We start from the raw sequence: 72,089 nt of genomic DNA, 5'->3' as shown, positions 1-72,089 counted from the left end.
CATTAGTCGTAAATATCTGACAATACATAAGGTTATTTTTTATTCATGTTGTTAGGACATAGTTTGGTAAATATAAATTTTGAGTAAGGGTAATTTTGTTATGACAACACTTTAATAGAAAAAATTGCACGGGAATCCTATTTGGTCGCCCCCATTTAACCTATACCCATTTTTTTTAAAACTTTTAACTTGTACCCACTTTTTAAACAACTTCAGCTCCTTTTCTCCTCCTCTTTCTTCTCCTTCGTTTTCTTCTTCTTTCCTTTTATGTTCAGTTTCGTCTGTTGGATATTTTTGTAACAAAATTATTTATTTGTTCATTCTGCCAATGAAAATTCAGGAATAAAAATATATGCGCCTAGTTTCCCATTTCAATTTATCCACCCCTTTTATATTATATAGTCTAAAAGACCGAAACATGCGAATACACATCATAAATCAGTCTGTTTGATTGGAGAGAAAAACCAGAAAGGAAACCGAATTGGGAAAGACAAATAAAAAGGAACAGCAGTTTTCAATCAAAAGAGAGTGGAAGTTGCAATAGAGCTGAAGTTTTTGTGTTGTAACTGGAAACTTCAGCTCTAGTGTGTAATATTAATAGGTGGTAAAAAACTTCAGCTCTAGAGCTGAAGTTTCCCATTTACAACACAAAAACTTCAGCTCTAGAGCTGAACTTCAGGCCCGACTACTAGAATGCTGAAGTTTTGCATGATTGTCTTTGCTACTTCAGCCCCGTATGCTGAAATTATACGAAAAAGCGGGTACGCTTGCAATTTTTTTTTGCAAAGCGGACACAAGTTAAAATGTGGCACAAAAAACAGGTATAGATGCAAATGGCTCCTTTAATACAACTTTGCCTTTCGATTTTTTCCAGCCTCTTTCCCGGAATAGGAAAACAATTTTCTACTCTATTAAAGTTTGGCTAAATAATTTAACTATAAAAATAAGTATTTTTAAAAAATTAAATATTTCTAATTTTCTAGAAGATTGGACAAATAGTCTATTAGTGTCTATGGACCAACTTATAATGGCTAAATTTAAATATGATAGCGCAGCCGACGAAGGCTAGCTCATGAGGCATTTGCATCTATACCCGTTTTTTGTGTCACATTTTAACCTGTGTTCACTTTGCAAAAAATATTGCAAGCGTACCCGCTTTTTCGCATAACTTCAGCACACGGAGCTGAAGTAGCAAAGACAATCACACAAAACTTCAGCATTTCAGTAGTCGGGCCTGAAGTTCAGCTCTAGAGCTGAAGTTTTTGTGTTTTAACTGGAAAACTTCAACTGTAAAGGTGAAGTTTTTGTATTGTAACTGAAAACTTCAGCTCTTTTTGTGTTGTAAATGGGAAACTTCAGCTCTAGAGCTGAAATTTTTGTTTTTGTAACTTCATCTCAATAGCTTTTGTGTTGTCTTTGCAAAAAAGACGACATATGTTGGAGAGATGTATACTTCAGAATCTCAATAGCTTTTGCTACTTCTCTAATTATAATATTATATGATGGCAACATAGAAAAACTATTCAATCCTGCGTAAGAATTAACTGAAAGCTAAAGTTTGACTTTGTGCAGATATTTTGTCCTCTTTATTTTGTAAGTTTTGCGTTGGAACTACTCCGACAGATTCGATTACGCATAAAATGCATATGCAATTTTACAACACTTGGATGGTAAAATATTACTAGAAACATGACATGACACAGAGGTATACTATTTAACCCCGGGACAGAAATTAACTGAATCTGAAAGTTTGACCATTTTTATATTTTATTATCTCATCAAATTGTTTATCGATCTGGCTCTGTTCAGAAATCCTCAGTATATTTGCTTTAGCTTCATTAATCAAAGAGAGCAATATTGAAGTCATCGTTGTAGAAGAAAAAAAAATAAAGGAGGAGAAGGAGGAGGAGAAAAAGAGCTGAAGTTGTTTAAAAAGTGGGTACAGGTTAAAAGTTTAAAAAAAAATAGGTATAGGTTAAATAGGGGCGACAAAATAGGGCGCCCCATGCAATTTTTACTAGCTCATGTTAGGCAAATATAATTCGAAGAAACCCATGGGCGGATGCACACTTATTGAAGTGATGTCACATGACATCGCTTCGTCGGAAAATATATATATATATATTAATACTCTACGAAAATAGATAAGTAGGAAAAATGACATCACTTGACATAAATTATGTCTTGATGTGTTGGTTATGTGTTTGATTTTGTTCTAAAAGGTCAAAGATTCAAACCTCAACTATCACATTTTTCTTTTGCAAATATTTGAGAGAGCCTTTATGGTTAAAATTGTGATGAAGTAGAATTGAACTCGCGATCTTTTCTAACTTAATACTCAAGAAAATTAATAGACTAAGGGCATTTCTTATCTAAAAGTATGATAATCAAAATTATATTTCAATTTTTTTATAAATTTCGATACCGCTTATAAAAATTCATGCGTCCCTGATTAGAAACCAGTATATTATGTCCGAAGGGGTCGTTTAGTTGGTTAGCTAAGGAATAACAATCTCAGGGTAAAATGCGAGATTATTTTATCCCACGTTTTGTTATGAGTACTAATTAGTCCTGAAAATTATTTTATTCTAAAATAATGGGATTAACTATATCAGATATAAACTAAACTTATATGAACTTGTTTGACTGGACACGAAGTTTAAGAAAAAAATGAAGACTTTTGGAATTTGTTGTCCTAAACAAGTCCAAATGGGGCCCAGAGTATTTGTGTGGTTATAAAAGATTCTCACTAAGGATAGAGTTGTAACTTTAAGCTAAATTGTTACCAAATTTAGAAAGGGTTCATTCTTTTTGGAACGGACCAAAAAGGAAATAGGTTCACGTAAACTGATATTTCTAACCTATGAGATATCCTTGTCTATCTCATCTCACCAACCGAGCGAGTCTTTTGATTATTGTGATGATTGAATGCACCATTATTAATTATCTCATGACGAGAATGCTTCTGTTGTGGGAAAGCAATGCCTCACAAAGACATTGACCTTCTTTCTTAAGTTAGTATTATGTCACCGTCCAATTACCTTACTTTAACGGCTACACTTTCTTAATTTGTTAATCTTTTTTAAAATATTGGGAAATAAAAGAAAATAGAGCACGTAATAAATTATATGTAGAGTTTACATCCAAGGTGGCTGATATTATAAATAGCGCTATGGTAATCTTTTCCTATATCACAACACAACATTTCCAGCCTTAACAAAAAGAGAAACTGTTCCCACTTTCTAGCATTATTAATTTACTCTTCCTACTTTCTTCTTGCTCTCTTTATATATATACTTCTACTCTGCTATAACTGCAGCAATGGCTATTCCAGTTATTGATTTTTCCAAGCTTAATGGAGCGGAGAGAGCTAAGACTCTGGCTCAGATTGCCACTTGCTGCGAAGAATGGGGATTCTTTCAGGTAACTCTTATTTATTTACTCTCTCCGTTCCGAAAAGAATAATATATAATTGACACAATTTCCTAGTGCTAGTGAGACTGACACATCTCTAAATTTGAAAATAATTTAACTTGAACTTCTCATTTTACCTTTAATGATAAACTTTTATAGCTAGCTATATAAATGTTATGGCATATTTTAAGATCATAAGTTTCAAAAGTCGGATATCCAGCCAAATGTCATGCTATATTCAAGATCACAAGTTTTAATTTTTTTTTTAATTATGCCCGATCAAACTTTGTCATATAAATTAAAACGGAAGGAGTGACATATTGCACATTCTAGGTATTTTCTTGAATAATGTTTTTGTACGAGTATAGCTAATAGAAATGTGTGAACTATAATTTGTGCGCAGTTGGTGAATCATGGGATTTCTGTGGAGCTACTTGAGAAGGTGAAGAGAGTTAGTTCTGAATGCTTCAAGAAGGAAAGAGAAGAGAAGTTCAAGAAGTCAACAGCAGTGAAGTTGCTGAATGAGAGTAATGGCAAAGTTGAAAATGTAGACTGGGAAGATGTTTTCCTTCTCACTGACGATAATGAATGGCCCTCCAATATTCCTCAATTCAGGTGAAAGTTTTACATTAATACTTGTCTATATTAATATTCCCATCAAAATATGAACTCACAATAAATTTACGTACAAACCCTGCATTTTTGGTATTCAATATATATATATATATATATTAATCAAAGAAATTATAGAAATCTCCTTCCTTTCGTTATTCACTTTTTGGATTTTAATATGCAAGGTAGCGGTCAATGCTTAACCCCTCGACAATGGTGATGGTGGTTTCAATTTTAAAAAAGATGAAATTATGGGTTGCATATGCATGTTATTATCATTTCGATCATTTACACTAACATGATAAATACATTTAAATAAATAGGGAAACAATGAAAGAGTATCGATCAGAACTGAAGAAGCTAGCAGAGAGAGTCATGGAAGTAATGGACGAAAACTTAGGTTTAGCAAAAGGGTACATCAAAAAAGCCTTCAATAATAGTAATGGAGAAGAATCAGAAGAAAACGCATTTTTTGGGACTAAAGTCAGCCATTATCCACCTTGTCCTCATCCAGAAAAAGTGAATGGCCTAAGAGCACACACTGATGCTGGAGGTGTAATTTTACTCTATCAAGATGATCAAGTGGATGGTCTCCAAATCCTCAAAGACGGCGAATGGATCGATGTTCAGCCTGTTGAAAACGCCATTGTTATCAACACGGGGGATCAAATTGAGGTCCTTAGCAATGGGAAATATAAGAGTGTTTGGCATCGTGTTTTGGCTAAAGAAAATGGGAATAGGAGATCCATTGCCTCTTTTTACAACCCTTCTTTGAAAGCTACTATTGCTCCAGCACCAGAGTTAATTGTGGAGAATAATAATAATAAGGAAGAAGTGGAATTAAGTACTTATCCAGCTTTTGTGTTTGGTGATTACATGAATGTTTATACTGAGCAGAAGTTTCTACCTAAAGAGCCAAGATTCCGAGCTGTTAGAGCCATGTGATGATCAAGATTAAGGAGCTAGAACGTGGATACACATTAATTTTTACTCTTTTTTGAACTTCAATATAGCCTTTTTCTCCTTCCTTCCCCTTCTCCATAAAATTGTGTCTGCTTTTATTGGAATTTTTAGTGCTTTTCCTTTTCCTTTTCTCAGATTTCGTTCGCGAAAGTGTATCTATTAATTCTGTCTTTGTAAATTACAAATTATATATTTTAGATATGCATGCTATTAATATATTACGTATTTGTTAGCCATCTTTCTAGTTTTTTAAGACGGATCTAGGATTTAAATTCCATGGGTTCAATCTTAAAGTTTTTAGCATTGAACCCATTATATTTTTAAAGTTATGGGTTCCAATCTACTATTTTTGGAATTTTAATGAATTTTTTCTTACAAATTTTTACTCCGCGTCGAAAGTTATAGGTTCAATTGAACCCGCAGGTAGTATACTACATCCGCCTGTATCTCTCCTCTCTCTTTTTTTAATTTCTTATAAATGTTTGTAATGATATTTGCATCTAAATTCTAATAGTGAATATAAAGAGTCAGATCAGAACTCTGACTTATACCGAATTTAAGCTTATTAATATTTTGTTCTCATTGTAAAGTCAAGGTATACTCAAATCTTGAGATGATGGAGGGTAATAGATTATAAAGTCAAGGCACTCATCTTTACTCTACCAAGCAACGCGGCAAACATCATCACCATAAAACTAATGCACCATTTTACATAAAAATTGGTGTGAACTGTGAACTTACGGACAAATCTGAAATGATCACTGATTCAAGACCATATAATTATTTACTTCTGTAAATTAATAAATCTAACAGCAGACTTACATAAACTACGCCAAAACACATGCACTGAATTTGCACGCTCTGTTGTGCCCTTTCCATGTCAGCTAGCTGCCTTAACCCACGTTCAGCCAACTTTCACCTGTACTTCTGTACTCCACAGAGAAACGATTACTTGACCAGGTCATTAAATGGGTAAAACCATGTTTGATTATTAAGATGTTATCTCTCAATCAAAACACTGATATTTTCTCAACATTTGATTCGTATGGCTCATCTTCGTATAAGGAACTAGTAATAAATATTGAAATTTAAAAATTGAGTATATATTTGGCAGAATACATCAGCAGGCCATTAAACTTGTCCTCACTTTCCACTATCACGCTTAATTTTGAGTCTGTTCCATTTGAACTCTATAACAAGGTTATTACTGTGTCACTTAGACACAAAAAACGCACAAGCCACCTTGCGTGGGAATCACAGATGTTTAGCACGTGAGGGCTATAAAAAAGCTGACATGGACTATTCCAATGGTAATAAACCAAACCCCACGTTATTTTCCTTATTTAACCCCTTTCTCCATAGTTATCTTCTCCCAAGCCCTAATTTCTCTCCATTTTAACTAAGCTAAATTCTTCATCAAGAAGTGAGAATCAAAGCTTTTTTTTTTTATTTGAAAGAACTCCATCCTCCTTAGTCGAATTTTTGACGTAATCTTTCCTGCTACTTCTCTTAATTTCTGTTCGAATAATATCCCAAAACACCGAAAACGTTGACTGGTGTCGATGTGGTCATCCGTATGAACTAAAAATTTCATGGAGTGCTGCAAACCCAGGAAGACTGTACTTTGTATGCAAAATTGGCAAAGTAAGTGTATTCCACAAAAAATTCTTTATACGATTTTATTTGCCATTGATTTATATTAGTTGATTTTTTTTTGTTTTTGAAGGACAATGAGGGATGTAAATTTTTTAGATGGTTTGAGGACGAGTTTCCTGAGAAAGCGAATAGAGTTATATGGGGTTTGTTAAAGAGAGTGAAGGCATTTGATCAAGAAAGAGATCGAGCAAAAAAATGAAGGAACACAATAATGTTTGTTGTTCTACTGGTGGCCTTAATCATATGGCTTTGTTGTGGTTCTTGCTCTTGTTGATGGACTGAACCAAGTTTCTGGAAAAATCGTTTGTAATTTAGGCTAGTTAATGTAGTTAGTGTTGGAAACTGTTGCTCTACTTTTGTTCGTTGCTGTTGTTCTTGGGATGGTAGGGATCCTATTTTGTGTAATTGATACTGCCTTATCAATGTAATGTATCTTTGTTTTTGTTAAAAAAATTGCAATTCTTTAGTGTTTACTGTAATTCTTTAGAATTTAGGCTAGTTAATGTAGTTAGTCTTATGAATGGAATGGAACTTACTTCATTGCAAAAGCTACTAAAAGAAGTACTGCAAATTACATAAGTGCATATTACAGTAGTGAAAAGGAATGGAACTTAGTTCATTGAAAACTAAAGAAGTGTTGGCATATTACATAATCCAGTTCCAAAAGATACCAGTAAGTGCAGCAAACTACATTCAACAAAAGAAGCAAGTTTTAACAAAAACAAGTGCTGCATATTACAAAATCATGGTTGGGCACTAATTTTTTTTGGCTAGTTTATCCATGATCACTTGGGTTGAAGACTGAGATGGTGCTTGATGATAGACTATAATTATGTATTTTAGTCGCTTATTACACTCTAATTTACTGCATTTTAATTGAGTTTGAGTTTTAATCGCTAGAGTTTTGCACTAATGGCGTGTTTTATACCTTGTAGGAGTGATTCCGAGCTTTATAGATGTTATGGAATGAATTCAAGTGATTTGGAGCTTTGAAGTCTGAGTAAAAGCCCAAGGAATTAAGGCGGGATCGTGTTCGGTGATCAACGGATGATAGTTAAGAACGAAACGAAGAATCGAGCGGACATACGTCACATTGTCTAGTAAAATACACATAACTTTTTGCTTAGAACACCGTTCGGGCTCCACAATATATCGTTGGAAAGCTATTTGAAAGGGATACAACTTTTATGTTTTGCATTTTTGCGAATTCCCAATACTGCGGCGCGTGGAGCGGTGCGGGGTGCGCCGCCTCTATGGAAATTTCTGCAGCCTGTCAGAATCAGCTTTCTGAACTTCCCCACAAGCATACCGCGTGGCGCGTCGCCCCATGTGGCGCGCCTATGCAAATTTTACATAGCCAGAGTCCTATTTCGCGCAGGAAAAAGTGTTTCGTCTGGACCCAACCCTACTTGGTATAAATACATGTAAAAGCGCTATTTTGGGGAGGGGGACATACTTTTGACATAATTTAGACCTACGGATGGAGCACGGAGCTGCCGTGGAGACCAGGGATTCGACCTAAGGAGGCAATAACACACGAGGACTAAGGTGGAGAATTCTTCTACGAGTTTTTCACTTCCTTCTTCCTATTTTTATTATTGGTTATGAATTCTAGTATTGTAGTTATGTATACTATTATGAATAACTAATTTGTTATCTAGGGTTTTGATGGAATCTATTGGAGGATGATTTTCCTGTTATGTTAATATAGTTTGCCGTAGTATTTTCTCTATTTGTTCAACTACGTGTTTATTGTGGTTGAAGAGCTCTCAATCGACTGTGCCTATTTAGTGTGTATTACTCGAGAAAGAGTACATATTTAGGTAGTTGTTGAACAACATCCCTCCTAACGTATATGAGGGATCAATACAGAGGGTTTAAAGGTGGGATCAGGGATAACGAAACCTTGGTGCGATCTGAGTGAGCCGTACTTAATGCCAGCTAGCGTAATTCGGAAGAATATGTCTAGTAAATTGTGGTACTTACTCGGGAGAGAATTACAACACTCAGAGCGCTCATGATCGGTAGAGAATACTTAGGCAAAATTATAGAAGACGTAGCGGGAAGGATTCCGCCAATTGGGGAAATCAAAACTCTAGACCTCCTTAATCTTTTTTCCAACCCGTTATATCTTTAGTTGTTAATATACTATTTAATTCGTTAGTTAATTAGATACAATAATCTTAATATTTATAACTTAGGAATTGTTCGAGCTTGTCTTCTTAGTAATAGGCAACAACTGTAGCTAAGCCTTAGTTCTCTGTGGGATTCGACTTCGGACTTGTAAACCGAATTATATTTGCAACGACCGCTTAGTCCTTTTTATAAGGCATAGTTAGGCGTGATCAAACTTTGGCACCGTTGCCGGGGAACTAACGGCGTAGCTGTAGGTGTACATATTGCTAGGTTTCAAGTTTGAATTTTTATTTTTACTTTTTATTTTTTTGTGTTTTACTTGTTGATTTTAAAAACATGGCATCTTGGAATTATGAGAGTTTTGATGTTGGTAATTCTACTTTTAGTTCTCCTTATGCATATTGTGAAGAAAATCACCCATGGCAAAATTATCAAAATATTCCCGACAGCGAGTTATGTGCACCAACTCAATCTTATGTGTGAAATGTGTGCGATATGTGTGGCAGTCAAGATGGTCACTTTCATGGTTGTGTTTATATTTCTTATCGTCCCCCAACCCTTACTATGATGGTTCTACTTTTTCTGGTGAAGTTAATAGGAACAAAGAACCTTGGGAAGCTGTCCTGAAGGAGATCAAAGATAAGTTAAAGTGTTTCATGGAACTATATGATAAGAAACCACTGCAGATACAAATGCAAGAGGTAACTATTCACAACTTGGAGGCTCAAGTGAATAAATTAATTGAACCTTGTAAAGCGTAACAAGTTGACATTGTGGATAGTAGCCAATGTGAGCATGAATTGGCTGCAAAAATTTCCATTATAATGGAGGATTTAAAAAAATACGAGGAGGTGCTAGTGGAGGAGGTCAGAGTAAAATACCAACAATTTATCCAGCTAGAATGGATTTAAAAAAATACGAGGGGTTCCTAGTGGATGAGGTCAGAGTAGAACACCAACAATCTATCCAGCTAGAATTTGAGGATGCCGATGTTGAAGAAGTAATACTATAGTCAACCAGGGACATTGAAGATACAAATTTAGTTGACTCTAGTGTGACTGGTGTTGAGGAGGTTAAAATTTTTGAAGTTCATGTATTTGAGCGCGTTGGACCTCATTTCAAATACTTCTCTACATTATGTTAAGATGGTGAAATAGAAATTGATCTACATGAGCCAACGCAAGAGTTAAAAGAAGAGGTAGATGAGCTCTATATTCTGAAATTTTCAAGGCCGTCTAAGCAAAATGACACTTTTCGATTGAACGCCAAAAAGTTCATAAAGTATCATTTAATTTTTGGCTCGCAATAATTTGTATCGCCCCAAGAGTATGATCATAGAGCAGAATCAAAACTTGGTGTCAAATTCATAAGTTCAAAGTGGAGGCAGAAAGTGATTCGCGTCGTGCCGCGACGTTAAATCAAGCGCTTGTTCGGAGGCAACCTAGCTTTATTGCTTTTTTTTAATTGTATTATTTTTGTAGTGTCAATTGTTGATTTTCTAGAAGCATGGAAAGCAAAGCTATTGGAAGGATGCAACAACAAACCAGATAGCTGGAACTAAGTGTGAGGTACCCGCACGAAGAACCAAGCCTAGGAGAAGTCTGAGTATCCCATGAGCTACTAGTGCTTCGGCCTTTGGCCTACCAGGGAGTTTCTTTGACCCTCTTATTAGTTATGATGTACATTGGGGACAATGCACAATTTTAAGTGTGGGGTGAGGAGATTGTCTGGGTGACTTTCTATACTACTTTAGTTGTGTTAGTTTAATTGAATACTATTCTTTTAAAAAGATTGGACTTTCCCGACGATGGATCTATTAGACAATTTTCTTGAGGGATTTAAATCTAAAGAAAAAAAGGACAATTTTTTTTCTTTGTAGGTAGTGTAGTAATTCCCCCTTGATTTTGCTTTGTGCTGCGGTTCTTTTTCAACGGTTTTATTTGAACCGGGTGGAGTTAGTTTTAATTTTTGTAAGAGTAGGAGCTAGTGTGAGATGAATTGAATTGCATCGATATCTCTTGACTTTGTTATACCTTGAGAATAATGAGTACTTTGGTTGTGACGCTTAGGCTTAGTTTTTGACTCTGTATAAGTACCTTAAATCGTATGATCTTAAATTTGCTTATCTGCTTTGACTAGAGTGTCTTGATGAACTAATCCTGAGTGAGTTATGTTCCATATCTGTGTGAGGTTTGTTGTATTCTGTGCATTGCAGTTGATGTATAGAACTTGCCCCGTGTATTTGCAAAGCGAAATAGTCCTTTTGTTCAATCTTGGAAGTGATATAAGCGTTTCATTGTTGAGCCAAATATGTATATTTTACCCGTCTAATTGTTATGAATCGTAGTTAACCCCTTTGAGCCTGTAATCTTTTTTCTTTGGCAACCACGTTACAAGCCTTACCCAATTGTTTAAATTAACCATTTATTTAAACCCTTTCACTTCTCATGAGCACTTGAATTGTTATGAACTTTGTAAAAGTTAAAGCGTGGGGTGGTTGGTTTGGCTTTTAAGTGAAACTAATGAAATAAGGAGAAATGTGCATATTTTGAAAAAAAAAATAGAATCCACTTGAATTGAAAAAGAAAGAAAAGAAAAAATAGTAGTATTGTTGTGAAGAAAAAAAATTCATGGATAAGAGGTGACTCTTGATGTAATTGTACTTAAAGAAGTATGAAGTTAATATATATTGATGTGAATGTGGAGTTATGGTTAGGCATAAGTGTGTGATATTAAATGTTAAAGTGTATGTTTTAAAGTGCTTAGGGAGGTGTAGTCACTCTTATATCCAAATGTATCCTACTCATCCCGCAGCCTACATTACAACCAGTTAAAAGTCCTACTTGATCCTAAACTAAATTAGATCGATTAGTAGAATAGTACATTACGGGCAAGCCTATGGTGTATCTTTTGTGGCATATGAATATCGTTTCTGAGAGTGAGTGAATTCTTTCTATCTTGAGTTCCTAATTGTTCTTAACTTTTATATTGTGTGGAACTACTCTCTTTTATTGTATAAGGGCACTTGATTCATGAAGGAAAGGTCATGTCAGTGACCTCTATGTTAGAGTAAATGGGTGAGTTGTGAATAATGCATGGTACTTGTGAGTAAAATCTTGAGGTGAAGATGTTACGCTTTTGTGCTTGGTCTATTTTAAATATTCTTGGTGTGATGAGTTAGGGGAATTGTTTAAAAAGGTCGTGTCTATATAAAGTGTAGTTTGATTGCTCGAGGATGAGCAATGGTTTGCGTCTGGGGTGTTGCTTATACGCTATAATTGCGTATTTTAGTCGCTTATTACACTCTAATTTACTGCACTTTAATTGAGCTTGAGTTTTAATCGCTAGTGTTTTGCACTAATGGTATGTTTTATGCCTTGTATGAGTGATTTCGAGCTATGTAGATGTTATAGAATGAATTCAAGTGATTTGGAGCTTTGAAGTCTGAGTTAAATCCTAAGGAATTAAGCCAGGATTGTGTTCGGGGTTTAACGGATGATAGTTAAGAACGTAACGAAGAATCGAGCGGACATAAGGCGCATTGTCTAGTAAAATGCACATAACGTTTCGCTCAGAACTCCATTCGAGCTCCTCAATATATCATTGGAAAGCTATTTGAAAGGGTTACAAATTTCATGTTTTGCATTTTTTTGAATTCCCACTACTGCGGTGCATGGAGCGGCACGGGGCGCACCGCATCCGTGGAAATTTCCTGCAGCCTATCAGAATCAGCTCTCTGAACTTCTCCACAAGCACATTGCGTGGAGCGGCGCCCCATGCAGCGCGCCTGTACAAATTTTACAGAGCCAGAGTCCTATTTCGTGTAGGAAAAGGTGTTTTGTCTGGACCCGACCTTACTTGGTATAAATACATGTAAAAATGCTATTTTAAGGAGGGAGACATAATTTAGACCTAGGGAGAGCACAAAGACGCCGTTGAGACCAGAGATTCGACCTAAGGAAGCAAGAACACACTAGAAGTAAGGCGGAGAATTCTTCTACGAGTTTTTCACTTCCTTCTTCCTATTTTCATTATTGGTTATAAATTCTAGTATTGTAGTTATGCATACTATTATGAATAGCCAATTTGTTATCTAGGGTTTTGATGGAACCTATTGGAGGATGATTTTCCTATTATGTTAATATAGTTTTGTCGTAGTATTGTCTCTATTTGTTCAACTACGTATTTATTGTGGTTGGTTGAAGAGCTCTCAATTAACTGTTCCTATTTAGTGTGTATTACTCGGGAGAGAGTGCATATTTAGGTAGTTGTTGAACAACATCACTCCTAACATATATGAGGGATCAGTACGAAGGGTTTAAAGGTGGAATTAGGGATAACGAAACCTTGGTGCGATTCGAGTGAGCCGTACTTAATGCTAGCTAGCGTAATTAGGGATAATATGTCTAGTAAATTGTGGTAGTTACCCGAGAGAGAATTACAACACTCAGAGCGCTCATGATCGGTGGAGAATACTTAGGTGTAATTGTAGAATACGTAGCGGGAAGAATTTTGACAATTGGAAAAATCATAACTCTAGACCTCTTTAATCTTTTCTCCAACCCGTAGTATCTTTAGTTGTTAATCTACTAATTTAATCCATTAGTTAATTAGGTACAATAATCTTAATATTTATAACTTAGGAATTGTTCGAGCTTGTCTTCTTAGTAATAGGCAACAACTGTAGCTAATCCTTAATTCTCTATGGGATTCGACTTCGGACTTGTAAACCGGATTATATTTGCAACGACTGCTTAGTCCTTTTTATAAGGCATAGTTGGGCATGATGAGTGCTTGTGTTCCAACTTTGTTTCTTTTACTTGCACTCATTTGTTGAAGTTGCAAAATAGTAATGACATCTCTCCTATTCCATCTAAGTCCCGGAAGCCTAATTCCATCATTCAAATTCACATCATTGGTGCTCTTTACTCTAGTCCTATGGTTGACAACCCTTTCACTTGACAAATCAGGCTGCAATTGTATAAAATCAGAAACTTAAGTAAGTAAAAATAACCAGGTTGCAAAAATAACTAGAAACCAGGCTGCAAAAACCAGAAACCAAACTAGACATCAAGATTCTTACATTAAGTATTGTCCTTCCAGTCTTTGTATTAGTGTAACATCCAAAGCCAACAGCTCTTGGCCTTTTTTCCCCAGAAGTTGCAGATGATTCTGCAGTTGCAAGTCCACTTCCCCTGTCCCCTTTTCCAGCAGATGAAGACCCTCTTTCTGCCTTTGGTTTTAGTGCTATTCCCTTGGGAGAAGTTTGAGGAAGTACATCTGGAAATGCACCTTTTGTAGGTCAAATAGCTGCACTAAGTGCCTTTCCTCTTCTCCTGCCCCTTCCTCTATTAACAGTTATTGTTGCTTCATCACAAATTGAACTCCTTTGAGTTGGTTGACTTGATTGACTTCCTTATGATTCTTGTCTAGTTGATGACCCTCCAAGTGAACTTTAAAATGAATACATACAGTTAATTTCAGCTTGAATGATTAATAGAATCTGCCAGGATTGGTTTCCTTAATACTATCAGCATAGTCACACAATTTGGCAAACTCTAGCTTCCAATCCCCCATAAACTTTCTTAGAACAATCTGTTTGGCTCTATAAACCAACCAAGACTGAACACTAGCCCCATTTTGTAGACGGGTTGGGACCGGCCTTCTATCCCGGTGAACAATGTTCCACTGATTAGGCGGGGACAGGATTCGAACCTGCAATCTTCAGGTCATGAGCCTGATGAGTTGACCAATTCCTCTACCCCGCTTCTTCCCCTTCTCTTTCGAACTCCGAAAACCAAGGTTCGACTTGCATGTGTTAAGCATATAGTCTGAGTAGCATGATTGGAGCTTCTTAGCGCTTAGGCCACTACCTAAAAGTAAGCTTTTCGCTCTTTTCCTCTTACATAACTTAGATGGAGGAGATAGTAAGCAAGACTTTCTACGCAACGAAGCTATTGTTCATCCAATATACAATCCCAACCTCTCTCTAACTAGTTCTTTAATTTCCCAGATTCTCATATAAGAAGCAGCAGTAAGTTCTTTCTTGAATTGTTGGCAATGTATTTTGAATTACACATATTGTTGGTGTTCAGTAGTTTACATTTATGAACATGATGGTATTTTTTTTATCATAAAGTCACCAGAATCTCTATCAACTGAAACATACAACTCCTAGTTGCATTTTTTTTATTTACACTTCACCCTTACCCTACCCTTCTCATTTGGTTTAAGCTTTAACTAAACTTTTTACTCTATTGCATACTCAGCCACTGCCTTCCTAAATTCTCCAACATTCTTAAATATTATGCCCAACTCAAAAATTGCCACTTCACAGTCAGTGTCATATATAACCTTTGTGCTCTTTCTTATACTTGGAAGGTCAACACCAGGTTGAAAATCCACCTCTACCTCTTCATCAGTATCATCATTGACAATATCAGAATTGTCAATGAATTCCTCATCACCTCCTAATCTGCCAACATATTTCCCTTTTCTGTTAAATCCTATATCTTCAAAACCTGTATCAATTCCAACTTCTCCTACAGGCACACTAGCAGTTTCAGGTTCTTTCTTCCTTCTAGTAGCATTCTTTTTGGTTCTCCTTTCATTTCTGAATGTCCTAGCCTCTTCATCAACTTTACTATCATCCTCATCAGGAAGTTCAGCAAGATCTGACTCACTACTAGCTACCTTTGAAGTAACCTCTTCTTCAACAGCCCCTTCTCCACCATTCAGATTCTCTACACTAACAACTTCCTCTTTTACATTACCAGAAAAATCTTCTTCACCAGCAGCATCCTATTCCCCACCAATAACAGTCTCAAACTCTTCAAGTGGAGGCTCTTCAACAGGTTGTGGTCTATTTATACTGTCTGGACCATCTTCTAATGTTGCCCTAGATGGATTATTTATTGTGTTGTTACTTTCTTCAACAACTTCTGGCTAACATAAATATCCAATTGGAACCACACTATCAGGAATTATCTCAACAACATGTGAAATGTACAAGTCTAAAATACCTTCCTTACAGTAACAAGCAATATTATATAGTTGTTCATCGTTTTCCACCAAGACAAATTCTTTGAAATTAGGGTTAAAGATATAAAAACCCCAACAGTTGCATAACCGAACCCCCTTGTGTAATATTGAAGTTCAAACAAGGAGAAATGGTCTTTGTCAAAAGAAAACTAATTTCTCTCTATATTAGTGACATATTTCGCACCTGGAGATTCGCTAAATGTTCCACTATGGTAAAAGCGGACAAGAATGTATTCGTCCACTAACATGATTTTAACCTAAAGTGAAAATAAAGCAACACGTGAGCACAATCAGCAAGATTCGAAGAAAAAAATGAAAAAGCCTGTTTTTATATCTAAAATTCCCAAAACACCATTACTAACACAAAAAACCTAATAAAAAAACTAAAATCTCAATAAAAGAGTAACTCGAGACATACCAGTAAAGGAGTAACTCGAGGCAACACTCTTGCTAATGGAGCAATCGATTTTGGAAGGGGAAGAGGATAGACGGAGACGGGAGTGAGGTTAGGATTTTTTTACTGAGGGTTGTAAAGATTAAAGGTAATTATATGGGTTGGGCATTTTAATCTTGAAGCTGATTTGTTTGACTAGGATTTACCCGGTACACATGGATCTTACGTGGATAATAATTCCATATGGAAGAAACTTATTCGTCGACTATTACACGTTAGTCACGCTTATATACACGCGCTTGACTTATAAAAGACCGTGTGTTTTTTATGTCTAAGTAACACAATAATAATTTTGTTATAGGGTTCAAGTGGAACAGACTCAAGATTAAGTGTCATAGTGAAATGTGAGGACAAGTTTAATGGCCTGCCGATGTATTCTGCCTATATATTTTATCAACAATACGGTGATGTAAAAACTATTTCTTTGATGAATTAGATTCTACAAGATAATAATGATGGTGGTGGGTCATGGCGATGATGATTGTGAGGTGATGATTATAGTTGGTGGAGGCACCTAGCCGTGGTGGTTGTGCATGATGGTTGGTGGTTATATCATGGTGGGTGGCGGTGGAGATGAGCAGGTAAAGTGGTTAGAAGTGCAGGTGGCTGGTGATGGGAGATTGATAGTGGTGGTGGTGGGTTGATGTTGGAGTGTGCACCTCGTAGTGAAGGTGGTTGATCGTGATGGCTGAGAATGATAATGAAGATGATTGGTGGTGGTGGTGAAGGTGGTTGGTAGCTGACGATAGTGGTGGTTACATGGTGAAGATGGTTGGTAGTGGTAGTTGGTCGTGGAGGTGGTTGATGGTGTTTGCAATAAATTTATGCAGAAAAATAAAACTGTAATCACAACAACTATAAAGAAAGAAAGAATTTTATTGATAAACATTGCGGGAAGAAAGAATTTTATTGATAAACATTGCGGGTTATAACTCTGTTTATCCTTTGATTCTTTCTTCCGATTTATTATCCATAATTCGAGGGCCTTAGCGACGTATTTCTCGAACGTAGAATGATATGCATCTCCTTAATGTATTTGATGATCAAGAAGCATGTAGCAACACTCATTTTGGATCTTGAATGTTGCTAGAAATTTGAGCAAGACATATTTGACATGTCTTTGATCTCTTAATGAATATTACAAAAGTTTTATGAAATTTCGGAGATTGTATATTAGATCTCTTTGGGCATATTTCGAGAGTTTATGGAGTTATTAAGATCGTCTTTGAAGGACATATGTAACCTTATTTAAAGCCATGAATTAGGTTTTGGGTGGAGTAGCCACCAAGTAACCCTAATAGACTCTTAATATTTCAAGGGTCGTCTTGAATTTAGGATTTATCTTGATCTACTAAAATTTCAGTGTCTACAAATGCCCCATACTTCAAGGTTTGTCGATGTGTAGGCTTGCTGAAACTTGAAGACGGGACTTGAAGTACCCGACCATCACAATAGATAATCTTGAAACTTGTAGTTTTTGATTTGCAGGAGAAGAGATGAAGGGCAGAATTGGTTCCACCGGGCGTGCCAATTTATTTGCAATAAATTTATGTAGAAAAAATAAAACTATAATCACAAACAATTATAAAGAAAAAAAGATTTTATTGATAAACATTGCGGGTTACAACTCTGTTTATCCCTTGATTCTTCTCTCCGATTTATTATCCATAATTCGAAGGCATTAACAACGTATTTCTCGAACGTAGAATGATATGCATCTCCTTGATGTATTTGATGGTCAAGAAGCATGTAGCAGCACTCCGTTTGGATCATGAATGTTGCTAGAAATTTGAGCAAGACATATTTGACATGTCTTTGATTTCTTAATGAATATTTCAAGAGTTTTATGGAATTTCGGAGATCGTATATTTGATCTCTTTATGCATATTTCGAGAGGTTATGAAATTGTTGAGATCGTCTTTGAAGGATATATGTAGACTTATTTATAGCCATGAATTAGAGTTTGGGTGGAGTAGACACCAAGTAACCCTAATAGACTCCTGATATTTCAAGTATCGTATTGAATTTAGAATTTATCTTAATCTGCTAAAATTTCAGTGTCTACAAATGCCCTCCTACTTCAAGGTTTGTCGAGGTGTAAGCTTGCTGAAACTTGAAGACGAGACTTGAAGTACCCGACCATCACAACAGATAATCTTGAAACTTGTAGTTTTTGATTTGCAGGAGAAGAGATGAAGGGTAGAATTGGTCCCGCTAGGCGTGCCAATTTGTTTGCAATAAATTTGTGCAGAAAAATAAAACTGCAATCACAAACAATTATAAAGGAAAAAAGGATTTTATTAACAAACATTGCGGGTTTCAACTATGTTTATTCCTTGATTCTTCTCTGATTTATTATCCATAATTCGAGAGCCTTAGCGGTGTATTTCTCGAACGTAGAATGATATGCATCTCCTTGATGTATTTGATGATCAAGAAGCATGTAGCAGCACTCCGGTTGGATCTTGAATTTTGCTAGAAATTTGAGCAAGACATATTTGACATATTTTTGATCTGTTAATGAATATTCCAAGAGTTTTATGGAATTTTGGAGATTGTATATTTGATCTCTTTGTGCATATTCCGAGAGTTTATGGAATTGTTGAGATCGTCTTTGAAGGACATATATAGTTATGAATTAGGGTTTGGGTGAAGTAGCCACCAAGTAACCTTAATAAACTCCTAATTTTTCAAGAATTATCTTGAATTTAAGATTTATCTTGATCTGCTAAAATTTCAGTGACGGCATATGGTATAATGGTTGGATGGTAATTGCGTGCTGAAGGCTGATGGTGGTGAATGTATGTTGTAATGAATAGAGTAGTGTAGTGGTAGAAACATCAAAATAACTGGAATTTTTTTTGATGAATTCATGTTAATGACAGGGGCGGATCTAGCGTGTAGTATACGGGTTCCCGGGAACCCAGTAACTTTTGCGTAGACCCTGTATTTTTGTTAAATTTTTTATTAAATATCTATAAATATCTATTTGTGAACCCAGTTATTATTGTATATTAATTTGAAATTGCGACAGGAACTCATAAACTTAAAATTCTGGATCCGCCTCTGGTTAATGATGTAATAATCCGTATATAATCTTGAATGATTCAAACATAACAAGAGCAAAGAATATAATTATAAAAGAAAGAAAAAAAACAAATACACTTAATGAACCAAGATATGAATAATTCAAACTCAAACCTCCATCAAATATAAACAAACACAAACCTATCCCATTCAGGCCAGATTGCAACAAATGATACAAAACCCCAATTGGTTTCCTCTATGTGCCTCTTTGTCTAAAGTAGTGGTCCAATTCAATGGGACCATTGTCCAAATTAAGCAGTTGAAGAAGATGTCGATATTGTTCTCAGTTCATGTCCGATTTTTGGTGCTAACAAACATATAAAGATATGAACATAATGCCATGTCATATATATGATTCACGGACTCATTATACAAGGGCAATTATACCTACTATGATATATCATTTTGTAATAATAGAGATGAGAAAATAATAAGGTTGATACTCTGCTAAAAAAACATGAATTATATTAAGATCAAGTTGATGGCCATGAGACCATTAATTTGTCCATATATAGATAATAGCCTCAGAAACCAATTGAAATATATTGTATGATAATATTAGGTTAAGATGATATTATACATGATTCGCTTATGTATTCTGATACATAAATCTGATTTCAGATTTTCAGGTTATTATTCTTCCGTAATGTGATCTACATGATACCATTTTGATTCACAAATCATATCTTTCTACATTTTATTTTTGCTTTTTGTTATTTTTCCCAACTTACTTCATTTGTACTCCGTCAAGACTCTAATTTTTACGTACCTAAAAAGAAAGTTGTCACACTCATGTAGATCAAACTTGTCACCTCAACACACACGCTCTTTTGAATTACGATAGTATTCGAATCAGCTTGTGCAGACTCTGAATATCATTTCATCTTGAGGCATATTAACAATATCCAAGTTTAGTAGAGATTGCCCATCATCGTTGGCCCCGAGGATTGTATTTTTCATTTCTCATTTTAAAGGCATGAATAAGGTCTGCGTACTGTCTACCTTCCCCACACCCCACTTGTGAAAACGAATGAGAAAAAGGCAAGCGAGAAAGAAGACACAATTTTACTAATCTAAGCACTTTTTATGCGTTTGGAAAAGCCCCCAAAAAATTTCATTTGATATGTGCAAGTATATATTTAATCACTTGGAAAGTCGGATACATTGTGAAGAGAATCAACTAGTTAACTAGCAAATATAGTTCCATTGATGTGGAGGTCAGCTCCAATAGGAAACGTACAGTTAAAAGTCAGACTTGTGACCAATTAGTTAACTTAGAAACCAAAAGTTCACCCTTAGCTTGATCGTAATGCCATTTAATTAGAGCTATATGGAGGTCATCTTCAACCACAAAATGGTTGCATAAACTATAATTTGTCCAAGAATGTAGTATCATCAAGGACATAATTATATGTTCGTTATGTATTTATAACCAAACATGTATTATAAGGGGCGGGAAGTAGAGTTTGGACCAGGGGATCGACCGAACCAGTAGTTGTGGTCTAAACCCTGCATTTATCTTAAGAAATTCATTTAATATGTACAAATTATTAATTTAAAACCCAATAACTTAAAAGAGCTAAAATTATAAACCTACACTTTAAATTCTAGATCTGCCTCCAAAATATGAGGTCCTTAAAAATATTTTTCTTCTGAGACAAAATCATACTATATTGACCTTATGTATATACATTTACAAAAACTTTGCCAGTTAAAAAAACAAAAAACTTCAGCTCTAGAGCTGAACTTCAGACCTGACTATTAGAATGCTGAAGTTTTACGTGATTGCCTTTGCTACTTCAGCCTCGTATGCTGAAGTTATGCGAAAAAGCGGGTATGCTTGCAATTTTTTTGCAAAGCGGGCACACGTTAAAACGTGACACAAAAGACAGGTATAGATGCAAATGCCCCCTTTTGAAAAGGTTAACAACTATCTTATTTAATAGAAAAGCTTCAACAAAAAGTATGAAGTAACAAATAATTCTCAATCTTGAAAAAAAAAAAACTTTATTCTCAATGAATTATTTCATGCTGCAGTAAAGGTATTGTCTGCTGACTCTGCTTAAACACAAAATAAGTGATCAGGGTTTAATAACAGGAGGCTGCCACACTTTTATCAAACAAGATGGAACAGTTCAACACACTCTTAATGTTTGCTATTACCAGAACATAACTTCTGGAGTGGGCGGCGGCTGGAGAGACTTGATACCTATAAAAGAGGTATCAAGAAGTATGATAGCCGAGAGATACCACGAACAGAACTCTCTATCTCAGGCAGATGAGTAAAGATTGCAATTTTATAAGCGTCTATTGTAGAGTAACGATATAGAAAGTGCCCATGTTGAAATGCGACATTGCTAAGAGAGGATGAAAGGTGGGGAACACTAATTGCACCTATGAGAGCCATGGGAAACGAATTTTATACCGTGTAAAGTGGATCTTCTGTAATTCTGCTGATCTTATATGACTGTACAAGAATCTACATAAATGTGGGACAGGATAGTTCCAAGTTTCTTCAGAGTGCTTTCTGGTCTAGTCTTTCATTCCAATTCAGGCAACGGATCAAGCTACCAAACCAATCACCTGTTTGGTCACATTTATTGACTGTAGGAAGTGGATGCTGACTCATACATATCCGAATAGAATCTCCTCTAGACAGTTGTTGCCGTCTCTTCCCATCAAAGGAGACCCAAGCATTGTTGCGTGCATCCTCTGGAATCTGTTTGCAAATAACTTAACTTTCTAACTGAATGGTACGAAATGAATCCACAAAAGAGCAAAACGTTTAGAAAGACGCAGTTGTGCCTTGGCTGACTGCTAGACACATGCCATGAAATCATGAGAGATTTCATGATTTGACAACAAGAAATGGATATGCATTCATCAAGGTGCCAATAGTCGAACAATAATGGTGTAATATCAAGAAATTGGATACGTGCAGTTATCAAGGTGCCAATCATAAAACACGATAGTTGAAATTAAGGCTTTTGCACCGACATTACTCTTTTAGGGAAAAACTTAAAGCATCCTAAGAAACCTAAATTCATTGAGGAATCATGTCTACTTTTAAGAATACTGACAAGAACATATACTAAGATGACCTATCAAAATCAGGCACAACTTCAAATTTAATTGTTTTAGTAACTTCATGACGAGTAGAAGAGAAGTCCAAAATCAGAAGTAGCAGAATAAAAGGACTCACATTCTACAAATAGAAAACATCGTTGTTTAATGAGGAAAGATAAGAACTTATAAAGAAGCTGCCTATATGTTCGAGCAGTTAAGGAGAAGACTTGAAATCTGTTGGGATTTTCCTGTGCAGGTTCCAATCCTGTTGTCGACGAACATTTTGTGCTACTGAGGTGTTATGTATAGGAGGATACATATCAAAGTGAAAGTAAGTTCTATTGAACAGTTATTAGACCAGCAATGTTATATTTATGTGAATATTGGGCTGCTAAGTCCAACACATCCACAAGATGAGTGTCTCAAAGATCCGAAACCTAAGATGGATGTGCATTCAAATAAGATTAGACAAGATTAAAAATAACTACATTCGCCGGATGAAACAAGTAGCATGAGGATAAATCAGAGAATGTCACTTTACATGGTTTGGTCATGTCTTGTGTTGACCTCCACATGCACTCGTATGTACACTGTGGGTGTTAAACCATGGAGAGTGAAGGTGTTAAAAAGAGACGAGGTAGACCTAAAATCACATGGAAGTAAGTTGCATTGATTCCAAGAGATTGTAAGTTTTTTGAGACAACTTCTTTCATGTGTTTTAGGCCTATCTCGTCTCCTTTTATCACCTTCACTTACCATTCAGCGGAATATCACGTTATTACGTTTACTTTAGGCCTATGTTTTCTAGGAGTTTTCTAGTCTTACTACAGATTCTTATGCTAGTAGGAAATATCGAGAACTTCTAGTACTTCTCATTTTTATTTTTATTTTGTACAATATTGGCCTGAGATGAATTTAAATGGAGAACATGGTCAGTGAGGATTCATATAGCGACCCCAACTTGTTTGGAATTGAGGTGGTATTGTTGTTATCATAAAGAAAGAAAGGTACTAAATAAAGGGGTGTCATAGACTCAAGACGATAACAACAAAGAGAACATGGACTATGCCATGTATTGTCCTCTTTTTTTCTCTTTCATTTTCGTTTTCTTTTTGATGAAGATTTTTAAAAAAACACAAGACTAAATAATCCCACATTTTATCATGGGATTATTTTCTTTATCCATGATACCAAGCGACCCCTAAAGCACTCCCTTCCCTGTATAATTGTATGTATAAATCCACAATCGCCTCATGCACTACTTCTCCTTGTACATTATTATTCCTTAACTTCTATTGCCTCTATAAGTTTCTCTTCTTATTCACTATAGCTTGTCAATGGAAGAATTTTGAATAACAATTCCCCTCTCTCAACCGAATACCCTAGATTTCTTCTTCAACTAGATTTTGTATCATAGCCATCATAGCTAATTCTCGTTTCACTTTCATCTTCCTCATTTTTTCACCCTCATCTGGCTCACCTATCCCTCTCTCGTCTCTATATCTCCCAACATGTTCATTAACATCCAACATTAATGATATTGGATCCACAAGATGAGGATTTACCAAAGAGACGAGGAACATGCATTGGATCTACAAGATGAGAATTTACCACCAAAGTTTTATGATGATCCATTGGAGTATCCAACAATGTGTGTCATTGACCTTCCTCCTTTCATAGAAGCTCAACACGATATTGACTTGATTGTTGACTCTATCATTCCAAATAAGTCAGCATAATGCGTTAATCCTAAAGTCCATAAAAATATGCATAACAAGAGGAAGAATTACTTATAAAGGAGTGGAGTAATAAGGGAAAGTTTAAGTCCTTGTGTTGTACCTGCCTTGCTCGTTCCTAAGAAATATGGATTTTGGCGCATGTGTGTTGATAGTCGTGCTATTAACAAGATCACCATCAAGTATAGATTTCTTATTCCTAGGTTTGATGATCTTTTTGACCAATTACATGAGGGCAAGATATTTTCTAAAATTGATTTGAAAAGTGGCTATCCCCAAATTCGAATGAAGAAGGGAGATGAATGGAAGACTGCATTCAAGACAGGCAAGGGATTGTACGAATGGCTTGTTATGTCATTTGGGCTCTCTAACGCTCCTAGCACATTTATGAGACTCATGACCCAAATTTGTCAGCCATATATAGGAAAATTTGTCGTTGTTTATTTTGATGATGTACTTATTTATAGCAAGGATGATCAACAACATTTGAAGCACTTGAGAAAGATTTTTGAAGTTTTAAGAGAGCAAACCCTTTATGCCAACTTGAAGAAGTGCAAGTTCTTTTCTGAGCAAGTCTCTTTCTCGGTTATATTGTCTCTATTGAGGAAATTCAGGTCGACTCGGAAAAGATTGAAGCTATTGCTAGCTGGCCTATTCCAAAAAGCTTAATAGAGATTCGCACCTTCCATGGTATGGTGTCTTTTATCGGCGTTTTATAAAGAATTTTAGCTCTCTTGTTGCTCATATTACCGAGTGTTTGAAGGGAAACTCATTTAAATGGACGGATGCTGCCCAAAAGAGTTTTGAATTGATTAAGACAAAGATGACTCAAGCACATGCGCTTGCTTTGCCCAACTTTGATGTAATCGTTGAAGTTGAATGTGATGCTTCCGTAGTTGGGATGAGAGTTGTTCTTAGTCAAGAAGGTAGACCCATGGCTTATTTTAGTGAGAAGCTGAATGATGCAAAGTTCCAAGTATTCTACTTATGACAAAGAGTTCTACACCATTATCAGAGCTTTTTCTCATTGGAGTCATTATCTTTTACCTCGAGAATTTGTGCTTTATTCTGATCATGAGGTCTTGAAGTATGTGAATAGCCAACATAAACTCAACATTAGGCATGCCAAGTGGGTAGAATTTTTGCAAGCCTTTCACTTTGCTATTAAACACAAGGCTAGGATAGTCAATCAAGTAGCTAATGCATTAAGTCGCAAGCCTTGATTTGTTTCTGTCATGCAAAACACTATTGTGGGCTTTGAACACAAAGGAATTATATGCAACAGATCCAGACTTTGGAGCTATTTGGGGTCAATGCTGGGAGGGTCCTCAGCGTATGTTTGTGCTTAGGGATGGCTAACTTTATCATGGTTAGCAGCTTTGTGTTCCACAAGGAAGTTAGCGTGAATTTATAATCCGTGAGTCCCATGAGGGAGGGTTAGCTGGCTACTTTGGGCAAACAAACACTCTACGCCTAGTTCATGAAAACTTCTATTGGCCTAAGATGGTTCGGGATGTCAATAAGCTGGTTGCAAGATGTGAAACTTGTATAAAGGCAAAAGTGCACAAAGGCAATTCGGGTCTGTACACTACTTTGCCAATTCCTACTCAACTTTAGGAAGACATTAGCATGGACTTTTTGTTGGGCCTTCCAAGGAATCAAAGAGGCAAGGATTCCATCTTCGTGGTTGTCGATCGATTTTCAAAGATGGCTCACTTTATTCCTTGCGATAAGAATTGCTGATCTTTTTTTTTTAATCATATTGTGAAATTGCATGGAATTCCAAGAACTATTGTTTCAGATAGGGATTCAAGGTTCCTAGGGCATTTTTGGAGGACTTTATGGGCTAAACTTGGTACTACGCTAACACCTAGCACTTCTCATCATGGGCAAACCGAAGTTGTCAATCGAAGTTTAGGTGCTTTGCTTCGTGGGTTAATAAAGAAGAATCTCAAAGAGTGGGAATCGTTACTTCCTACTGATGAGTTTGCCTTCAACAAGTCAACCAACCACACTACGGAAAAGAGTCCATTCGAAGTTGTCTATGGTAAGAATCCTCTTGAACCACTTGATCTTTCTCCTCTTCTAGCCACTCATTTTTTTAGCCGAGATGTTGCTGATCGAGTGAAGCAACTCAAGAAACTACATGAGAAAGTTCGGTCACATATCAAGAAGCAAAATGCTAGATATAAAGAAAAGGCTGATATACGTAGGAAACATGTGGTGTTCAAGGAAGGCGACCTGGTTTGGGTTCATTTAAGTAAGGAGAGATTTCCAAACCGCAAGTTTTTTACATTACAACAACAACAACAACAACAACCCAGTATAATCCCACAAGTGGGGTCTGGGGAGGGTAATATGTACGCAGACCTTACCCCTACCCCGAGGGGCAGAGAAGCTGTTTCCAGGAGATCCTCGGCTCAAGAAAGCAACAAGAGCCGATATATTAGTACTATCAATAGACTCATAATAAAATAACATAAAATAACAAAATATCAACAATATAAGAAATATAGGAAATACGAAAAAGATGGAAGGTATAATAATATCCAGCAGATAAAGCCCTGCATCAGTAGCTGACCAGTAGCATCCTAAGACTAACTCCTAACTGGCTAGTCTCACTCTAGTGCGCTGTAGAAATATTCACAACTTTCCCTTAACCTACAACCTTAATGCTCGACCTCCACAATTCCCTGTCAAGGGTCATGTCCTCAGTAATCCTAAGTCGCGTCATGTCCTGCCTGATCATCTCTCCCCAATACTTCTTAGGTCTCCCTCTATCTCTCCTCGTGCCCACCACAGCCAGTCGCTCACACCTCCTCACCGGTGCATCAGTGCTCTTCCTCTGAATGTGCCCGAACCATCTGAGTCTTGCTTCCCGCATCTTGTCCTCCATGGGGCCACGCCCACCTTCTCTCGAATATCTTCATTCCTAATCTTATCCATACTTGTATGCCCGCACATCCACCTCAACATCCTCATTTCTGCTACTTTCATCTTCTGGATGTGTGAGTTCTTAATCGGCCAACACTCGATCCCATACAACATGGCCGACCTAACCACTGCTCTATAAAACTTACTCCCTCCGTTCCAATTTATGTGAACCTATTTCTTTTTGGTCCGTTCCAAACAGAATGACCCCTTTCTAAATTTGGAAGCAATTTAGCTTAAACTTACAATTCTACCCTTAATGAGAAGCTTTTATAACCACACAAATACCCTGAACCCCTTTTTGATTTGTTTAGGACCACAAATTCTAAAAGTTTTCATTTTTTCATAAACTCCGTGCCCAGTCAAACAGGTTCACATAAATTGGAACAGAGGGAGTACCTTTAGTAACAGTGGCACTTTCTTGTCACACAGGACTCCCGACGCTAACCTCCACTTCATCCACCCCACCCCTATACGGTGTGTGACATCCTCGTCGATCTCTCCGATACCCTGAATAACTGACCCAAGGTACTTGAAACTACCCCTCTTAGGAATGACTTGAGAGTCAAGCCTCACTTCCACTCCCGCTTCCGTCGGCTCGGCCCCAAATTTGCACTCGAGGTATTCCGTCTTCGTCGTGCTCAACCTGAAACCTTTAGACTCAAGGGCATGTCTCCAAACCTCTAGCCTCTCGTTGACGCCGCCTTGTGTCTCGTCAATTAGAACTATGTTATCAGCAAATAGCATGCACCATGGCACCTCCCCTTGAATATGATGAGTTAGTGCATCCATCACCGGGGCAAATAGGAAAGGGCTGAACGCAGACCCTTGGTGCAACCCCGTAACAACAGGAAAATGTTCGAAGTTGCCTCCTACTATCCTAACCTGAGTCTTAGCTCCATCATACATGTCTTTAATCACCCTAATGTAGGCAACCGGGACCCCTTTAACCTCTAAGGGGCTCCATAAGACCTCCCTAAGAACCCTGTCGTACGCTTTCTCTAGATCAATAAACACCATGTGGAGATCCTTCTTCTTATCCCTATATTGTTCCACCATCCTCCTAATAAGGTGGATAGCTTCTGTGGTAGATCGCCCCGGCATGAACCCGAACTGCTTGTCTGAAATAGACACCGTCCTTCGCACTCTCATTTCTACCACTCTCTCCCAGACTTTCATGGTATGACTCAGTAATTTGATAACCCTATAGTTGTTACAACTCTGGATATCGCCTTTGTTCTTATACAACGGAACCATTGTACTCCACCTCCACTCTTCAGGCAACCTATTAATCTTGAATATAACATTAAACAACCCAGTAAGCCATTCCACACCTGCTCTACCCACACACCTCCAAAGTTCAACCGAAATTTCGTCTAGCTCTGCCTCTTCTCATCTTACGCATTGCCTCCATGACCTCAATGTCCCTACAATAACTTAATTCATAGGGACTATCGGCATTCCTCAATTCACCTAGTACAATAGCAAAGTAGGTCTGCCACCTCCTCTTAATCTGGTCATCCCCCATCAAAACTTTGCTGCCATCATTTTTTATGCACCTCACTTGGTCCAGATCTCGAGTCGTCTTCTCTCTCACCTTAGCGAGTCGAAATAACTTCTTCTCCCCGCTTTTGTTCCCTAATTCCTCATACAGACGAGCAAAAGATGCCGTCTTAGCCTCCGTTACTGCCATCTTCGCCTCCTTCCTAGCTACCTTATACCTCTCCCTGTTCGCTCTCTTCTCCTCCTCGCCAGTGCTCCCTACTAACCGCAGGTAAGCCGCCTTCTTTGCTTCCACTTTACCTTGGACAACTGCATTCCACCACCAGTCTCCTATGTGGCCACCGGTGCGGCCCAAAGATATCCCTAACACCTCTCTCGCCGCCCTCCTTATACAGTCCGCCGTCGTCGACCACGTAGTGTTTGCATCCCCACTACTTCTCTACATTACAAACGCGAGCTAATTGACCTTTTAAGGTACTGCAAAAGATTGGTGATAATGCTTATCGCTTGGAGCTTCCCAATGACTTTTTGAAGCATCACCTACTATTTCGATGACTCGAGGGCGAGTCCTTTTCAACCAAGGGAGAATGATGAACATATGGAGGCCATGTTTTCTACAACATTGGAGGCTTATTGGGCTCATGAAGGTGCCAATGAATTTGGAGAATTAGGCCACGAATTTAAAATGCTTACACTAATTAGACTTAATCCAATGAGGCCCAAGAATTTCAAGAAATTGAAGAAGTCCAAGAATCCATTCAAGATTAGGATTTCTTTTCCTTGAAGATTACAATAGTAGGATTATATATATTTATAGTTCTAGTCAAACTAGGATTGTTAGTTGGTAGTCCATTCCAACTAGAATTCTTTTTCCTATTTTAGTTAGGATAGGTTCTCTTTGCCTTATTTTTATTCTAGTTTAATTAAGATTAATTTTACTTAACTTTATCAATTTTGCTCATTGTAAGGCCTATTTAAAGGACTTAATATGCTGAACATTAGTGATTAGTTTTTCTAAGTTCTTGCTTCAAAAACGTGATTTACTTTTTATTTCATTGTTCTTCCTTTATTCAGCGCTTCTTGCAATCTTGCGGGATTGAAGAACGTGTGGGTGAGGTTTTTTTTCATCTTACATTCTAACGTGAGCTTGAAGAACGCTTTCGCTAGTTTTGTGAAAAACATTAGCGGGGTGCTTTTGTTTTTCTCTCTTCTTTGTGCTTGAGAGGTGCAAAACCTTGAAAGTAAATCAATTAACTACCCTTCCAGACACTAACTTTTTCTTGAGAATCGAGGTATCCACCCGAGCTTGCGTGCACCTTGACTAGTTTCACAGCGTACCTGCTACCTCCCACCAGCCACATGTATCGGGCAACTTTGTCCATGGACAACACTTGAACACATGAGAAGAAATCACCTAGTGTTTTTGCCTCTGCTAGGATTTGAAACTGAGACCTCATGGTTCTCAACCTACGTCATTGACCACTAGGCCACACCTTTGGGTGCTATCCTTCCAGACAATATCTTAACTGACCGCTAGGCCACACCCTTGGGTGCTACCCTTCCGGACAATAACTTATTCCATTGTCTAAGATGATCTTTCAAAATTTACTAAAGAAGCCCCCAAGAGTATTAACACACTGTACCAAGGTACTAGCACTAGTAGTTAAAAGTAAATATATACCATTACTATTTAAATATTCATGGAGAAAGTCACCTTTAGCTCCAGCTTTGCAGAGTCCGGAAGAATGACAGGTCTGAATGAGAGCGAGTGTGGGCAGATTGGTGTGAAGAGCATGCAAGGAACATTTGGGTGCACCTGCATGACATAAATTTCCTTGTGATATACTATTCTAGCATCCACTTGGTAAAGGCGAATCAATCAACAATTATTGACCAGAAGGAGCACAGCTAAAGTTTCAGCATCAATTAAATGAACAATAACAACCAACATAACTTTCAAAAGTAAAAATATAGATCAAGAACTGTGTATGAAAATCAAATAACAAAACCATCTTATTGCAAGATGTAACTTCAAGATTGCAACTAAGTAGAACGAAAGAAATCAGAAAGAAATCTTCACACAACTAGCTAAAACTGCTTCGTAGTACACTGAAACTAATTTGTTTAATATTGAGTTCCGTCAATTTGCTTTCGATGCCAAAAATTGGTTCATACTTGCTGATAACCTGATTGATTACTGCAAGTTATTGCTTTGTTGCACACATCTACACTTAGAGTGACATTTTATGAAGCAATTTTACGATCTCCACTATTCTCAGTCATACAATAAATAGGAAATGGAAACAAGATTATGCATTTATTACTTTCAGTAAATAACAAATAGGAAGTGGAAAAAAATAAATCAATTGTTCAGTATCAGATTATGTAACACAGCTAAGGATCATAAACATAATCACCACTGAATACAGAACCATGCAAAGAAGTCTTGCTATCAGTTTTGTTTAATGCTAAATATTAGGCTTTCAACCTTTAAAGAAAAACCCCGATAGTAGGTTTTCAATCAGGAGTCCAAATTTGACTAGCTTAGCAGTTTTCCCCAATATCTTCGAAAGTAACCTTTCCATCTATTTCAATTCAAGTGTCTGTTGCATCACCCCATTTCCACATCAATAATAACGATATGACAGGAGGAATCAACTAGCTTCTACCAATAACTCGTAAAATATGTCAGGAAACGTCTATATCTTTACTATTAAGTGCACAATGCAGTCTACTTTCTTTTCCTGTCTCTTCTTCTCTTATTTCTTAATGAGAGGGGAGGGGGTAGTCAGCCACTTCTCTGTGGCTCGTTTTTTAGCTGTTCACCAATGCCACAACAAACTGTTAAAGCTATAAACCTCACCATCTTGCACTATTTCTGTAATTCAGCTTTAACTTATTACTACCTCGGTTTCAATTTATGTGACACACTTTCCTTATTAGTCCGTTTCAAAAAGAATGGCATGTTTATATATTTGGAAACAATTTAACTTTAAACTTTTCATTTTACCCAGTTTAGCCTTAATGAGAATCTTTTATAGCGACACAAATGTTATGGCCCCACAAAGCTTTTACCCTTTAAGCTTTTAAGACCACTATTTAAAAAGTCTTCTTTTTCTCTTTTTTTTCGTATCTCTGTGCCAAAGTCAAACTATGTCACATAAATTGAAACGGAGGGAATATTTGCTTTGGATACAATTCATTGCCTGTGGTATTTCAGGACACATATGTTCAATTACTCATGTAAGTTAAAAGGTTCATATCTCTTAGGGATAATAGGTACCATGGAACCTCCAGCAGCCGTAGAATAAGCAGTACTTCCAGTTGGTGTGGCTACTATGATCCCATCGGCTTGCACCTGCCAAATAACATAAAATGGTGTCACAGGTATCTCCATGTCCTATAGCTCCTTAATCAAGTGGATGCTTGTTGAAATAAAAAAGTTGGCTAGGAAGGTCTACGAAGTCTGAAATATGAAAAATGGGATAATTTTTGGTTCTTCTGCAGGGGCAGCGGGGTGGTTGGCAGTTAGGTTTACAAAAAGTGCACCTTGGTAATGAGGCGATCATGTTCATAACACTCAATTTTGGAGAGATATGGATTAGAACCACGATCAACTACAACTTCATTTAGGACATCGAACACCTTTCCAGGCATTGCCTTTCCATTTCTGAATATCTCACATCGAAGACGCATTCTCAGAGTTATATAAACACCATCCAGAGTGCTATTCCCGTGAATGACTTGTCTTAGATCCTTCTTATAATCTTCAAACTTTACGGATTAATAAGAAAAAGTCAGAGGAGAGACTTCCTAAGTGAATTAAGAACCAAATCATAATGTTTTCAGTCAAGAAGCATACTGTATGGGAAGTGAGAAATCCAAGGGATCCTAAATTAAATGACACAACGGGCGGGATACCACCTCGAAATAATTTAGAAGCATGGAGTATAACTCCATCTCCGCCTAGGCAGGCAACAAAATCAACACTTTCATGAAGATCACTGCATTAGGTACAACAGGCAAGGTCAGCATATCTTAGTGAAGTAAAAGAAGTGAACCGAGACAAACAAACAAATATATGAAGAGTGCTATCTGAGTGTAAAGTTTGTGGGTCATTTCACCTGGTATCTTGACTATAAAAGGTCTGAACAAATCCGAAGCCTGGAGTTCGTGCAAATATATCATGCACCTCAGGTTCAACAAGAACTTTCATTTTCTCTTGGTAATACAAGAAAGAAGCAACCTTCAAAGAAGAATTAGAAAGAAAGAAAAAAGCAAAAGAGTTAAAACTATGAGATAGTAAACTATTTGCTAGAGATACTTATCTAAAGAACGAAAAGGACATAGTTTTCGACTGCATAAGCATGTTGCAAAAGAAAATAGCGAATTTTCCAGAACTACATATTTTCTTAAATATGGAACCTTCAAAGATAAGTTTCATAAATGGATCATAGAGCTATGCACAACAAGCTGAAACTAAAGGTTCTCAAAATGAAACAAATGGGAAAAAATCTCAAGGCCTAAGCTAACTGTTAGAAACCAAAGAAGTTCTATATTTCATATCTAGAAGAGAAGATTACAAGACCTATTTATAATACTAATTCACCTAATCTATTAGTTGCCATACACCTAATTACACCTACTATACAACTCATATACATGTGCTAGCTATGATGTAGTACATGTGTATACATGTGCTACACAACTTGTATTACACCTACTATACAACTCATATACATGTGCTAGCTATGATGTAGTACATGTGTATACATGTGCTAGACAACTTGTATGTCAACACTCCCCCTCAAGTTGGAGCATATATATTGATCATGCCCAACTTGTTACAGATATATTCAACTCGAGCTCCATTCAAAGCTTTTGTGAAAATGTCTCCCAATTGATCTCCAGTTCTAACATGACCTGTAGAGATGAGCTTTTGTTGAATCTTTTCACGAACAAAGTGACAATCTATTTCAATGTGCTTAGTCCTTTCGTGAAATACAGGATTAGAGGAGATATGAAGAGCAGCTTGATTATCACACCACAACTTTGCTGGCAATGTAGTTTGGAAGCCAACTTCACTTAATAGTTGATGTACCCATACAACCTCACACACAGATTGTGCCATAGCTCTGTATTCTGCTTCCGCACTAGATCGAGATACGACATTTTGTTTCTTACTCTTCCACGAAATCAAGTTTCCACCAACAAAAATGCAATATCCTGTCGTGGATCTCCTATCGGCTTTTGACCCTGCCCAATCTGCATCTGTGAAACACTCAATGTTAGTGTGTTCATTATTCTTATATACTAGACCCCGTCCTGGAGATCCCTTTAGATAACAAAGAATCTGCTCCAGAGCCGCCCAATGCCTGACTGTTGGGGAAGACATAAACTGACTCACAATGCTGACAAGAGTATGCGATATCGGGACGAGTTACTGTAAGATAGTTCAGTTTCCCAACCAATCTCCTATATTTCTCTGGATCTTCGAATAACTCACCGTCTTCTTTCACGAGTTGTGTGTTAGGAACCATTGGCATGCTGCATGGTTTAGATCCCAACTTTCCAGTTTCAGCTAACAAGTCAAGAGTATATTTCCTTTGGGACAAGAAGATGCCTTTCTTGCTCCGTGTAACTTCAACTCCCAAAAAATACTTTAGTTACCTTAAATCTTTCGTCTGAAATTGAGTGTGAAGGAAAGACTTTAGAGTTGAAATTCCTGTAATATCACTTCCAGTAATAACGATGTCATCAACATATACTACCAATAAAAGAATACCATCATCAGACTTTTTATAAAACACCGTATGATCGCAATTGCTTTTCTTCATCCCATATTCTAGAACAGCCTCACTAAATCTGCCAAACCAAGCACGGGGACTCTGTTTCAGCCCATAAAGAGATTTTCGAAGACGACATACCTTTCCACACTCCCCCTGAGCAACAAACCCAGGTGGTTGCTCCATATATACTTCTTCCTGAAGATCTCCATGTAGAAAAGCATTCTTTATATCAAGCTGATGCAGAGGCCAATCATAAGTAGCTGCCATGGAAATGAATAATCGAACAGAAGCTAACTTGGCGACCGGGGAAAAAGTATCCAAATAGTCGACTCCATAGGTCTGTGCATACCCTTTTGCAACAAGGCGTGCCTTAAGGCGAGCTACTGTCCCATCGGAGTTAAACTTAACAGCAAATACCCACTTGCACCCAATAGCCTTTTTGTTAGTGGGCAGATCGGCCAACTCCCAAGTACCATTCTTATCTAAAGCCATCATCTCTTCTATCATTGCATCATGCCAACCTGGGTGGGACAATGCTTCACGAACAGTTTTAGGTATCCTAGCAGAATCTAATGATGCAATAAACGAGCTAGAAGAAGTAGACAAATGGTCATAAGACACAAAAGAAGAAATAGGATAAGTACATTGTCGTGTACCTTTGCGAATGGCAATAGGAAGATCCAAACTAGGATCTGAAACACAGGAGGTTGGATCTACCGACGAAGCAGAAGTAGGTAAAGGATCGGGTTCTGAGGTTTGTTGTCGCCTGGTATACACACGAAGAACAGGTGGCTGCTCGGATGGTCGATCGAGGGAAACGGGTGACTGAGGAAGAGGTGTTGGAGAACTAACTGGATGTGTGACAGTGTAGACCAAAGTATCATCTTCTTCCTCAGGACTGTTATAAACATATGAAGAAAAGAACGGATAATTTTCATGGAATGTGACATCGGCAGACACTAAGTACCTTTTGAGATCTGGAGAATAACACCGATAACCTTTCTGAAGACGTGAGTACCCTAAGAACACACACTTAAGGGCCTTTGGATCTAATTTAGTTACCTGTGGACGAACATCACGAACAAAACAAGTACAACCCAATATTTTGGATTCAATAGGAAATAATGGCTTAGAGGAAAAAAGAATGTTGTAAGGAATATTACCATGAAGTACAGTGAATAGTAATATTTGAACAGTGAACAGTGCAGTGAACAGTGATCTTGGAAAATGAAAGTTGTCAGGAAAAAATGGCCGGAAATAGTGAAATAGAATCAAAGTAGCGAAAAACTGTTCTGAACAAAAATAATTCGAACGGGGAAAAAAAAAAAATTCCAACAACAAACTGATGAAAAAACTTCAATGCTCTGATACCATGTTAGAAACCAAAGAAGTTCTATATTTCATATCTAGAAGAGAAGATTACAAGGCCTATTTATAATACTAATTCACCTAATCTATTAGTTGCCATACACCTACTATACAACTCATATACATGTGCTAGCTATGATGTAGTACATGTGTATACATGTGCTACACAACTTGTATTACACCTACTATACAACTTATATACATGTGCTAGCTATGATGTAGTACATGTGTATACATGTTCTAGACAACTTGTATGTCAACACTAACCAAGATTCACTTCAGCAAAATTAGGTAGAGACTTGCATGACACTGAAATTCATGATGTAAGAGGGATGGAAGTCAATGGCAAAGAAGAAATGAGTAGAGAAAACTAATGGTCATATATTCCTTTCTCAAGTTGGTTGGTGGATACAAAATTGGACAGAAAGTAGATGGAATTCATATTACAGATGATTGACAATAACTAAATGTCCACTCACAAACGAAGTGCAGCTTTTGTAATTTGTTTGAATATGCTGAGAGGTCGCGCTAGTATGATGCAGGAACATATGTCGAGCATATTCTGTTTTTCTTTTTGTTGATAAAGAAAAAATGGGAGCAAGCAGGCCTACTTGATCACGCAATCTGGAGTTTCAAAGTGTATACATTGATTTCACAGAGCAGATAAGATGATTATCGTGTAGCACAGAAATTACAAATGAGCCAAAATAAATCTCTTGCTCTCAAGGAAGGTCCTTTGCGGGTCTTCCTTTCAATTGTAAAAAACACAAATGTGAGCGTTGCTATAGTAAATTAACAGCCCTATTAAAAGTAGTGGTAACTGTATGCATCTTCATGAAAAACAACAGGGACAGTCCAGCATTAACAGAGTAGTCATATATCAGAGTCCAAGATCGATAAGTGATCTGTGTAAGCACCTCTTTGGCTTCTTCCATGAGTTCTTGTCCCAGCTTCTTTAAAAGTAGTACGGTCTTTGGCGTGGATTTCCATAAAAGCATCTGCTGCTGGGTGTTAGGATGAGTGAAGGCCAAGGAAGTTTCTGTTACCTTTTCTCTGTTGCACAAAAACCCGTCTGTGCGAACCAAGAACATCTCTGCCTTCCTTCTGGACTGCAATCTTACCACACCAGTTGCAGAAGCGCACATATTTCCTTCAATTAGCTCCATGTTATCATCAACTGAAGGCCTGGGGGCCTCAACGTTCCTCCTCTCAATGGCAGTGGCTGAGGACACAGCATTAGCATCCAACTCGTTACTTGCATCAATAAGACCACTGCTTTTAACAGAGGTATGTACTTCACCATTGTTGAATCTGTTCAAAATTGGCACTGCAGAGCCATTATGACCCTCATACTTTTCCATATTCGCAGAGGAATTCGAAGGTTTCGTTGATAAGCGCATATTACTAGATGGCCCATTTGGATTTCTAGAATCCATAGCTCTGTCCTCAGTGTAACTGTCTATGATTTCATTCCCTTTAGGTACTCTCTTGTAGTAATACCTCGAAGCATGGAGCCCCTCCAATCTTTTCTTTCCATGAGTGAAATATGTCTCTGGTGAAACCTTTCTACTCCTGAAATATGTAGACATCTCAGTCCGGGAGAAAAATTTAGGGGGAGGCAGTTGCGACTTAAGAGGGTTTGTTTTATTATAGGATACTACCCCACCATCAGCAGTAAGCAATGTGCCTTTCCAAGTGAATTCAACAGTATCATCAGCTTCATTCTTACTTAGGTCTTTGTTTTCTATAGCTTCAGGAATTTGTTTGAAAAGTTTCCCAGCAGAATTTATGCTGTTTGATCTTGTAGGTAGTGTCCCATTTTTGTGATCAGATGCAGACACACCTTCACAAGTAGAAGTTTTATTTTCTTCTGAGTTAACTGGCGTGCCTGCCTCCTGTGTTCCTCTACTACCACAAAATGAGTTCACACTGGAGGTCACATCCTTACTAGCATTCGGCACAAAGTGTGATGTGTAGCGAGTCATGTATTGTCTCCATCTGGAGACCATAGCTGATGTCCTCCAAACTCCTTCCTTACTGTGGAGAAATATGGGTCTTTTGTATACATCAGAGACCAGTGCTGCAAACTTCTCAACCTGCTGCACTGAAGGTGTTGTGCCAACTTCAACAGGGAGTTTCAGTACTTCAATATCTCCAGAGGAAATGGCTTCATCTAGCAATTTTTCATAGAAGTTGTCCTTTATAGTCTCAGCTCTGAGATCTATAATAGTTTTGAATCCTCTCTCCAACAGCCATCTAAGACCTTCTTCAGTTACCTGTCCACCTGTCCAAAAAGCAACCTCAGAACTTGCAGATTCTGTCTCTTCTTCTGATGAAAAATAAACAGGATTCCAATTAGCAAACAATGTATGGTAGGGATGGTCATCTCCACGGGGAAATCCAGAATCGTAACATACATTCTTCAGTCTTTGCAGCTTTCTCCATACATTAATGCTCGTAGGATCATCAGGTGTTATAAAGTTTTCAAGAGCAACATGCAAGCTCTCACAATACCTCTTCATTTCACCTCTGAAAAAAGCTAGTGGAGGAAGCTTATCATCCATTACATGCACATCAAAATCACTGAATGAGTTGATGATAAAGGATCTCCCAGATAGAACATCCTCCCTCCCTTTGTTTAGAAGACATACCATACATCCTAGAACAGAAACTATTCTATCCTCCAGTAAATGTTTATCTTCTGAGGGTACATCATATGAGATACTACATTCTCCAGTCACTGGATTGCATAGTGTCTCCATTAATGTGTTATGAAGTTGTTCGGCAGCTCGAAGGATTCTACAATAAGCCTCTATCTCAGCAATATCGCCAGGTAGAGGGCCAATCCAGGGTAACTTCAGTATATCACGGGGCTGGAGAATTCAAAATTTCAGGAAAGCTGTCAGCTAATAACAAAAAATTCAAACCAACAACTTTCAGGCAGAGATTAATAGTTGGAAACTATTTATCTAGAACTTCATAATACCTCTAGTATGCTGGGTAGTCCCATTTTTTGTTAATTGAGTTACTTATATCAGAAAATAAAAACATAAATTTTGACTAGAAACCATCCCGGATCAAGTAAACAAACCATAAGAAAACAAAACGCAAAACTTTCAAATTAAGAACTAATTAGAAACAACTAAAAAAGGTAATGAGAACATAACATAGTTGAAAGAATTGTGTGCAAATGTTTGTTTGCTTAAAATTTAAATTAATCAACTAAGATGTTTTCTCGCGTCGAGTTTCAAGCAAGAACCACTCTGTTTTTCGTATCAGTCTATACAAGAGACACCAAAACTGTGAAACAGGCTATCAGATACTCTATGCCACCACATTGGGGCAAAAACAAAATAGCTAGAATCGGATCTGATCGCTTGGACTTCTGGTTAGAATTCATCTATCTGACTTTTACTTCCTATACCAGGGCATATCAAGGTTCAACCTTGGCATATCTTACATGAATCAAATGCTCCGAAACACGATCTCAAGTCTGCTCTATCTGAAGACTCACTGGCCTATAAAGTCATCATTAGTGCACAGAGGCGGAGCCAAGATTTGCACTTTATGGGTGCGAGTTCGAAATTTTATCACAACCCATTTGACTTATTAGGCTCAAAATCTGTTATTTGTATTTATTTAGTAGACGTTTTAACACATGGACTGGGTTTGAGTCAAAGCTATTAGGTTAAGTTGAACCCATAATTTCTAAGCTAGGTGGTTGGATATAAAGAAAGACCCAAATTTTGGCATCAGTAGTACATTTCAAACAAGATCAAACATAAGCTTCAGATAACATCCCTTTCAACCAACAAATTAACAAGATAAGAGGGCAAGTATTCAATCAAAGCTTAACTGAGAGAATGACATTAGTAGGTAAATGGAAAAATGAAAAAATTTAAAGCAACCTGAGAATCAAATCCAACGTTAGAGGAGAAAGCATTAGAGAGCTCAGCACTGACAACAAGCTTCTTCTGTCTTCTCCTTTGAACCCATCTCAACCTCCCACGCCAATACCCATATGAAAACCCAATACCAAACCCTGAAATTTTTACATATCTTAGCTGACAATCTTGAAAATGGATTGGCCCACCAGCAACTTTCCGACCCATATCAAACTTGCATGGACAATAGGCTGTCATACTACCATTCAAAAAAAACCTTTATACTCCAATTCTTTACCAGAAGAACTAAAATAAGCCAATAATCATTGATATATTTTCCAAGATAATGGTTTCTTGCATCTGGGTATAGTTCTTATGTTCTAGCTTCTGTGAATAACCAAGGATCATCTTTGTATTCCGATTTCTGAGATTTTGGGTTCCTGCTTATGTGCATAATTCCAATTGTCAAGGTTCAGAGCAAAGAACGGATTTTGGAGCTGATAATAAGTTTTATCTACATGGGGTTTTACTTATATATATATATATATATATATATATATATATATATATATATATATATATATATATATATATATATATATATGGGTGTCGGAAAAGAGGGGAAATTGGTAAATGTGATGGGGATAGTATCGAAAGAGAGGGAAAGGTAGGACAATGAAATTTTGTGCGAATCGATAATCAAAATTCCAACAAATTTGGAGTATAGGTTCAAGTATTTTTTTTTATTTTTTTATTTATTATTATTAGTTTCTTTACATTTGTCTTGAATGTGTATGCTAAGTTGTCTATCGAGTCATGTAGTTTGCCATTTTGTAAGAAAATAATAAAATGAAGTTTAAGCTTTTTTATAAATGATCGATGTTATTAGACGAAATAAGATGATTGAAATTTCTTAAAACATCTTTTCTTTTTAAACTTTACCGTGACTAAAAAAAATTGAATGACAAAGTTAGACGAGATAAGATGATTGAAATTTCTTAAAACATCTTTTCTTTTTAAACTTTACCGTGACTAAAAAAAATTGAATGACAAAGTTTCAGCTATTAGTACTTTCTAAACATGCTTCAGATTGGAAACTTAATTAGGAACAAGCTTTTCTATCAATCTTGGTTTATAAATCAAGGGCGGCAAAGATGCAACATTTAGATCTAATGACCTTTAAGAGATCCTAAACTGGTATACACATGTTCGACCCTATTTTTATCTAAATTTGAGGTCTTTTCATAATGTAAACACAGAATTTCAAAATTTAAAATATACCTTGAATATAAATATTCAGAGACAACCATGAGATATTTAAACAAGAAGGATCGGTAACTCTTGGTCAAAATCTTTCATACGATAATAATAAAAGTTAGATTTGCTTCATCATACCATCTTATAAATGGCACGCAAAAATCCTTCTAGACCACTGATTTATAACAAAAAACTTTAACAGTTAGGATTCAAACACAAACTCATTTGTTTCTTTAAATGATTTATAAACTATCAGTATTTATGTCATGATGTTTAAAGACAATAAGCTAAGATAGATAGATATGTAGTAATGTTTATCTTCTCTTTCACTATGCCTTTATTCATTAAGTACACGCTTTATTTGCACGCCATATTATTTATTGATTTTCACCTTAAATATGAGAGTAGTATTTATACCATGTTTATTGGAATAGAACCTAAGAATTATTTCTCTCTTTAATTTTTATGTTATTTATAATTGTCGAATACAAAAAAAAATGATGCAAAAAGGAAGAAAAGAGATTCAAAGGAGAAACATGTAATCATCGAACCAAATAAAGATACACATGATTGATGAATCGTATTAGATATCACAGTGTGCTATAAGATCATGGCCATCTATCATAATTCTGATATTAAATTTCATAAATCACAAGAATAGATGATTAAAGAATGAATAGAGTAAAGAAAGTTGAACTCAATTTTTTGCCACTCTCTTCTCTATATATCACTTTGGAATTGACTTTGCCTTCATGAATATCACTCTATTTCCTCAAAACAAACAACGAGTAAGAAGGATGATCCTTTGGACAAAAGTAATTGTTTTGGCAAAAACAAAACCATTCCATCAAAATCGTAAAAATAGCACGGTATAGCCAGTTTTCGGACTGGTCATTCAAAAATAGCCAGCGTTTACAAAGTCAATGAAAAATAACCACTATTTTGCTGCAACAGAGACCGGTCCAACATAATATACTGGAGTTCGGTGCACCTGTGTATGAACTCCAGCATATTATGCTGGATCGGTATACTTTACTGACTCTAGTATAATATACTAGAGACTGGAGCACCGATGCTCCAAACTCCAGTATATTATACTGGACAATTATACTTGCTGGAACTCCAGTATATTATGTTGGAGTTCTAGTGTACTTATGCCGGAACTCCATCATATTATGCTGGAGTTCCAGCATACTTATCCTGGAACTCCAGTATAATATGTTGGAGTTCAAGCATACTTATGCTGGAACTCCAGTATAATATACTGGCGTATTTTCCTGGTTTTGAACAGTGTTTTCGCCCAGATTTATCTTTACATGAAAAGTGACTAAATTTCGATTACTTTTGAAATTGGGCTATTTTTGAACAATCAGTTGTAAATCTGGCTATTTTTGAATTTCATTTTGGTCCAAATATGTTAAAACGCCATGAATTTAAAATATTTAAAACTGGTGAAAGACACATATTGGCTTAATTCAAATCACGTGTCACTTTTCTTTGTTCTTCCTTTTATATATCATCGCTTGTGTATTCTACCATAATTAGGTGATGTAGGATGCAAAAAGAAAGGTGATCAATTCTTTTACGATGCAAACAGAGTTTTTTCATGTTCTTCTTTTTCTTCTCCTTCATGCGTTTTTACATTCTGCATAAAAATATCTTCTAAAATTGTAACGACCCGGTAGGTCGCTTTGTGTATTGTAGTCTTGTCCCCTTATTAATTGTCTTTTTTATGTTCATATGTGACTTGTCGGGGTGGTTGGATTGGTTTCGGGATGAATTGGGACACTTAGAGCCCGTTTGGACATACAAATGTTTTCCTTTTTTTCAATTTTTTTTTTTGAAAACAATGTTTGGTTATCCCATTCTTATCAATTTTTCCTTTTCACTTGAAAATGGGAATTTGCTAGTTTTTAGTTTTACAAATTTACCCTATATTTTACAAATTTATTAAATGACCCCATCAGTTTTTCATCTTTGGCAGATACATCTTTGGCGACTGATGGTCAGTCCTAGTTGATACTTGAACTCTGTCTACTGAAAGTTTGATTAAATAGTTATGAGAAATATGTGGCTATGCCTGCTTTTGCACCTTCTCTGTGTGTTAGTAGAATTAGAAAATGTGATATTGATTTTGCATCTTTTGTGTATTATAGTAAAGCAGAATATGATAACAGTTAAACAATAGCATTTGATTGTTTATTTCAAGTAGGATAATCAAATTGGGGTGGTTTTGATATTTTTTACAAGTTGTGGGGTATAAATCATGTTTCGTGATTTTGAAAAAAAGACATTCAAATATGTTGCAAAAATTATAACTAAACACAACTTCATCTTCAATTCAAATTTTAGTGAAATTCCAAATTTGAAAAAAAATTGAAATTCATGTCCAAACGCCTACTTAGTCCCAAAGTTGAAAGACTTGACCGGAGTTTGACTTTTGTGTAGATGACGCTGGAATGGAGTTTTTATGATTCCAATAGTTTCGTATGGTAATTTTGGACTTAGGCATCTGTCCAAATATTGATTTGGAGGTCCGTAGGTTAGTTTGAGGCTTTTTGGCGAAAGTTGGAAAGTTAAAAGTTTGGAAGGTTAAGAGGTTTGACCAAGAATTGACTTTATTGATATCGGATTTGGATTTCGGTTCTGAGAATTGGAATAGGTCTGTTGTATCATTTGGAACTTGCATGCAATATTTGAGGCCATTCGGAGTTGATTTGATATGGTTCGACATGAGTTTTAGAAGTTGAAAAACCATTAGTTCATTAGGCTTGAATTGGGCTGCAATTCGTAGTTTTGATGTTGTTTTGTGTGATTTGATGCCTCGAGTAGGTTTGTGTTATATTTTGGGATTGGTTGATATGATTGGATGGGATCCCGGAGGTCTTGGGTGTGTTTCAGATGCGTTTCAAGCCATTTCTCGATGTTTTGGAACTGCTAGTTCTCAGTTCTGGTTTCCTTCTACATGTCGCGAAGAAGGCATCACGATCGCGCAGTTTATTGTTGATGGCTGGAAGATTGTTCATCGCGTTCGTGATGCTTTAGGGTGATGACTCTTTCGTGATCGCGACGCATTCGTGTAGTAGGGAGGCTGGCTGGAGGCGAATGGCTGTAAGTCTTCGCGATCGCGAAGTTATGCCCGTGTTTGTGCAGTGTCAAGGTGAGTTGTGATTCGCTTTTGCGGCCCTTGCCTCACATTCACGTAGAGTCTTTTGGATGAGCTGGAAGTTTTTTCTTCACGAACGCGAGCAGATGTATGCGACCACTAAGGGTAATGCCTGGGCATATTGTTTAAAACTCCATTTCGAGGGTTAGAGTTATTATATCATATTTTGAGTTAAAGAGCTCGATTTTGGAGGGGATTTTCATGATTTGGATCGACGTAAGTAGTTTTGACTCGGATTTATTATTATTTCATGATTCCATCTTTGTTTTTAGCATTTAATTGGTGAATTAAAGTGAAGAAATGAGAAATTTTAGTGAAAACTTCCTAAAGTGAAAAATAATGACTTGAAGGTCGACTCGAGGTTGGAATTTGATGAAATTGATATGGTTGAACTCGTAATTGAATGACTGTTTGAAATTTGTGAGTTTGACCGGGTTCTGGGGTGCGAGCTCGGGGTTGATTTTAGGGTTGATAAAGATCAAAGCCTTATTGTTTGAAGTTATTTTCTACGGCATTATTTGATGATATAAAGTTGTTTGTGGCTAGATTCGAGTCGTTCGAAGGCCGATTCACGTGAGAAGAGCTTTTTGGAGTTTTTTTTAAATAAAAATACACTAGGCATTGTGCCTAGGGTTATTTTTCATAAATATAATCAAGAAGAGCACACCAAATGAGGGGACATAAACCTTACCTCCAAACCAATGGTGGATAATTAATTAATCGTCCAACTATGACAATTAATTGGATCCAGTGAGCTATGTGAAGTTAGACCTATAGTGAGGTGCCAATCTATCCATAGATGATAGACAATTGGGTATAAAAAACATAGTGAAATGAAGCTAGGTCAACCATACAAAGTAAACCTAAAACTACTAAGCCAAATGTTTGAAAGTACTTTTTCCATATACAAAAGGTCCTCCATGTAACAAGTAGGTAGATTTCCCCTGTGAAATGTGACAACAAACAACAACAACAACAACAACAACAACCCAGTAGAATCCCACAAGTGGGGTCTGGGGAGGGTAGTATGTACGCAGACCTTACCCCGATCCCAAAGGGGTAGAGAGGCTGTTTTCGAAAGACTCTCGGCTCAAGATAATAAAAAGACAAAAGGAGAGAATATTAGATTCATCACGGTGATCATAGGAAAAATAGGAACATAAAATGCAAAAGAAAAAAATTGCAAAGCAAAAACGATGGCTAGTAAGTGGAACCTGCATCGAAAATAGAAAATAGTAAGAAACAATATTACCCCTAGCTATCTTAGACAAAACCCTACCAGACTAGACTCACAAAGACACAAAGTAACACAAGACTCAACTACCTCCTAGCCTACAACCGTAATACTCGACCTCCACAACTTCCTATCAAGTATCATGTCCTCGAAAACCTGAAGCCTCGCTATATCCTACCTGATCACCTCTCCCCAATACTTCTTAGGCCGCCCTCTACCTCTTCTTGTGCCTTCCACAACCATCCGCTCACACCTCCTTACTGGAGCATCTGGGCTTCTCTTCTGTACATGCCCGAATCATCTGAGCCTCGCTTCCCGCATCTTCTCATCAATGGGAGCCACGTGCACCTTCTCCCGAATATCATCATTCCTAATCTTATCCATCCTAGTGTGCCTGCACATCCACCTCAACATACTCATTTCTGCTACTTTTATCTTTTGATTATGTGAGTTCTTAACAGTCCAACACTCAGCCCCATACATTATGGCCAGTCTAACCACCGCTTTATATAACTTACCTTTGAGTATCGTTGGCACTCTCTTGTCGCACAAAACTCCAGATGCTAACCTCCACTTCATCTATCCTACCCTAATACGGTGTGTGACATCCTCGTCGATCTCCCATCCCCCGTGGATAATCGAACCAAGGTACTTGAAGCTGCCTCTACTTGGGATAACCTGTGACTCAAGCCTCACATCCACGTCCACTTCCCCCGGCTCGGCGTTGAACTTACACTCGAGGTATTCTGTCTTTGTTCTGCTTAGCTTGAAACCCTTAGACTCGGCGAATAGCATGCACCACGGCACCTCCCCTTGAATATGGTTCGTTATCGCATCCATCACCAGGGCGAATAAGAACGGACTGCGCGCAAAGCCTTGGTGTAACCCCATCTCAATCGAAAAATGCTCAGAGCCGCCTCCTACTGTCCTAACCCGAGTCTTAGCCCCATCATACATGTCCTTAATTTCCCTAATATAAGGAATCAACACACCTTTTGCCTCCAAGCATCTCCAGAGAACTTCTCTGGGAACCTTGTCATAAGCTTTCTCCAGGTCAATAAACACCATGTGCACATCCTTCTTTCTCTCTCTATACAGTTCCATCAACCTCCTAACAAGGTGTATAGCTTCTGTGGTAGAACGACCCGGCATGAACCAGAACTGGTTATCGGATACATACACTGTCATCCTCACCCTCGCTTCAACCACCATCTCCCATACTTTCATGGTATGACTCAGTAGTTTGATACCCCTATAATTGTTGCAACTCTGGATATCACCTTTGTTCTTATACAGTGAAACTACCGTACTCCACCTCCATTCATCTGGTACCCTTTTCACCTTAAAAATAATATTAAACAACCTAGTCAACAACTCCACAACAAAGAAGTGCACAAAAAATCAGAGGAAGCAGTCCAGTAAGTGCTGAGAACTATCTTCAACCTAGCTTTAACAATCTCAATAGTTAAAGCCAGGTTGAAGATAGTTGTAATTGAGGTCATGAGAGATGGAGACTATTTTTTTGTTATGTGGATGATAAAAGAGATGGAGCAGTGATTGCAGCAGGATCCGTTATAGGTGTGTGACTTCTGCAACAGTGTGAAGTGCAGGCACTGTGGCTGAGTTGCTACATTTTTTCAGAAGCCGAAGTTGGTATTGAGATTGGCACTGAGGAAGGCATGTTATGTTGTACGCGGTTGTGTCCAGTTGTATTCCCTGCAGGTGGTTATGTTCCTTTGGGAGTTACTGATTGTTGTATGTATCGCCAAGTTTTAGCCCCTAAGTTTATTCCCTGGAAGACAAGCAGACCAAAGGATATGTTCAAGGTGGCCAGTCCAGAAGAACTAATGCACTTTCAGTAGATTGAGCATCTGATATGCTAATACCACACACTGAGAGTGCATCAGTGATATGTGCCTGTCCAAAATACCTACGAAATGCAACAAACAAGTTAGAAGTAAAAGTGTATATTCCTTGTATGGAACTCTGTCATTAGTGATGTCAATGTGGGCCTGATGCCGACTCTGTACACTGCTATCTAATTATTCTCTCAGTTTCTTGTGGGTTCTGATAGTTGAATTGAATTAAGAGAAGTACAAGACAGAACTAAGGGTATTTGAGCCTGCTGCACTGGCCGGCTCGTAGGCTCTATAGACTCACTCTCTTCATAACGAGAGGAGTTTACTACAAGTATGGCCTCCTTTAGCCTTGTCTTTGACATTGGCTCCGTGGCCCAAAGTGCTTGTCTTTTCTTTTCTCCCTGGAACTTTTGATCTCTTCCGCTCCATTCGTTCCGAGCTCACGAGCTCCCATTACCTTAAAGTTCAATCAGAAGCCTAGAAGAAGATTGTACCTACCAATATAATAAGCAGATAAAGTACAAGAGAAGTCCCGGAACAATGTTGAGTGAGACTGCCAACTACAAAAGAAGAGAGAAAGCAAGCCGGAAACTTCTAACTTCATTACCGGATAGAATGCCTTCCTCCGATTTTTGGAATGAGAGTGAGCTTGCTTCTTCATGATTTGACCCCTAAGAGTTTGAATACTTCTGTCCAGAACCTTCCTGTGAACCTAAAACATTAAGTCGTTCAGTCATGTTGCGTCACGAGTCTACAAGCCTCATGTTGAGAAAGAAAGATGAGTTTCAATTTGGCATAGAAGCGAAGGAAGTATTTCATGAAATCAAGGATGATCCCTATTTGCCTTTCGCCCAAAGATTTTTTTACTATTCAAGTTTCTACGATCTTAATCTATATTAATTGAATGGTGCTATAAATCTTCATTAAAGTGCTTACTTTTTATAATTGAACAAAAAGCGAGTCTGAATGGGTATACTTAATCGTGGAGCATTTCAAGTATTTGCTTTAGGGATAGTTCATTCGCATCTCCTTACTTTATAGCAATTATTTCTCCAATTCCAGAAGGTATAGCTCTCGCCTCAGCTTTGCAGGTTAGTTTTCCTAGGCATGCTCCAGGTGGACTCTGTTAAGTGACATTGTTCAAGTGTGGCAGTTGAATTATGGGGTGCTTTGAGCCTTTGATTTACCCTCAGTAGAATGAGCTTTATAAATGCTGATACCACACGTTGAGAGGATATCAATTGGCTAAGCATGACAACATAAATTGTTCCTACAAAAAAGAAAATAGAGTTAGAGAAAAATTGGGCTTTGTAACCTTTCCTGGTTCCATCCTCCTTATTAGAGCTTTTTGGAGTATTGACTTGCACGTTTTGGGGTAAGCAACATTTCTAAACTTGGAATTGAGGGTAATTATCCCTGGAAATCATGTAATTGGTGATGTGTTGGGGTGACGCACATGCTAGGTGACGGGCGTGTGGGCGTGCAATGGGGTAATCATGATCCGAGCTGACTTTTGGATTGTGTTGCTATCATATCTTGTTTTTCTGTGTCTTTCCTATTTATTAAATTAACTGAGCTATGATTCATGTTAGAAATCATATTTAGGTTATGTGGTTATTTGATTGAGACTTGCTGAGGCTATTTATGTTGTTCTTGGGTTATCTGACTTAACTGTAATTATACACTCATTCATGATTCTTCATTTGCATATCATATCTCAGTCTTTATTCATCATTCATCGTTACATTGCATGTTATCATTTTTTTTCCGTATGTGGTGTTGTTGGGCTGAGTGATAGGAGATTGTGAGACCTTAAGACTAGGGAGGTTGATGACTGAGGTGGGCCTTAGAGCCGTGTTGAGAGTGTTATTTGGATTGGGATGTACGCCACATCAGGCCATATTGGCTTATTTATTATTATTATTATTATTATTTGGATCGGGCTGCACGCAACAACAAGCCATATTGGTTTTTGATTAGAGATTGGGCAGGATATGCCCCTTCGAGTCTGACATACCAACAATGAGCATATGCATAGTGATATATACACGTTCATTGGTGAGGGGCATTGAAGCCAGACACCCATACAGTGTTGAGTGGTTGAGTGTGTATGATGAAGTGAGCATTTGAGACAGACATCTTGAGTATGTTGAGAGGGAGGGCACCTAGGTATACCACCGTGAAATCATTCATTTGGTATGCATACTTGACATGTAGGCACAAATATGTACCATTCCTCATGCTAGCTGGTAAATAAGATATTTTTATCAGTGTTGGGATTAAATTGTAATATCTGAAAGCATGTCTAAATTCATGTAATGTGAACGAGCTGATTATGATAATTCCTTTGAGTTGCTTATTGTTACTATCATCATTATATTTGTGTTGTCATTAATATTGGTTTTTGACTGTTTTCTTCTGCGCTCATCACTACTTCAGACTAAGGTTAGTTCTATTACTTATTGAGTATATGAGGTAGGTTACACTCATACTACACTCTGCACTTCATGTGCAGATCCAGGTATATCTAGACGTGGTGATTTCTTGAGCCGTATTGCTACTATTATTTGGAGATTTTGAGGTAGCTACTATGACGTCCGCAGACCTTGGCTCTCTTTCCTTTATATTCCTCATTACTGTTCTATTATCCAGACAGTGCTAAAAGGTCGTATTGGCAAGGCCGGATATTTTTGTGAAAATTTTGAAAAAAATGGTCATTTTCTTGAGTCAAAATGAGTCATAGTTTTCTTTTAATTAAAATCACCTTAACAAATGTACAGGATGAGCACAATTCAAAATGAACCTTTCTTAGTTCGTGAAGAGATCCCTTTGGAGTTACATATGTGGTGGCATGATTTGGGGGATGACAACAGAAAAGTTGTGACAAAAGCGTTGGGCAATCTTATCGGGCTCTTGCAGGTTAAGCCAAGAAAAGACGTGATTGAGACCTTGATACCATTTTGGGACCCAACACATAATGTATTCCACTTTGCTGATTTCGAGTTAACTCCTACACTGGAAGAGATAGCGGGCTATGCCGGTTTCAAGAGGAATCTTAGAAGTCAATACCCGGTAGCACCGAGAACAGTAACCCCTCACAAATTTTTGGACTTGTTAACATCAGTCGGGACATCTGAGATAGAAATTTGGCCAAAGGTTTCTGTACCTTCTACTTTTTGTATCGATGTTACGGGAATCCCCGTGGATTCGAAACGCCAGATACCGGTCTTACTCACGCGGGAAACTAAGACAAGTGGGAAGCTCAGAGAGGATTAGCTTTCATAGTGGCATTCATAGGTATTTTGGTTTGCCCCAGAAAAGATGGGAACATAGAGTTGGGGCTTGTAGGGATAGCTGACTTCATGATAAAAAAGACAAATGGGACTATAGTGCCGTTGATCTTGGCGGAAATTTACCGAGCTCTGACCCTTTGTCGAGAAGGAGGGAGGTTCTTTGAAGGGTGCAATATGCTATTACAACTATGGATGGAGGAACACCTTTGCCACCGTCCCAAATACTTGAATTGTGGCATGACTGGCCTTGAATGCATCGAAAAACATGAAAACGGGTAGAGGGTTATGGGTTCCTGGATGGTACGGAAGCATGGCATGCTCATTTAAGATCTTTGATTGCAAACAAGATCGAATGGATGATCGGGTGGCTCTCGGTCAGTGAAGTAATCTATTTGTCGGCTGAGGTGTGTTTTTTGCTGTTGATGGGTCTTCGGAGTATCCAGCCTTATGCTCCGCATAGAGTCCTACGTTAGTTAGGCCGATACTAGACCATCCCACACGATGAAGATTTGAGTCAACAGGTCATTGAGTTAGAACCAAAAGCTGCCTTCCTAGAAGAAAAGGTGCGTCAGATTTGGCATCAGTGCAGATTCTTAGGGCATAATACGCAAGCAAGTACGAGATCTATCCAGAGGCGAGGTGGAGCCTAGTTACACTGCTTGGTATGGTAAAGGATCCCGAGTTCATCCTGAGCCCGAAAGGCCTGCAAAAAGACTCCATGTCCAACAGTTCACCGACGGAGCACAAGTGCAATGGGACTGGTTGACCAAAGAAAACGAGTACAGGGTTACCATAAGCAAATTGGAAAAAGAAGTCAGAGAACTTCAATTCAAGAATAATTTGCAAGCCGCGGCAGACGAAGGAGAAGAGAAAAAGCTAGCCAAAGAAAATGAGGCCCTTTGAGCCCAAATTCATAAAATGAAAATAGTGGCAGAAAACCCCGCCCGAAGTGCCAAAGATGAAAAACTCATAGATAACCTGAGGCAGAAAGTGAGTGACTATAGTTTTGATTTGAATAAAGCAGAAAGTAGACTAGCCAGGGCACAAAAGCAATTGACTAAAAACGCAGATGAACGAGCACGCCTGGTTAAGCAGTTGAAAGAAAAGTATGACAATGAGGTCGCAGGATTAAAGAAAAGGGTCATCGCCACGGAAAACAAAATGACCAAACAAGCAAAAGATTTCAAGGTTGAAAGGGAACATTGTTATACATCATTGGCACAATTAGAAATAGATTTGCAACAACTTCAGGAGCAGAATCATGTGGCCGAGCAAACTTTGGAAGCCAGGGCCCAGCAGATCGGGCGTTTGTTGCAAGAAAAAGGAGGCATAAGAGAAAGAATTAGAACCATAGACGATTACATTGTTGTGAAGTGCCAATCCTGTGAGGATATGACTCGCACCACCTTCTTCGCGGTAGTAAAGATATTTGTTAAACATATAATGAGTGACTTGGATAGACTTCAAAGGGATCTTGCATATAGGCCCATGGAGAGACCGAATGATGTCCCGCGGGTACCAGGAGCATTAATGTATGCATGATTTTTCATTTGAGTCTGTATTTCCTTCTTCGTTAGAGTCTATCAATTGTTTTGAGTCTGTATTTTCTTTCTGCTGGAGTTTGTCAGTTGTTTTCGAGTCTGTATTTTCTTTTGTGGGAGTATGATAGTCTATATTCGAAGTTTGTATTTCGTCCTTGCATCAGAGTCTGTTAGTCTATTGGTTTTGAGTCTTTGTAATCAAAGCATTTGCTTTTTATGAAAATTGAAAATCCCAAAATATTTTATTATTTACTTTCGCACTTATCTCCCAGAACTACACTCGGTTTGATTCATGTAGGGTCATGATACGTAGGCAATCTCTATAGGATTCGACCATAACCAAGAGAGAAGAAAAAGAAAAAAAAGAGAGGAAAAACAAGAGAGAAAGAGAAAAGAAAAGAGAGAAAAATAAGAAAACCAAGAGAAAGAAACAATGGCAAAACAAGAGGGAAATGAGAGGATAAAAACTAACAAAAGCAAAGGCCAGAATGAAAAGAGAGAAAAGGGGGAAAAGAGAAATTGCAAATGGAAATAAGGAAAAGCCGGGATGACGCAAGCAACCGATCAAATGCATAATAGAAACGGTTAACTGCTTAGGTGCATTCATTCCTCAAAATGTGCGGTTACCAATTTGTTAATGCCCTAATCACTAATAAGGTTGTTGTTGATATACTGAGTCCAGGCAGGTGGTTAGTTGATTGGCATTCTGGCAACTCACTCCTACAATACCCGATCGAAAGACAAGCTAACATGGCCAACCAAGAACCGGAGACAAGTATTGTTGATCCGTCAAAAAAGGTGGAAGAATTGGATGTTAATACAATGAAGGAAGAGATATATAAGTTAAAGCAGTAAATGGTTGAAATGTACCAGGCCTGGGCAACGGGTCATCCACCACCGGTTTATCCCGCCAACCCTGCTTATATCCCGCCATCAGCCTAACCTCAGGAGCCTCCCACTATGAACTCATCTCCAGCCTTTCCCCTCTACCAACAATGCTATGGCACCACTTCCCATACTTCTCAAGCTCCACCACCCAAACAAGTCTCATACCCTCCCCCACCAGTCACTCCCGTTTTTGTGGCACTTCCACCTGCTGCATTACTCCGATCTCCCAGTGAACCTCTGTTCCAGACCCACGACAACCAGTATTATCCCCCTGAACCCACCTTCAAAGTTTCGGAATCGTATCCTTACACACCTCATCTTGATCTCCTGGCAGAGACCGAGAAACCACCCAAAAATCCCAAACATGAGGAGATGATCAGCAAGGTCAAAAGCTTGGAACAATCGTTTAGAGATATGAGGGGTTTGGAAGGTCAAGTAAGCGTGACCTATAAGGATTTATGTCTGTTCCCAGATGTTCAGTTACCAGCAGGGTTCAATGATGCCTAAGTTTGATCTGTACGATGGGCATGGTGACCCAGTAGCACACTTATGAGGATTTTGCAGCAAGATGAGAGGGGCGGACAGAAGAGATGAATTATTGATGGCATATTTCAGCCAAAGTCTAAGCGGATCGGCATTAGAATGGTATACCAGACAAGATCACAATAGGTGGTACACATGGGACGATTTGGCCCAAGCCTTCGCCTGTCATTTTCAGTACAATCTTGAAATTATCCCAGACCATCTGTCATTGACGAAGATTGAGAAAAGCCTGGTAAGAGTTTCAGGGAATATGGATTCCGTTGGAGGGAACAAGCAGCGAGGGTTGACCCTCCGATGAAACAAAGCGAGATGGTTGATTATTTCTTGCAGGCCTTGGAGCCCACTTATTTTGGTCATTTGGTGTCAGCAGTGGGCAAGTCCTTTAATGAGGTTGTAAAAATGGGAGGCATGGTAGAAGAGGGACTCAAGTCTAATAAAATCATGAGCTACTCAGCAATTAAAGCAACCACCCAGGCCATCCAAAACGGTACTGGGGGTGTACTCGGGAAGAAGAAGAAAGAGGATGTTGCGACAATTAAGTCGAGAGCTTGGGTTGGATCTAGGGGCCCTTCACATTACTACACCCAGCTTCGACCCTATCACCAAATTTACCACCACACTCCATATAGCCCACCACGACACTACTACCCACCGCTAGATCCCCATTTTTCTGTACATCACGCACAAACATACACTCAACCTCCCGCACATGCATAATGGTGTGCGCCAGTCCCACAAAATACATACCCAGCTCCACAAAATGCCTATCCACCCCCAAGAACCTACCGAAATCTCCCTGGAACAGGTTTTCGGCCCAATCAGGCCACCAAGAATGAGAGGTTGTAGAAGAAGAAGACTTTCACTCCATTGGGAAAATCCTATACCAATTTGTTCCGCAGGTTGAGACAATTGGGTATGCTGAGTCCGATTGAACCAAAATTGCCAAATCCTTCCCCGAGGAATCTTGATCACTCTGTGAGTTGCGAATATTGTTATGGCACCCCGGGGCACGACATAGAGAAGTGCTGGCAATTGAAAACAGCTATTCAAGAGCTCATTGATACTAATCGGATTGAGGTCCAAGCTCCGAAGGCACCTAATATCAACCAGAACCCATTGCCAGCTCATCAAGAGACGAATATGATTGAGATAATGCATAAGGAAGGGGAGCCTAAGAAGCCTTCGCAAACTTTCATGATGATTCGGTCCAGTGATGCCAGGCCGTTCGAAAAGTCAACAAGTGAGAAGTCCACAATCAAGTTGAATGGGACAAATAGTGAACCATCTGTGGTGGTCAAGAAGGGGTCCTCAAGTGACGTCGTAGGGAAACATGAAAAAGCGAAAGTGGTTGTGCCGGGAGTGGCAAACAAGCCTGTTGTAATTGTGGAAGGTTCCCGTGTAGACCCGGTCATTATCAATCCGGTAACTCAATTACCAATAGTCAACAACAGGGCAGTCCCGTGGAATTATGAATGAGTGACAGTGACTTACAAGGGGAAAGAAGTTAAAGAAGAAGTATGTGAGACCCATGGTTTGACTCGATTGGGGAGATGCTTTGCCCCCGAAGAGTTGAGAAAAGCTAAAAGCTCCAAAGACAACCCAGTATTGGCGAAGAAAGCTGTGACTGAGGAAGAAGTAGAGGAGTTCTTGAGAAAAATGAAAGCACAGGATTATTCCATTGTGGAGCAGTTGAGAAACACACCGGCTCAAATTTCATTATTGTCATTATTAATCTATTCAAACGAGCACCGTCGGGCTTTGATGAAAATCCTGAATGACAAAATCTCAGTAAACCACTTGGAAACGATAGCTAACAAGATATTTAAAGTGAACAGAGTCACTTTTTCTGATGATGAGTTGCCCATGGAGGGTACCGAGCACAATAGAGCCCTCTATCTGATAGTGAAATGCGAAGACTCAGTGGTTACTCGGGTGCTGGTCGACAATGGTTCTAGCGCAAACATTTGCCCTCTCTCCACTCTGAACAAGTTGAAGGTGGATGATGAAAGAATTCACAAGAATAGTATCTGCGTTCGGGGATTCGACGGTGGAGGGAAAGATTTAGTCAGGGACATAGTGCTTGAGCTTACAATAGGGCCAGTTGAGTTTACCATGGAATTCCAGGTGCTGGATGTGGCTGTTTCTTACAATCTACTATTAGGTCGACCCTGGATTCACGCTGCCAAAGCGGTCCCGTCTACTCTGCATCAAATGGTCAAGTTTGAATGGGATATACAAGAAATCGTTATGCACGGCGAAGATAATTGGAGTGTTCCTAGCAATGCCATTGTTCCGTTCAAAGAGTTCGAGGATGACAAGGGGCCATGGGTTTATTAGGTTTTTGACACAATATCGGTAGAGAAAATTCCAGAAAGGAAGTGCGTTCCAACCACGAGGGTAGCTGCCGCATCAGTCATGGTAGCTACCGAAATGTTGCAAAATGGTTTTGTACCGGGCAAGGGTTTGGGTGCATCTCTGCAAGGTATCGTACAACCGGTTTCTCTTCCTAAAAACTTGGATACATTTGGTATGGGATTCAAGCCCACAGTCGCAAACGTAAGAAGAGCTAGAAAAATGAAACAGAAGGCATAGGCCCTTCCAAAGCCGGTCCCGCGTCTTTCCAGATCATTTGTCAGGTCTGGTACCAGAAAGCGCCCAGTAACGATGGTTCCCAGTTTAGTGGTTGATATGGATGGAGATTTGATTGAAAAGTTCGAGAGGTTATTCGCCGATGTGAACGTGTTAGAGGCTGGAGAGGGTTCGAGTAAGGAGGATGTGCAATTTGTTGGGCCCAGCGCAAAGATTAACAATTGGGAAGCTACTCCTCTCCCCACCAGGAAGGAGTTTTGGTAGTTTGCTTTGATTTTCTTTCACTTTATCTGGATTACTGCAGGGTTGTAATTCAGATGCTTTGTTCCGTCCTTTTGGATGTATAAACCTTGTTATCTTTAATTTCAATGAAATGCAATTTCCCTTTTTCTTCCTTCCTGATAGTTTTATTTTTGTTTTTCTTTTCTTCCTTGTATAGTTCTTTTTATGCTGGCTTCAATGATATGACATGCATGAGGAATCTCCAGCCCAGTCTTAAAAGCCAATCTAATTCTGAAATAGTAATTCAAGAAATAGAGTGTGATGGTGAATCGGAATATGACGAGGATAAAGCCTTTGAAGATATTAGTAAAGAATTAAGCCATTTTGAATAAAAACCCAAGCCTAACCTAAGTGATACAGAAGCAATCAATTTAGGGGACCAAGATAATGTCCGGGAAACTAAAATAAGTGTCCATCTTGAACCACAACTCAGAGAGGAGATAATTAAAGCGCTATTCGAGTATAACGATGTTTTTGCATGGTCGTATGATGACATGCCGGGTCTAAGCACTAACTTGGTGGTTCACAAATTGCCCACCGACCCGGCATTCCCCCTGTCAAGCAGAAGCTGAGGAAATTTAAAACTGATATGAGTGTGAAGATTAAGGAAGATGTCACCAAACAGTTTGAGGCCAAGGTCATTCGAGTCACCCGGTATCCCACCTGGTTAGCCATTGTTGTGCCTGTGCCAAAGAAGGATGGTAAGACCAGGTTGTATGTTGATTATCGAGATCTCAACAAGGCAAGTCCCAAGGATAACTTCCCATTACCGATCATCCATATATTGATCGATAATTGTGCCAACCTGAGATTGGTTCTTTTGTGGATTGTTATGCGGGCTACCACCAAATCTTAATGGATGAGGAGGACGTAGAAAAGACGACATTCATCACACCCTGGGGAACGTACTGCTATCGGGTCATGCCATTTGGTTTGAAAAATGTTGGGGCAACCTACATGAGGGCAATGACGACCATATTCCACGACATGATACACAGGGAGATCGAGGTTTATGTGGATGATGTGATTGTAAAGTCTAGAAAGCAGTCTGACCATGTCAGAGATCTGAGAAAGTTCTTCCAAAGGCTTCGCAGGTACAATCTCAAGCTCAATCCTGCAAAATGCACGTCAGTGTTCTGTCTGGAAAGTTATTGGGATTCATAGTCAGCCGCCGAGGTATTGAATTAGACCCGTCAAAGATCAAAGCTATCCAGGAATTGCCACCCCCAAAGAATAAGACTGAGGTGATGAGTCTGTTAGGGAGATTGAATTACATCAGCAGGTTTATCACTCAACTCACGACAACTTGTGAGCCTATCTTCAAATTGTTAAAGAAAGATGCTGCAGTCAAGTGGACAGATGAATGTCAGGAAGCATTTGATAAGATAAAGGGTTGTCAAACCCACCTGTGTTGGTCCCGCCAAAACCAGGGAGACCTTTGATTCTGCATTTGACGGTCTTGGACAATTCATTTGGTTGTGTGTTGGTTAACATGACATTATCGGTAGAAAGGAGCATGCCATCTATTATCTCAGCAAGAAGTTCACATCTTACGAGGTTAAGTATACTCATCTTGAGAGGACGTGTTGTGCCCTCACTTGGGTGGCACAGAAGTTGAAGCACTATTTGTTATCTTACATTACTTACCTCATATCTCGTTTGGATCCGTTAAAGTATATCTTTCAGAAGCCTATGCCTACAGGGAGGCTCGCAAAGTGGCAGATTTTGCTCACAGAATTTGACATTGTCTACGTGACCCAGACTCCGATGAAAGCACAAGCATTGGCTGACCATTTGGCTGAGAATCCTGTGGATGAAGAATACAAACCTTTGAAGACTTATTTCCCTAATGAAGAGGTAATGCACATTGATGAATTGGAACAGATTGCAAAGCCAGGATGGAAACTTTTCTTTGATGGGGATGCTAACATGAAAGGCGTTGGGATAGGAGCGGTACTTGTTTCTGAAATAGGGCATCACTACCCTGTTACGGCCCAACTTCGGTTCTACTGTACTAACAACATGGCCGAGTACGAGGCATGCATTCTGGGTTTGAGGATGGCTGTGGATATGGGTGTCCAGGAAGTCTTGGTCTTGGGTAACTCGGACCTTCTAGTGCACTAGATTCAGGGAGAATGGGAAACACGTGATTTAAAACTCATATCGTACCGACAGTGCTTGCAGGATCTTTGTCAATGGTTCCAATAAATAGAGTTCATGCATATTCCAAGGATTTACAATGAGGTCGCTGATGCTTTGGCTACTCTGGCATCAATGTTGCACCATCCCGATAAGGCTTATATGGATCCTTTGCAAATTCAGATCCACGATCAACATGCTTATTGTAATGTGGTGGAAGAAGAGCTCGATGGGGAGCCTTGGTTTCATGATATCAAGGAATACATCAGGATGGGGGTGTATCTAGTACAAGCCACAGGTGATCAAAAGAGAACAATTAGGCATTTGGCAAGCGGGTTTTTCTTCAGCGGAGGGGTTTTGTACAAAAGGACTCCAGATCTTGGGTTGCTGAGATGCATAGATGCTAGGCAGGCTACATCTATTATGACCGAAGTACATTCTGGAGTCTGTGGACCGCACATGAGTGGGTACGTGTTGGCAAAGAAGATTCTCCAAGCATGTTATTATTGGCTCACTATGGAGCGAGATTGTATCAGTTTCGTGCGTAAATGTCATCAGTGCCAAGTGCACGGAGATTTGATTCATTCTCCACCATCGGAATTACACACGATGTCTGCACCATGTCATTTTGTTGCATGGGGCATGGATGTCATTAGGCCAATTGAGCCATCAGCATCAAACGGACACAAGTTCATTCTGGTGGCCATAAACTACTTCACCAAGTGGGTAGAGGTTAAAACATTCAAGTTTGTAACCAAGAAGGCGGTGGTTGATTTTGTGCACTCAAATATCATTTGCCAATTTGGGATACTAAAGGTGATCATTACAGACAATGGGGCTAATCTCAGTAGTCATCCGATGAAAGATGTGTGTCAACAGTTCAAGATTACACATCGCAATTCCACCCCATATCGCCCCAAGGCGAATGGAGCAGTCGAGGCAGCCAACAAGAACATAAAGAAGATACTTCGAAAAATAGTGGAGGGTTCTAGGTAGTGGCATGAAAAGCTACCTTTTGCATTGCTGGGTTATCGCACTACTGTCTGTACTTCAGTAGGGGCGACTCCTTATTTGTTGGTGTATGACACCGAAGCAGTGATACCCGCAGAAGTGGAAATCCCATCCCTTCGAATTGTCACGGAGGCAGAAATCGATGACGATGAGTGGGTCAAAACCCGCTTGGAACAAGTGAGTTTAATCGACGAGAAAAGATTGGCAGCAGTTTGTCATGGCCAGTTGTATCAACAGAGAATGGCAAGAGCATATAACAAGAAGGTGCATCCACGAAAGTTGGAAGTGGGTCAGTTAGTATTGAAACGTATCCTTCCTCATCAGGCCGAAGCAAAAGGCAAGTTCGCCCCAAATTGGCAGGGGCCATTCATCGTAACTAGAGTGTTGTCAAATGGCGCTTTGTATTTAACGGATGTAGAAGGCAAGTGTGTAGAGATGGACATCAATTACGATGCGGTCAAGAGATACTATGTATGATTTTCTTTGGGTTAATCTATATTTGTTTATACTTGGCATACTTTTGAAGATTTGGAATGACGAAGGCATTTTGTTCTGCTATCTAAACACTTTATCTTTTGTTTCCCCCTTTGAGCCTTATTTATTTTCTTTCATATCCCTCTTTTGGAATTAGTAGCAAACATCGGAAACACAAGCGTGAAAGATAAGTAAAGGAAGAAGAGAAAAATAGAAAGAAAAGGGAAAAGAGAAAGGAAAGAATAAAAAGAGAAAGAAAAGAATGAAAAGAGAAAAAGAAGAAGAAAAACAACCAAAAAAGAAAAAGAAAGCAAAAAAAAAAAATAGAAAAAAAAAGAAGAAAGAGAAAAGAGAAAATCACAACAACAAAGTAATTTCTATGACATGAACTACGTCTGACCTGATTCCTTTTAAGGATACGTAGGCAGACTCAAGTTTCGGTCCCATCAAAATAAAATTCAAAAGTCCCCAAGCAAAGAAACTGGGGCAGAAGTTGTGGTTGTTGTAAGAAATCTGATTTCGAAAGTTGCAATTTTGAACCCATTCGAATTGTTTTGAGCCTTTGATATCCTTTCTTTCTAACCCTATCCAAAAGCCCACATTACGGTCCAAAGAAAGACCTTCCGATCAGTCTTCGAGAGATGCCAAGTCAGGCAAATGGAAGTGATTCATATCAAGGGCAACACTCTGGTCCAAGCAGAAACTATTGAAAATGAGAGCATCTTATTGGTGAAAACCCTCACGGGCACCATAAGGAGACATGAGCTGAGAGAAATCAAAATGAGAGAGTCTTATTGGTGAAAACACTCACGGGCACCGTAGGGCAAAGGTGAGTTGAGAGATGAACAAATGAGAGAGGCTTGTTGGTGAAAACCCTTCAAGGCACCGCAGGCCGAACAAGGTCAAGGTTTTGGTGAAGAAATTAGGTTATGGAAATTCTGGGGCAACAAAGTATGACAACTTAAAGTTGATCGGTTGGACAGATTGGGTTGATTAATCCGAAATGCATGTCATGATCATTGGTTCCAGCCGCTCCACTCAGATAAGTTTCTTTTCTTTTCCTCTTCAGATAGTCTTCCAGTTTTGGATTTTCCTATCCTTAACTCTGAAAATCATTGCATTTCATTTCTTTTGGGTTTATTTCTTTAAGATGTTCCCAATGTCAGTTCTGTTTAAGCAAATAATAAGGAATTTCAAAGCTCACTACCAGCTTCAAAAATTGCAAAGCACAGTGCGGCCAGAGTATACCGAAGATAGCATGATGTAAAGTGGGATAAAGTGCCAGCAAAAGTTCCATCGGCAGAATGATGTAGTAATTTCATGGGAGATGTAGAGGTTCAGTTAAAGGGGTCAGAGGTGTGAAACAGCGGTTAAGGTATAGAACACTCGGGTCATCCAAAGTCATGAGGGTTTGAAGGTTAGTCGGAAAGTCAAGCAGTTCTTAGCCAGTGCAGAGGAGGCCAATCAAAACAAAGCATGGCAGCGGAGAGGTCTTCAACAAAGAATGCCGTCAACTAACCATCACATTTTAAACTGACATGATTTTTCTTTGATTGAAATAGGGGCAGAAAAATTCGGTTGTTTCGGGGAAATCCGCTGCAGGGGAAAGGCAAGCACCAGACAGGTTTGATGTTTGATTTTCAGGACCCGCCTGGATAATGAGATTTAATTTGAAATTCTCAGGACCCACCTGGAAAATGGGACCTAGTTAAAATTCAAAATAATCACGAGTAGCAAAGTCTAGCATAAATGTACCCCAAGGAATATAAGTTTGTTTCAAAGTTTGCATATTTAAGATAGGATTCAATTAAGAGTTGTCAGGACCCTCCTAAATAATGGGACTTAGCTTTAAGATTTTGATTAGATAACAACATTTAGCGTACGTTCTAGTGTAGGGTAATATAATTTAACCATAAGATTGTCACTTTTAAGATAATACTTGATTTTTGATTTTCAGGACCCTCCTGGATAATGGGATTTAGTTTTTAAATTCTCAAGACCCTCCTGGATAATGTGATTTAATTTAAAATTCTCAGGACCTTCCTGGATAATGGGATTTAGTTTTTAACTCTTCAGGACCCTCATGGATAATGATATTTAGTTTTTAAGTTTTCAGGACCCTCATGGATAATGGGATTTAGTTTTTAAATTCTCAGGACCCTCCTGGATAATGGGATTTAATTTTAAGGTCTTCATAGATAACAAGATTTAGCGGAAGTCGTACCTTTAAGAAATATAACTTATATTTAAAACTGTCATATAACTAGGAGTTTTCAGAACCCTCCTGGATAACGGGATTTAGCTTTTAAAATTCTTTGAGATTTTCTGGTAACATGATTTAGTTAACGCTCACAGATGCGCCCAAGACCAAACTGGGGCAGAAGTTTTCTTTGTTTTTGTCTATTTTGTGGAAATCAGGCGCCCACCTGGAAAACAAGGGAATACATTTTTCAAGTTCAGCAATCAGGCGCCCACCTGGAAAACAAGGGAATACATTTTTCAAGTTCAGCAATCAGGCGCCCACCTGAAGAACAAGGGAATACGTTTCAAATTCAGCAATCAGGCGCCCACCTGAAGAACAAGGGGATACATTTTCAAGTTTTGGCAATCAGGCGCACACCCGAAGAACAAGGGGACCACTTGGAGATCAAGGGAATTTATTTTTTTAAGTTTTGGTAATCAGACACCCACCTGGAGAACAAGGGAATACATTTTTCAAGTTCAGTAATCAGGCGCCCACCTGGAAAACAAGGGAATACATTTTTCAAGTTAAGCAATCAGGCACCCACCTAGAAAACAAGGGAATACATTTTTCAAGTTCAGCAATCAGGCGCCCACCTGGAAAACAAGGGAATACATTTCAAGTTCAGCAATCAGGCGCCCACCTGGAGAACAAGGGAATACATTTCAAGTTCAGCAATCAAGCGCCCACCTGGAAAACAAGGGAATACATTTTTCAAGTTCAGCAATCAGGCGCCCACCTGGAGAACAAGGGAATATATTTTTCAAGTTCAGCAATCAGGCGCCCACCTGAAGAACAAGGGAATACGTTTCAAGTTCAGCAATCAGGCGCCCACCTGAAGAACAAGGGGATACATTTTCAAGTTTTGGCAATCAGGCGCCCACCTGAAGAACAAGGCGCCCACTTGGAGATCAAGGGAATACATTTTTTTAAGTTTTGGTAATTAGACGCCCACCTGGAGAACAAGGGAGTACATTTTTCAAGTTCAGCAATCAGGCGCCCACCTGGAAAATAAGGGAATACATTTTTCAAGTTCAGCAATCAGGCGCCCACATGGAAAACAAAGGAATACATTTTTCAAGTTCAGCAATCAGGCGCCCACATGGAAAACAAGGGAATACATTTTTCAAGTTCAGCAATCAGGAGCCCACCTGGAAAACAAGGGAATACATTTTTCAAGTTCAGCAATCAGGCGCCCACCTGGAAAATAAGGGAATACATTTTTCAAGTTTAGCAATCAGGCGCCCACCTGAAAAACAAGGGAATACATTTTTCCAGTTCAGCAATCAGGCGTCCACCTGGAGAACAAGGGAATACATTTTTCAAGTTCAGCAATCAGGCGCCCACCTGAAGAACAAGGGAATACGTTTCAAGTTCAGCAATCAAGCACCCACCTGAAGAACAAGGGGATACATTTTCAAGTTTTGGCAATCAGGCGCCCACCTGAAGAACAAGGGGCCCACTTGGAGATTAAGGGAATACATTTTTTTAAGTTTTGGTAATCAGACGCCCACCTGGAGAACAAGGGAATACATTTTTCAAGTTCAGCAATCAGGCGCCCACCTAGAAAACAAGGGAATACTTTTTCAAGTTCAGCAATCAGGCGCCCAGCTGGAAAACAAAGGAATACATTTTTCAAGTTCAGCAATCAGGCGCCCAGCTGGAAAACAAGGGAATACATTTTTCAAGTTCAGCAATCAGGCACCCACCTGGAAAACAAGGGAATACATTTTTCAAGTTCAGCAATCAGGCGCCCACCTGGAGAACAAGGGAATACATTTCAAGTTCAGCAATCAGGCGCCCACCTGGAGAACAAGGGAATACATTTCAAGTTCAGCAATCAGGCGCCCGCCTGGAGAACACGGGAATACATTCAAGTTTCAACAATCAGGCGTCCACCTGGAGAAAGGGAAACATCTCAAATTACAATTCTAGGTGGCAATAAGGGGATTACACCGGGAGAATACAAGTCAACAAGGCAACAAGAACCACAAGAGCAAGTTTGAAGATATAGATAGGATTTAGTATTTCATAGATCATAGTTTAGGCTAGTTTCTTTTATTTTGTCGTGGTGTAATAAGGGGTGCAGTAAGTAGTAGCAGTAGCAGCAACAACAATGAAATTACAGCTTCATGGTAGTCCCAGCTACCAAAACTTCCCGAACTATACTGACCTTATTTCTTTATAGCCAAGGATATGTAAGCAACTTCGGAAGCATGGTGCGGTCAAATCTTTCAAAATGCTTCCCACGGAGTATTCAAACGGGCAAAAATCGCTCGTATCCGCTCACTTTATCTTTGCATAAAAGCTCTTCGTGTTTCCGGGCAAAGAGGGGAAGCTGTGAGCACGTGATTTTTGCCCTATATGAATTACTCCCACAAAAAAAAAACAATTTTCCCATTATTTGCAATTTCGTAGATTTTTGTAGCTTCTTGTTAATTGCTTGCATTTGTCCATGCGTGTTTAATTTTGTTTAATTCATGAAAATAGAAAAAATGCATTGCATTTGCATGTAGGACTCAATTTTATATTTTTAGATTAATTAGTAAATTAATTTGTTTGACAAAAATATAAAAGATCACAAAAATGACTCATTTTTGCATTGAATTTTGTAGCTCTATTTTAATTTGGAATCAATTAATTGCTGTGAATATTATGTTGAGTAATTAGTTTAATTTGGTGAATTATTTTGTTTTTAAGAGTTAATTTGGTTTGTTAATTAATTTGAAAAAAAAGAAGAAAAAAAAGAGGGAAGAAAACAATTGAAATTGAAAAGAAAAAGAAAGAGAATAAAAAAAAGGCTGTTGATTTTGGGCCATTTTGTCACAGCCCAAATAATTTCCCTCCAATACCCGCTTAACCCAGGCCCAGACCAGCCAAAACTCGGTCAAGCCCCATTTAAAACCCAAACGACGTTGTCCCGAGTTCCTATAACTCAAATCAATCCAAGCCCTTCCTCCCTATTCATCCAACGGCCCAAAAACCCCTACCCTATCTTAAACAAAACTGTCCGAAAGCCCCTCAAACAACCTCGTTCGAACACTTCACTTCTTCTCTCTCGTCTCTATGAACCCTAACGCCCTCCGCCTCACCTCCTCAACCTCTTCGGTGGCGGCACCTGCCCCAATCACTCCCAAATTGATACCCCGAAACCCCAACGCCTCCCTCAGGCTGAATCTACAAATATTTTCCCTCGAATATCCCTTGAGCTTCTCGAATCTTAGAGCAAAGCGTAACCCTAAAGCCCCAATTCCTCCCACTCAAGACCTTTGTGAAGAGTTCAGGTTCGGTCAGACTTTATTCGTGCGTTTTGTTAAAAAATACATGATTAATCTCCGATTGAGCCGAGATTCTGAAGATTCGAAGTTCTTCTGCATTTCTTACAGTCTAGGCTGTTTTTAGGTATGATGTCTTTAATTTCTGAGTTTGAATTTTTTATATGAGCTCCTTTATTGTCTGTTTCTGTATTTTGTGTGTGAATTTCGATTTTTTCTTTCCTTCTCTGATCTTCTGATTCTTTGAACTTTTTGCATGTTTTTCCACTTTGAGTTAATTAGTGTTTCTGAGTCTGAATTTTAGTTTAAATTGGTTTGCCCTTGATATTTGGGCTTTTAAAGCTTTGGGTCGAAAACCTGTTGTTTCTGTTCCATCTTCTTCTTCCTCTTTTCTTTGAATTCCTCTGTGAGACCTCGAGTCAAGCTGGGCTCAAAAGAAAAGGTTTGGCCTAGAGATTACAAGCCGAGACCCACTAAGTAAATTTGGGTCAACTTGACCCAGTTGGTTTAAAAGGTAAATGGTAGTTGTTTAAGGGGTAGTTTGGGAAATTGGGGGTAGGAAATCTTTTGATAACTGTCTAGGAAGCTTCCTAGAAGCTGAAAAAAGACCTTACTTGGCTAGTAAGTCAGAAGTTTAGGGATTAAACAGCAAAGATGAGAATTGGCAAGGGACTAAGGGGGTGAATATTAAAATCTGAAAGTTGCCCTACTTCCTGGCCTATAAAGGCATGCTCTCTTGCATTGAAAGGGGGGGGGGGCTTAAGAGATAAAAAATTCTTAAAAATAAAAACAACTGCAAAATTACTGTTTCATTGAGTTTCCTTGGTGATTTCTTAGATTTCCCACTCCTGAATCGAATTCTAACTTATCTGAGGGCTGAAATGACTTGATTTTGAGAGATTTCAAGGGATAAAAGTAAGAAAAATATAAACGACTGGACTTCTATTGTTTTATTGATATTTCTTCAGTGATTTTTGATTTCTTTTGAACTTCTGAAACCATTTTTACTCATCTGAATGAGAAATGGATTAAGCTTGGTCGTCAAAAATCTGGTTTAAAGTTGTGCTGGGATGTTGATTGGTCGAAATTTGTTATTTGGAGCTGTTGTACATCATTTCTGGGATTGGAGTTGATTTGCTGACTGTTTTGTCACTGATCCCTACTGCTTATTTGTTGGTTGTTCACCTCTGTTTTCTTTCCAATTTCCAGGTACCTTCTTAGATTACGATTGAGGAACGATTGTTGAACATGTAACATGAGTGAAGTTCTGTTAAATGAAGAATGCATTCGAAGCTGATTCCCCCTGTTTCTTTTACTGTTTCCATATCCTGTGAATAGACTTTGAATTATAGATGTTAATTAGGGTCTCTTATTTTGAAATGGTGTGTGTGAGAGTGACCTGCAGTAGTATTATACATTTGTATTGATAAATGGATTGCAGACTCTATCTATTTAGTTTTCTTTTAATGAATTTGGAATGAATGCTGGGAAAGGGATCTGTTAGGGGCTTATTACAGGATTTAATACTTTGGGTGTAGACCTTTGCTTAGTTTATACTGAAGACTTTTTCCGCTTTGGCAATTTGACCATTGGTGAAGCCAATGTTCAGATTTATGCTTTAAAACTAGTTGGAAGTTAAATTTGAATTCAGCATGGTTTTAATATCGATGTATAATGTTATATCAAGTTGACATGATAAAAGTAGAGAGCTAAGTAAGCTTTTGGTGCTTGGTCTTTTAGAATCAGAAGTTTGTGGTATTAAATCAATTTTAATGCTCCTAGTTGATGTCAATTGATTGTTGTTTCGAGATTGGTAAGATTGAAAAGCTTGTGTTCATTCAAGATAGTTGATCTATCACGTTTGCATTGGAAAGACCACCTGTTTGTGTACAGCTTCTAAATTTAGTTACAACTATTTTTCTCACAATTTTAAAGAGTGCGTCTTCAATTCATATGCTGAAGGTGTCAATTTACCGTAAAGAGCTCATGTCCTTGTGTCTGACTTACTTTGCAATCACCAAATAGGCAAGAATTTTTGTTTTAATTGAACGTATGCATGTCAGCTGTCATCTTTTATGGATTTTGGTATTGTGTTTGACGAGTGTTTGTCTGATAATGCATTATACGAGTTACTGGCCAAGGATGTTAATATTTAGAATGAGATTTGAAATCAAATGGGCTAACGAGTTTAGGAATTAATTTTGATATTAAAAGGGAAATTTTGGCCATATGAGAATCAGCTTTATTCGGCCTGGTTCATTAGAGGTCCTAGCTTTGCCTATTTCCATTATACGCAGAAGTTTTTGTTTCCATTTTTTATATAACAACGTTACCAGAACATATAGAAATCGGGGCGTGCCATTTAGCGAATTTCCATGGCCCTTGCAAAGTTAAAAATGCGTAGTTGCTTTAGGCGCGTTATCTAATAACATTATCTTCCTAAATTTGGGTGCACATTTCATGTGACCCAAATCCAAATCTCACAACGTTAAATAAAATATGTCTCGGACTGCGGGTGCATTTCATGTGACGTGATTCAAAGACATGTTTTAGATAACGTTAAATCTTCCTAAAAATAATTAAAAGCAGTTTAAAGTTAAAATTTTCACATAGGTTCATAATTGTTTAAAATCAGATAATTAAGCTGAATATAACGATTGAGCGACCATGCTAGAACCACGGAACTCGGGTATGCCTAACACCTTCTCCCGGGTTAGCAAAATTCCTTACCCGGATTTCTGTGTTCGCGGACTGTAAAATAGAGTCAATCCTTTCCTTGATTCGGGATTTGAACCGGTGACTTGGGATGCCATAAATTATCCCAAGTGGCGACTCTGAATTTAATACAAAAATAATCCCGTTTCGATTGTCACTTAAATTGGAAAAAACTCCCTTATTTACATCCCTCTTCCGTCGGTGTAGGTAAAAAAGGAGGTGTGACAATTGCTATTATTTTTATTGAATAATTTTGATATTTTTGTTGTTAAGTCTGTTACATGTTTGTTCAAATACTTAGTTATTATGTGACTGTTGGCTTGCCTGACAAGTAGTATTTGGTGCCGTTACGGCTCCGATGGGAGTTGGGATATGACATGTTGGTATTAGAGCACTAGATTTCTTAGGTCTCACGAGTCATGAGCAAGTTTAGTAGAGCCTTGCAGATCGGTACAGAGATGTCTGTACTTATCTTTGAGAGACTACCAAACCGTTAGGAAACTTTACTTTCTTACATTCTTGTTGTACGGATTTGTTATTTCCAAAGCTTGAAACTTGGCTCTTCTATTCTCTCATAGATAGTGAGGACATGTGTGACCGAATTAGGCAGACGACCACCAGTACCACTAGTTAGGGCCACGAGAGCCCGGGGCCGCGGTTGAGGCTGAGGTGAGGCTCGTGCTATGGTCAGAGCAGAACTTGTGGAGCCACCAGTTGCTCCAGCGGAGGAGCAGGTACCGGATATTATTGAGCCGGTAGGACCATCTCAACCACCAGTAGTGCCCATTATTACTCCTGGCCTTCAGGGGGCCTTGGCCCAAATTTTGACTGTGTGCATGAGCCTGGCTTCGGTGGTTTTGAATCCAGCTGCACCAGCTACCTCACTGGCTAGGGGAGATGCCCATAATCCTGCCGCACATACTCTAGAGCAACTAGCTCAGGAACTTCAGACACCGGGGGGTGTTACCGATTGTTGCTACTCGGGCCGAGGTTGGCCCACCTATAAGTGATGAAAAGAAGAAGAGATTGGAGTGGTTTGGGAGGCTTAAGCCTCCAGAGTTCAGTAGAGCAGAATCAAAGGATGCCTCAAGATTTTCTTGATAGGTTTTAGCTGATTCTTTGCACAACAGGTCTTTGGGACACCAGTGGGGTTGCAATTACTACAATTTAGCTGATAGAGGCAACCTACAGATTGTGGTAGGCTTATGAGTAAAACAGGCCAGTCCTCGCAACACCATGTACGTGGCATGAGTTCTCAGTTCACTTCTTAGAGAAGTTTGTCCCACAAATTCGCAGAGAGGAGTTGTGTAGGCAGTTTGAGCAGCTACACCAAGAGGGTATGAGTGTAACTTAGTATGAGATGAGATTCATAAATTTGGCTTGTCATGCAGTTTGGTTGGTTCCTACTGAGAGATAGAGGATCATGAGGCTCATTGATTGCCTCAACAATGGCCTACACTTTAATTTGGCTTGACAGACCAAGACGGATGTTAGGTTTGACCAGGTGGTTAATATTTCTAGGCGCTTGGAGAAGGTTCACAGGTTTGAGGGCAAGAAGCGAGAGGACAAGAGACCCCGTGGTGCAGGGGGTTTCAGTGGTTCTTCATTTGGAAGCTAGTCATATCCCAATAGAGGTCGTCCTTTTAGGCCCGCTCAGATGGCTCGTCTGGTTCATCGTGGTTCATCAGTTAGCCATGGTTCATATAGTACTCATTCAGTTCAATCATCTTTCAGTGCACTTTTAGCTCAAAGTTCGTATCATGCTCCATCAGTTCATGGTTTGTCAGTACCTAATTTTTTCAATGGTTATTCTAGTTCTTGAGGTCCGATTCAGACCCCGCAGTTATCCCTAGATCGAGATTGCTATGAATGTGGGGAGTTGGGGCATTTGATGTGTTTTGCCCCCATTTTATTGGAGGTACCATGCAGTAGAAAGATTATGCTATGACTTCTACACCAGTTACTACGCCACCTGCTCAGCTAGCTCGGGGTGGGACTCAGGTAGTTTGAGGTCTCCCTAGAGGAGAAGGTCGATCAGTGGTGAGGCTCGATTCCGTGCTTTTCCGCCAGGCCAGAGGCATTTGCTTCCGATGTTGTGATCACATGTATTGTTTCAGTGTGCCACAAATAGGGGCGTATGTAGGAATTTTTGTAAGCGGTGTTGAGATTTATAAGAACATGAATAATAACTTTAGTTATCTTACTTTTGGACAATAAATAACCTTAGACTATTGGTTTTGTTGAGTCTTGAAAAGGTCCTGAGTTTAATTCTACTTAATCACAACTTTTAACCAGAGAAGCTCTCTCAAATATTTGCAAAAATAATGTACTAGTTGAGGTTTGAATCTTTGACCTATTAGAGAAAAATCAAGCACACAACCAATGCGACAAGAGACAGTTTATGTCAAGTAGTGTCATTTTTTCCTTCTTATCTGTTTTCTCACACTATTAATACATGTATTTAGTAAATTTTTTGGACGAAGCAGCGTCGCGTGACACCGCTTTATCAAACGTGCATCCGCTCCTGCCAACATGGATGCTTCAATATTATTTGATCATGGTTACACTTATTCATATGTGTCATCATACTTTGAGCGGACGATGGCTCGTTATTTGGATATGCCCCATAATTCTTTAGTTACGCTTGTTCATGTATCTACGCTGTTGGGTGATTTTATTATTGTGGACCGTGTGTACCTATCGTATGTTGTAACTATTGAGGGTTATGAGACGAGAGTTGATCTTTTACTACTCAGCATGGTTGATTTTGATATGATATTGAGCATGGATTGATTGCCGTCATGTCACACTATTTTTGGATTGTCATAGTAAGACTGTGATGTTGGTGATGCTGGAGGTACCGAGGTTAGAGTGGAGAGGCTCATTAGATTATGTTCCTAGTAGACTAATTTCATATTTGAAGGCTCAACGGATGGTGGAGAAGGGATGTTTGGAATATTTAGCCTTCGTGAGGGATATTTGTGTTGATACTCTGCCATTGAGTCAGTTCCGATAGTGAGAGATTTTCCAGATATATTTCCAGAAGACCTGCTAGGCATGCCACCCGACAGGGACATTGATTTGATATTGACTTGGTACCGGTCACTCAGACCATATCTATTTCACCGTATCACATGGAACCTATTGAGTTGAAGGAGTTGAAGGAACAATTGCAGGAATTACTTGATAAGGGCTTCATCAGGCCTAGTGTGTCGCCTTGGGGTGCACTGATTCTATTTGTGAAGAAGAAATATGCTACTATGAGGATGTGTCAACTTCAGGGTGCTAGAGTGTTCTCGAAGATTGATTTCAGATCTGGGTATCATCAATTGATGATTCAGGATTCAGATATTCTATAGACGGCTTTTAGGACCCGCTATGGTTAGTATGAGTTTCTGGTGATGTCTTTTGGGCTGACCAACGCCCCAACCACCTTTATGCACTTGATAAATAGTGTGTTCCATCCATACCTGGATTCTTTCGTCATTGTATTCATTTATGATATATTGGTGTACTCACGTAGCTAGGAGGATCATGAGCAATATTTAAGGATCATACTCTAGACTTTGAGGGAAAAGAAGGTATATGACAAATTCTCCAAGTGTGAGTTTTGGCTTGACTTGGTGGCGTTCTTAGGCCACGTGGTGTCTAGTGAGGGGATCAAGGTGTATCCGAAGACGATTGAGGTAGTTCAAAATTGACCTAGACTATCTTCAGCTACAAAGATTCAGAGCTTTTTGGGTTTGAGAGGTTATTATTGTTGTTTTATGGAGGGTTTCTCGTCCATTGCTGCTCTTTTGACTAGATTGACCCAGGGTGCTCCTTTAATATGGTCCAATAGAGTGAGGCAAGCTTTCAAAAGCTCAAGAATGCATTGACTACAACTCCAGTGTTGGTGTTGCCTACAGGTTCAGGGTTTTACACCGTGTATTGTGATGTGT

At 38.6% G+C, this 72,089-nt stretch overlaps 2 protein-coding genes and 1 non-coding gene across 4 annotated transcripts; 1 reads left to right on the top strand and 2 right to left on the bottom strand.

Moving 5' to 3' along the window:
* Window positions 1-3,206: 3,206 nt before the first annotated feature.
* Window positions 3,207-5,223, top strand: LOC104221150 (1-aminocyclopropane-1-carboxylate oxidase 5-like). Its single transcript, XM_009772146.2, has 3 exons — window positions 3,207-3,423; window positions 3,818-4,029; window positions 4,350-5,223. The coding sequence occupies exons 1-3, from the start codon at window positions 3,322-3,324 to the stop codon at window positions 4,969-4,971; spliced, it is 936 nt and encodes a 311-aa protein (XP_009770448.1). The 5' UTR covers window positions 3,207-3,321; the 3' UTR covers window positions 4,972-5,223.
* Window positions 5,224-14,475: 9,252 nt separating this feature from the next.
* On the bottom strand, window positions 14,476-14,549 carry TRNAM-CAU (transfer RNA methionine (anticodon CAU)). The gene has a single exon. It is a non-coding gene; the product is annotated as a tRNA-Met (tRNA).
* Window positions 14,550-21,353: 6,804 nt separating this feature from the next.
* On the bottom strand, window positions 21,354-40,161 carry LOC104221149 (NAD kinase 2, chloroplastic). 2 transcript variants are annotated; one of them, XM_009772145.2, is made up of 8 exons: window positions 39,665-40,161; window positions 36,674-38,629; window positions 32,724-32,845; window positions 32,462-32,603; window positions 32,149-32,373; window positions 31,883-31,957; window positions 30,314-30,415; window positions 21,354-22,082 (listed from the first exon to the last, which is right to left on the bottom strand). In XM_009772145.2, the coding sequence occupies exons 1-8, from the start codon at window positions 39,896-39,898 to the stop codon at window positions 21,879-21,881; spliced, it is 3,060 nt and encodes a 1,019-aa protein (XP_009770447.1). In that variant the 5' UTR covers window positions 39,899-40,161; the 3' UTR covers window positions 21,354-21,878. The 2 variants fall into 2 exon arrangements, with proteins under 2 accessions (XP_009770447.1, XP_070028232.1); XM_070172131.1 differs by lacking the exon at window positions 32,149-32,373 and having other exon boundaries at window positions 21,904-22,082; window positions 32,524-32,603.
* Window positions 40,162-72,089: the final 31,928 nt, after the last annotated feature.

This window comes from Nicotiana sylvestris, chromosome 4, assembly GCF_000393655.2.
Source record: "Nicotiana sylvestris chromosome 4, ASM39365v2, whole genome shotgun sequence".
Lineage (NCBI taxonomy): Eukaryota > Viridiplantae > Streptophyta > Magnoliopsida > Solanales > Solanaceae > Nicotiana > Nicotiana sylvestris.
This window is presented reverse-complemented; position numbering and strand designations above follow the sequence as displayed.

What these genes read in the sequence shown, in the direction of transcription:
- LOC104221150 (XM_009772146.2), top strand. Translation starts at nt 3,322, where the DNA reads ATGGCTATTCCAGTTATTGATTTTTCCAAGCTTAATGGAGCGGAGAGA. An exon ending in AAGAATGGGGATTCTTTCAG is followed by an intron (nt 3,424 to 3,817) that starts GTAACTCTTATT and finishes ATTTGTGCGCAG; the next exon opens with TTGGTGAATCATGGGATTTC. An exon ending in TCCAATATTCCTCAATTCAG is followed by an intron (nt 4,030 to 4,349) that starts GTGAAAGTTTTA and finishes TTAAATAAATAG; the next exon opens with GGAAACAATGAAAGAGTATC.
- LOC104221149 (XM_009772145.2), bottom strand. Translation starts at nt 39,898, where the DNA reads ATGACAGCCTATTGTCCATGCAAGTTTGATATGGGTCGGAAAGTTGCT. An exon ending in GATTTCTCACTTCCCATACA is followed by an intron (nt 32,374 to 32,461) that starts GTATGCTTCTTG and finishes TAATCCGTAAAG; the next exon opens with TTTGAAGATTATAAGAAGGA. An exon ending in CTGCAAAGCTGGAGCTAAAG is followed by an intron (nt 22,083 to 30,313) that starts GTGACTTTCTCC and finishes ATTTGCAAACAG; the next exon opens with ATTCCAGAGGATGCACGCAA.